The sequence below is a fragment of the Solanum pennellii genome, chromosome 2, assembly GCF_001406875.1.
Source record: "Solanum pennellii chromosome 2, SPENNV200".
NCBI lineage: Eukaryota > Viridiplantae > Streptophyta > Magnoliopsida > Solanales > Solanaceae > Solanum > Solanum pennellii.
This window is the reverse complement of record NC_028638.1, coordinates 22,091,958-22,164,046: the sequence shown is the minus strand read 5'-3', so window position 1 is coordinate 22,164,046 and position 72,089 is coordinate 22,091,958. Positions and strand designations below refer to the sequence as shown.

General features: G+C 36.6%; 3 protein-coding genes across 4 annotated transcripts; 2 read left to right on the top strand and 1 right to left on the bottom strand.

The window, feature by feature from the left end:
* The first annotated feature begins 10,395 nt into the window (after window positions 1-10,395).
* LOC114075976 lies at window positions 10,396-11,615 on the top strand. Its single transcript, XM_027914152.1, has 2 exons — window positions 10,396-10,856; window positions 11,609-11,615. Exons 1-2 carry the CDS (start codon window positions 10,396-10,398, stop codon window positions 11,613-11,615), a joined length of 468 nt encoding a protein of 155 aa, XP_027769953.1.
* Window positions 11,616-26,195: 14,580 nt separating this feature from the next.
* On the bottom strand, window positions 26,196-66,543 carry LOC107011183 (nardilysin-like). 2 transcript variants are annotated; one of them, XM_015210573.2, is made up of 19 exons: window positions 66,135-66,543; window positions 65,966-66,041; window positions 57,124-57,170; window positions 56,842-56,954; window positions 56,193-56,266; window positions 56,013-56,108; window positions 55,793-55,912; window positions 55,228-55,461; window positions 54,454-54,602; window positions 50,351-50,507; window positions 49,504-49,656; window positions 42,439-42,815; window positions 42,107-42,256; window positions 41,097-41,279; window positions 38,636-38,839; window positions 38,191-38,297; window positions 37,545-37,698; window positions 28,075-28,196; window positions 26,196-26,673 (listed from the first exon to the last, which is right to left on the bottom strand). In XM_015210573.2, the coding sequence occupies exons 1-19, from the start codon at window positions 66,420-66,422 to the stop codon at window positions 26,430-26,432; spliced, it is 3,048 nt and encodes a 1,015-aa protein (XP_015066059.1). In that variant the 5' UTR covers window positions 66,423-66,543; the 3' UTR covers window positions 26,196-26,429. The 2 variants fall into 2 exon arrangements, with proteins under 2 accessions (XP_015066059.1, XP_027770077.1); XM_027914276.1 differs by lacking the exons at window positions 56,842-56,954; window positions 57,124-57,170; window positions 65,966-66,041; window positions 66,135-66,543 and adding an exon at window positions 56,581-56,599.
* On the top strand, window positions 31,912-33,721 carry LOC114076038. Its single transcript, XM_027914277.1, has 2 exons — window positions 31,912-33,420; window positions 33,503-33,721. Exon 1 carries the CDS (start codon window positions 32,395-32,397, stop codon window positions 33,082-33,084), a length of 690 nt encoding a protein of 229 aa, XP_027770078.1. The 5' UTR covers window positions 31,912-32,394; the 3' UTR covers window positions 33,085-33,420; window positions 33,503-33,721.
* Window positions 66,544-72,089: the final 5,546 nt, after the last annotated feature.

Here is a 72,089-nt window from a genome sequence, read left to right as displayed (position 1 = left end):
CAGCAATCTTAGATCCAGTGTAAATGGGATTATTCATCCTCGTGAAGTCCCTTAACCAGCTAGCCATGGTGCTGGCAGGTGTGTTCTCCCTGGGAACACCTTGTTGCTCTGCCTTTGTTTCTCATCGTATTCATCTTTCTGAATCTCAAGAGTTGATGTTAGATACGCTCTTAACACCAAGAAAAAGACATTAGCGAAGGCATAATAAAATCAGAAGAAGGGAAATTTTCCAGGGCATCATGCAGTCTCTAATCCAGGATAGTGGTGCACTTCACTACCATGACTTAGAAACTACTCAATGTGGTTGATGTGAACTTATTATTCTCGGAAATTAACCTAGAGATCTGATACCAACTTTTTCATGACCGGAGTTTAGACCCCAGACGATATTGGCGTCGTTGACCTCTCAGAGGTCCCAAACAAGCCTACATACGTCATTCTTACTTATATATATTTATTTTAGCGGAAAATTTGAAACTTTTTGTTTCCTAACATGCTTACTAAACATTCTATTACATGTATAATTGTTCACCATCAACCATCTAACATTAAGATCATCAAATGAAAGAAATAGTTCGTAGCTGCATTAAATGTGTACTTGCCAAGACGGCACCAATACAAAGTCTGAAATGAAATGGGAAATGAAACACTAGTGGGACATGCTCCACTAGCTAAATCCTACATCTAATCTAGATAATAAAAGTAGACAGCCTCGAAATCATGAGGGCCTACCATTTCCGGATGAAAGCTCCACGTCCGGATAGTGGCAACGTCGTACTGTAAGATCTAACGTCCACCTGTGCCTACACCTAAAAGAAGATATTTGTATGGAATTAGTACACACTTGTACTAAGTATGGGTATATTCAAGCACACACTAGGGACATGCATGAGAAATAATAGCTCTTTCCTAACAACATGATTTATGGAAAGTCAAGTCAGTGGACTTGCAAAATTTGGATATGGAAAGTCAATGAACCTGCCAAATTTGGATTTGGAAATTCATGCCATGAGTGTAACATGCATCATCAAACTTATCATTTTGCAAACAACACATAACATATTTCACATATCATATCACGTAGTTCATACAATTCTTTTATATGTCATGAGACCTTGGGATCATGGACTTGACGTTAGGACTTCCCAAAATGAGGGCTCAACATATGGGACCTCAACTAGGGATCCGTTTTTAGCAACACAGAGTCTGCTTCATTCATTCATACGTACTCTATTTCATTTCATTCATGGGCCTGTATAAACACCAGTTATACCTAGGATGTAGTTTAAGACTTTCATCAGGTTCGTTGTGCAATGACAAAGAATGACCTAATGTCATTACTTGAATCTAACTCACCTCTTTATTATCCTATCTAACACCTTTGGTATCATTCGTTTCATTATGTGCATCATTTGAGGCGGGCCTCATTCATTCATTGGGAACTTTAAATTTAACCGACATAGATCATGTGAGCATCATGAAATCAAGTGTCATGAAACCCCACACCGAAAAGAGGTGGAATCACCAGCCAAAGTGACCCAAAACATGCTAGCGTACATGGGAATTGAACCCCGCCAGATCCCTATATTGGCATTATAGGTTCAAAGACTAGGAGATATAAGGAGATCCATACCCGGCATGCCGGACAATCTCATTTCATGAGAGTTACGTGAACCTCCGCCCTTCCTAAATGCAGGCATCACCGCTTATAGCTAGTCTATCAGTGCTTAGTATAAAGTTCCATTTCATTCAACTCATACGTCATGGAAGTTGGCTTCTAGTATGAGGACATTATATCTCAATAGATGATTTCTCATCTCATCATTAGTATTAAGTGTGTTAATCTCAATACTTTCATTAGAGTGTTCATAGAGACTAGTCATAACCTTACACTCTCATAGGTGAGTACGTTTTGGTAACATTTACTTAGGCTCATTTGAGATTGCTCTCATCTTTTACATTAGCCTCATATCATGTTGTCACCACATTCATCAACATTAGCACATTTAATCTTCATAATTACTCACCCCTTTTTACGTGAATGTTCATTTCATCATATGCCAATGCACTTGGCCATTTATGTGTTTTACACTCTTACTTAACCCTTCTAGCATTTCATCATTTCATTACATAATAATCATTTCATCGTATGCCAATGCACTTGGCACTTTAGTGTGTTTTACACTCATACTTAACCCTATTAGGGTTACATCATTTCATTACATACATCTTAGGTCAACTTATTTTTTAAAGTATGCTAGACTTATGGGTCTATACATACAAGTCATCAGGCTTCCTTTATAGTTCGTTTAAGTGAATCATATATTCCTAATATTATGTATTACAAGACTTATGCATCTTTTATGTATTCCAAGATCTCGATTTCGATCTAAGTGGGCAGCATTATTCTTGAAGATTTAACTCACGTATGACTTATGCATCTAAACAGAATTTGGGCAAGGGAACCCAGTTTGCAAATCTCTTGAACCACAGTTACATTTTTTTATTCCTTTTGGTTTGATCCATATGGCTTGGGGACCTAAGTTCGAGCCCCAATGCCTTCATCTTATTTTTCCCTTAATTTCTCTCTTCCTTTTATTCTTAATAGAACTAAGGGGATGTGGGATCGAACCCCCACAACCTCATTTACTTTTTATTTTCATTGGCTTTGAATTTCTCTCCTTTGGCCGAGGGGTTGTGGGTTCGAACCCCCACAACCCCTCTTTAATTTTTTTTAATTTTTTCTCCTTAAATCTTCCTAGGAGGTCGTAGGTTCGATTCCCACATCTCACATCTCTTTTCTTTCATTTCCTTTGACTCTCCTTCACTGCCTACAGGTCGTGGATTTGATTCCCATGCCTCACATTTCTTTTCTTTCATTTTCTTTCCTCCTTCACTGCCTATAGGTCATGGGTTCGATTCCCACGCCTCACATTTTATTTTTTTTCTTTTACTCTTCCTTAAATCTGATTGATAGGTGGTGGGTTCGAATCCCACTCCTCTCATTTCTTTTTTTTTCTTTTAAGTTATATTTTCGAGTCAATACCATTGTTTGAATCCCCTTCACCACATTTATTTTTACTTGTTTACTTTCATGGTTTTTAACATGGTGAGGTCACGGGTTCAATCCTCCATGAACTCACTTGTTTTAATTCATTTTTTTCAACATTTTGAACCCTCTTTGCTGACCGAAATTCATCACTAGAAGCTGGAAATTTTTCTTTTAGTTTTTCAGCATCCTTTCATCAAGTTACACCTTAGTTCTTAGGGGAATTTCGTAGTGCATTTAGAACGTTTTAGGTGCATTTTCATGGATTTGTTTAGCCAAGAGATTATACCTCAAATCATCCACATTTCACCTCATATGAACATCGCATTCACATCAACATGTGTACATGAAATATAAAGAACTATCATGCCATTTCAAGTCCTAAACCATGAACAACAGCCACGGCAACACACACATACACACGTAGTTACATTTTTGGAAACATCAACATAGGTCACATAATTCCAAACATACATATAAACACATAATCATCACGAAAAAATGTTTCATCCCTAGTTTTCTACCAGCAAACATAACCAACCTATGATTCAATGGGAGCTAGTGACGGGGACATGCAATGGGGAACAATCCTAGTTTTTGAAATGAACATTCTGAACCTTAAAGGGTCTCTTGGGAAAAGGACCAAGAGAGAAGAGAACCCATAGGTATGATCTCCTAGAGAAAGAAAATCAACAAATCCTACTGACTTTGTTGTATATTTGAAAGATTCTGACATTGGAGTTGAAGATGATCCTGAGTCTTTTTGACAAGCCATGAATTCTAAAGAGTCTGAATTGTGGTACAATGCCATGAAGGAAGAGATGAATTCTATGAAAACTAACGAGGTCTGGGATCTTGTCGATTTGCCTAGTGGTGTTGAAACCCATTGGATGTAAATGGATTTTCAATACTAGAAAGGACACATTAGGCAACATAAAAAGATATAAAGCAAGACTCGTTGCTAAAGGATTCACTCAAAAGGAAGGAATTGATTACACAGAGATATTTTCTCCTGTGTCTAAAAAGGATTCCTTGCGCATAATATTGGCATTAGTAGCACACTTTCACTAAGAATTGCAACAGATGAATGTGAAAACCGCATTTCTCAATGGTGATCTAGAGGAAGAGGTTTATATGAAACAACCTGAAAGATTCTCCTCTAGTAATGGTGAGCACTTGGTATGCAGTTAAATAAATCCACATATGGACTAATACAAGCTTCCCGTCAATGGTATTTGAAATTTCATAATGTTATCTCTTTATTCGACTTTGTTGAGAACATTATGGATCAATGTATATACCATAAGATTAGTGGGAGTAAAATATTTTTCTTAGTTCTATATGTGGATGATATCTTACTTGCATCCAGTGATAAGGGAATGATACATTAGGTGAAACAATTTCTCTCTAAAAGTTTTGATATGAAAGACATGGGTGATGCATGTTATGTTATTGGTATTAAGATCATCGATATAGACATCAAGGTACCTTAGGTTTATCTCAAGAATCCTATATCAATAAAATTTTAGAGAGGTTCTGAGTGAAAGATTGTTCACCAAGTGAAGCTCCTATCGTGAAGGGTAACAAGTTCAACTTGAATCAGTGCACGAAGAACGATATAGAGAGGGAACGAATTCAGGACATTCCTTACGCTTCTGTTGTCGGAAGCTTGATGTATGCTCAGGTTTGTACAAGACCTGACATATCATTTGTTGTTGGAATGTTCGGAAGATATCAGAGTAATCCAGGTCTTAACCACTGGAGAGCTATAAAGAAAGTCTTAAGATAACTTCAAGGAAAAAAAGACTACATGCTTATGTACAAACGATGAAATGACTTGGAAGTCATTGGCTACTCTGATTCATACTTTGCTGGCTGTGTTGATTCACGGAAATCAACTTCAGGATACATATTTATGTTAGCCGCTGGAGCTATATGTTGGAGAAGTTTCAAACAGACTCTAGTTACTACTTCCACTATGGAGGCCGAGTTTATTTCTTGTTTTGAGGCTACCTCACATGGAGTATGGTTAAAGAGTTCTATTTCTGAACTTAGAATTGTCGACTCAATATCTATGCCATTAAAGTTATATTATGACAATTCAGTTGCTATCTTTATGGCTAAGAATAATAAAACTGGTAGTCGAAGCAAGCATATCGACATCAAATATCTAGCCATAAGAGAACGTGTCAAAGATAAGAAACTGGTCATTGAACACGTTAGAACTGAAGTAATGTTAGCTGATCCTTTAACTAAAGGCATGCCTCCACAAAAATTTAAGGATCATGTAGTCACAATGGGACTTAGTGCCACTATGTCAAATTTCGTTGTAACAATGAGTGTTTACGAAACTCTATTTTATATGATATTTCTCTTTAACTGTGTGCACATTCATTTTTATTTTCAGAAATGTCACTAAAGTATGGACCTTGAATAAATATTATTCATTTAATTATATGGGTTAAAGTTTAGAGATATAGTGCATTGTGATACATGGAAGATACTACTCACTGCAAGAGAAACTATCGCCATGATTCGTGTATTATATTTCATTAATGGGATTAGAATATACGGACCAAGTGGTAGAATGTTAGCATTTTTGTTAATGCTGATATGGTCAATATTAGATGGGTCCACTATCCCACTACATGGACTCGTTATCCCACTAATGGGAAGGTAGTTAACTACCCATTATCCTACTAATGGGAAGGTTGTTAACTATCCATTATCCCATTAATGGGAAATTGGTTAATTACCCATTATCCCACTAATGCGATAATGGTTAACTACACATCATCCCACTACGTGAATCAACTATCCTAATACTCTAATGGTTGGTAACTTTCCATAACCTCTAAAGCGTTCTTGATGGAAGCTGTAACAACCCTAAAAAATGGATATGCGAAGTAATGCTTCATGTGTCTAGAATTCCAATGATTAGACCAGTACACGGATTGATGCGCATAGAACTAGACCTACGAACCCTTGCGAAAGCCAAGCCAACTAACTTGGGGAGTTAGTTGAGCTAGGAAAGGTTGGGTCAAGCCATGTAGGGCTCCCGAATATAAAGATTTACCCTGATGAGTCTTTACCAAACTTAAAAAGGGAAAATCTTAAGTTTAGAGGGTCTAGGGGTAAAATGGTCTTTTTCCAAGATAAGGGTAGTGTCTTAATTATCCTAAATATGTAATTAATTATTTAACTAATAAGGTGGAGGGTCTTTTTGGGGAGAGAGGGCTGAAAATTGGCCTTTGAGTGAAGTCTTGTTCCACCCAGGTTCGAATCTAGGTGGAAGCAATGATTTAAATTGGTTTAATTAAATTGGTAAATTAATTTAATTTTAATATTTATTAGCTGTTTAAGAAAAACGAAAAATCAGATTTTTTTAAGGTTTGAAAGAGTCCGTGTTTGACTAAGTCTTTACCTAAGCCTAAACAACCTTTCACGTTTAACTCTCTCTCTTTCTCTCTCTCTCTCACGTCAAAATCTCTTTCTTATAACGTTCTCTCTGCAGAAATACAAGAACTGACCAGCAACTAAAAGTTCTTCACACTTGAAGAACTTACAAGAAAATATAAGAAAAACAAGATAATCAAAACCGTTAAGCAAAAGAGAGGATTATTCCATCGATTTGGTGTTGAAAAAGGAAAAAGGGAGGATTATTCCGTCGATGGAAAAAGGAAGGATTATTCCGTCGATTTGGTGTTGGATTTGAGGCGATTTGGACGTGATTTTTGGAGAAGGTTTTGGGCAGCAAGTCAAGGTTTGAACTGCATAAAAGGTATAGGTTTCGTTACTCTTGGTCCCTTTCCCAAGAGACCCTTAAGATTCAGTCAATTCTAATCCGAAAACTAGGATTGTTTCCCCGTTGCATGTCCCTGTCACTAGCTCCCATTGATTAATAGGTTGGGTATGTTTGCTGGAATATATTATGCGTGTAATGTGTTTTTCTGATGAATATGTTCATGAATGTGTGTTTGGAATTGTACGAATGATAACCTATGTTTCCCAAAAATATGTATTTATGTGTGTGCAATGTGTAGCCGTGACTTTGAACACAGATTGAAGCATGAAAATGACTTGTTTTTATGGTTGTATTACACGTGCACAAACTTGTTTAAATCGTGATGTTCATAAGTTATGTAAAAATGCTGATTTGAGTGCAAACTCTTTATCGAATGTGATCTTGAAAATGTACCTAAAGAACTCACTAAAAACTACTCCAAACGTATACACATTTAACGTGAAAGAGGTGAGAAAATAGGCTGCAAAAACATGATCGAAATTTCCAGCTTTGTGTTAGCTTAGTTTCGGCCAAAACAAGGATAACAACATGAGATTTTAAATGAATGAAAAATAGGTGAGGTCACTAGGGATTGAACCCGAGACCTCACACGTGAAAAGCTCCAAAAATGAAAATAAAGAAATGGGGTTATGGGGGGATCAAACCTGGGTACCCTTGACTGAAAAGTTGGTGAATTTTGCTAAGGCTTATTATAATTAATTAAAATTTAAAAATGAGTGAGGCACACGGGATTCAAACCCGAGTGCCCTTGGCCGATTTTCCCTAAGTTAAAAATAGAAATAAAAAAATGAGAGGATTGGGGTTCGAACCCACTACTTCTCAGTCAGATTTAAGGAAAAATTAAAATAAAATAAAATGTTGAGGTGTGTGAGAATCAAACCCATGACCTCTAGGCAGAATGAAGGGAATTTAAGGAGAAAAATTAAAGTGGGTTGTGGGGGTTTGAACCCACACCCTCTCGGCCAAGAAGGCGAGAAATTAAAGAAAAGAAAATAAAAGGAAATTAGGTTGTGGGGGTTCGATCTCACGTCCTCTCAGTTTTAATGAACGAAAAATTAAGAGAGAAATTAAGGAAAATAAAAATGAAGGTGTTAGGCTCGATCTTGGGTCCCCAAGACGTGTGGATCAAACCAAAATAAATGAAAATGTAAGTGTTGTTGAAGGGATTCGAAATCGGGTTCCCTTGCCCAAATTTCGTATTGATTCATAAGTCATACGTGAATAAATGTTCAAAAATAATGTTGCCTACATAGATCAAAAATGAGATCTTGGCATACTTACAAAATGCATAAGTCTTGTACCACATAATCTTAGGAAGATATAAATCACTTAAACGAACTATGAATGAATCCTCATGGCTTGTGTGTATAGACCCATAAGTCTAGCATACGTTTAAAAGTAAGTAAACCTAAGATGTATGTAACGAAATGACGAAACCCTAGAAGGGTTAAGTAAGAGTGTGAAACACACTAAATGGCCGAGTGCATTGGCATATGAAGAGATGAACATTCACGAAAAAGGGGTGAGTAATTATGAAGAGCAAATGATCTAAAGCTAATGAATGTGGTGACAACATCATAAGAGGCTAATGTGAAAGATGATAGGAATCTCAAATGAGACTAAGTAAATGTTACCAAAATGTACTCACCTATGAAAGTGTTAAGCTAACGAAGAGACCAGTTCCTATGAACACTCTAATAAAAGTATTGAGATTAATATACACTTAATACTAATGATGAGATGAGAAATCATCTATTGAGATATGATGTCCTCATACTAAAGCCATCTTCCATGATGTATGAGTTGAATGTAATGGAACTTTATACTGAGCACCAATAGACCAGCTATGAGCGGTGATGCCTTCTTTCGGGAAGGGCAGAGGTTCACATAACTCTCATGAGATGAGACTGTCCGGCATGCCGGGTATGGGTCTCCTTATATCTCCTATTCTCCGAACCTATACTGCCAATATAGGAATCTGGTGGGGTTCAATTCTCATGTACGCTAGCATGTTTTGGGTCACTTTGGCCGGTGATTCCACCTCTTTTCGGTGTGGCAGTTCAACTCCCATGTACGCTAGTATGCTCACATGATCTATGTTGGTTAAAGTTAAAGTTCCCAATGAATGAATGAGGCCAGTCTCAACTGATATACATAATAAAATGAATGATACCAAAGGTGTTAGGACAGGATAATCAAGAGGTGATCTAGACTTAAGTGATGACACTAGGTCATTCTTGATCATTGCACAGCGAACCCGATGAAAGTCTTAAACTACATCCTAGCTATAGCTGGTGTTTACACTAGCTTATGAATTTATAAATTGAAGTACGTATGAATGAATGAAGCAGACTCTGTGTTTGCTAAAGAATGCTCCCTAGCTGAGGTCCTTTATGTTGAGCCCTCATTTTGGGAAATCTTAATGTCAAGTCCATGATTCCAAGTTCTCATGGCATATGAACAAATGATATGAAAGATGTTATGTGCTATATGAAAAATCATATGTGTTATATGTAAGATGTTATTGTTGTGCTCAATATGATACGTATGATGATGCATGTTACTCTCATGGAATGACTTTCCTAATCCAAATTTGGTAGGTCCACTAACCTTCCTAATCCAAATTTGGCAAGTCTACTGACTTGACTTTCCATAAATTATGTTGTTAGGAAAGAGCTATTCTTACTCATGCATGTCCTTGGTGTGTGCTTGCATATACCCATACTTAGTACAAGTGTGTACTAATCCCATACAATATCTTCTTTTAGGTGCAGGAACAGGTGGACGTTAGAGCTTACGGTACGACGTTGCAGCTATCCAAATGTGGAGCTTACATCCGAACTTGGTAGGCCCTCATGATTTCAAGGATGTCTACCGTTATTATCTAGCTTAGATGTAGGCTTTAGCTAGTGGAGCATGTTCCACTAGTGTTTCATTTCAGACTTTGTATTGGTGCCACTTTGACAAGAATACGTTTAATGCAATTATGAACTGCTTCTTTCATTTGATTATTTCTATATTAGGCATGAAATAAGAAAACAAAAATTTCAAATTTTCCGCTAAAATTAACCTAGATGAAGTAAGTATGACGTATGTAGGCTCGTTTGCGACCTCTGACAGGTAAACGACGCCGGTCTTGTCAGGGGTCTAGATTCCGATCGTGGCAAAGTTGGTATCAGAGCTTTAGGTTAAGTTCCGAAAATAATAAGTTCACATCAACCACGTTGAGTAGTTTTTAAGTCATGGTAGTGATGTGCACCACTATCCTGAATTAGACAATGCATGATGCGTAGGAAAATTCCCTTCATGTGATCTCATCATGCCTTTTCCTAATGTATGATTTCTTGATGTTATAAGTGTGTCTAACATCAATCCTTGTTGTTTTCAGAGAATGAATACTAGGAGAACCATTGGTCAGAGGAGAGAAGGAGCAGCTGCTGGGGACAATCAGGTTCCACCCCAGGCTCCAGTTGAAGGAGTGGCTATGCCGGTTAACCCTGTTGGGTTGACTGATGCGGAGGTGTGGGAATATCTGGCCCAAATGGCACATGCAATCACTATGCAGGCCCAGGACATGACTAACCAATTCAACCGGCAGAATGTTCAAAGGGAGAACCCACCGGTTCGTAGCATGGCTAACATGCTGCAAGACCTCACGAGGATGAATCCTCCTATTTTCACATGGTCCAAGACTTCAGAGGATACCCAGGAGTTCATGGATGAGGTACACAAGATTTTGGTGGCCATGGGGGCCACAGATACTGAGAAGGCTGAGCTAGCTTCTTATCAGTTCAAGGATGTTACACAGAGTTTGTGCAAGATGTGGCAGGATAGTCGAGCTTTGGGCGGAGTTCCGGTCACTTGGAAGCTTTTTAAGAAAGCATTCCTGGAGAGATTCTTTCCCAGGGAGATGACGGACGCCAGGGTTGAGGAGTTCAGCAACCTTAAACAGGTATCTATGACAGTCAGGGAGTATTCCCTCAAGTTCATTAAACTGTCCAGGTATGCTACTTCCCTTGTATCTATCAGCAGGGATGAGATGAGCAGGTTCCTCACAGGAACCACCGGAGATCTAGAGGAGGAGTGTCGATCTGCAATGCTCCACTATAACATGGACCTCTCCAGGTTGATGGTGCATGTCCAGCAGGTAGAGGACAGCTGGAAGAAGAGGGGCGTCCGTGATGCTAGGAGGCCTAAGCCTCATGATCAGGCAAGTCCTAGCAATGGTGGCAACAGGAACAACTTTGGCGTCCGTGAGCATCCCATACTTAAAAAGGGGCTACAGAGTTCAGGGGACTCTAACTTTCAGAGGAGTACAACACCTAGAGGAGGCAGACCCGAGTCTAAGAAGGGCAATGGAGGTGAGATGCAGCATCCCAGAAAGGACTGTGCTAAGTGTGGTCGTGCTCACAGTGGAGAGTGCAGACAGGGCACTAATGTTTGCTTTGGTTGCGGTAAGAGCGGGCACATAGTTAAGGACTGCCCATAGAAAAGAGGTCAGGTAGGAGGTAATGCTCAGCCTAGGCCTAATCCACAGGATGCAGCAGCAGCCGAGCCTCCTGAGAGGAACAGGTTATATGCCCTTAAGGGAAGGGAGGAGAAGGAGAAGTCCGCCGATGTGGTCACAGGTATGCTGCAAGTATTCTCAACTTCTGTTTATGCTTTACTTGATTTAAGGTCTACGCTTTCCTTTGTAACTCCTTTGCTTTCTCTCACTTTTGAGATATTACCTGAACTTCTGCATGTTTCTATAGTGGTTAGTACACCATTAGGAGAAAATGTAAGAACTGATAGAGTATCTAATGATTTCCCAATAGTTGTAAGTGGTAAGACTATCCGTGAAGACTTGGTTGAGTTACCAATGCATGATTTTGATGTTATTCTTGGCATGGACTGGCTTCGTAGTTGTTATGCTTGTATGGATTGTCGTAGTAGGGTTGTGAGATTTCATTTCCCTAATGAAGAAGAGCTAGTCTGGGAGGGGTACAACTCGAGTCATCCTAATCCCTTGATTTCGAACCTTAAGGCCAATAAAATGATGTCCAAGGGGTTATTGTGTCATCTTGTGAGTGTTAATGATTTAGATCATGACATTCCTTCCATAGACTCAGTGCCTGTAGTGAATGAGTTCCAAGATGTATTTCGTGATGATTTGCCTGGAGTTCCTCCCCCTCGATGGATTGACTTTGGTATCGACTTAGAACCCAATATTAAACCAATTTCAATTCCTCCCTACAGAATGGCTCCAGCTAAACTCAAAGAGTTGAAGCTGCAGTTAAAAGATCTCACTGATAAGGGTTTCATTCAGCCGAGCGTATCCCCTTGGGGCGCTCCAGTGTTGTTTGTGAAAAAAAAATATGGAACCCTTAGAATGTGTATCAATTATTGACGGCTCAACAAAGTCACTATCAAGAATAAGTATCCACTTCCCAGAATAGATGACTTGTTTGACCAACTCCAAGGTTCTAGTTTCTTCTCGAAGATTGATCTTCGTTCAGGGTACCATCAGCTCAGTTAGGGATGGAGATATCCCAAAGACAGACTTTCGTACCCGTTATGGTCATTATGAGTTCCTAATTATGTCATTTGGTCTCACAAATGCACCTACTGCATTTATGGATCTCATGAACAGGGTCTTCCGTGAATACCTTGACTCCTTTGTCATAGTATTCATTGATGACATTCTGATCTACTCTATGACCAAGGAAGAGAATGAACAGCATTTGAGACTAACCTTACAGGTACTTAGAAAACATCACCTGTATGCCAAATTCAACAAGTGCGAATTCTGGCTTAGATCACTAACCTTCCTGGGTCATGTTGTGTCCGACAAAGGTGTGGAGGTAGATCCCAGGAAGACAGAGGCTATTAAGAACTAGCCAAAACCTCTTCGTCCCACAGATATTCGTATCTTCTATGGATTGGCTGGTTATTATCGCAGGTTCGTGGAGTGTTTTTCTTCCATTGTTGCCTCAATGATAGCTTTGACTAAGAAGAAGACCAAGTTTGAATGGACGGAGACTTGTGAGAAGAGTTTCCAGGAACTCAAGGACAGACTCACTTCAGCCCTGGTGCTTACTTTGCCTAAGTGTGGTGAGAATTACACTATTTATTGTGATGCATCTAGGGTTGGTTTGGGTTGTGTTCTTATGCAGGGTAGTAAGGTAATAGCTTATGCGTCCAGACAGGTCAAGGTTCATGAGAAGAATTATCCTACTCATGACCTGGAGTTGGCAGTTGTGGTGTTTGCACTGAAATTGTGGAGGCACTACTTGTATGGAGTGCATGTGGATGTGTTCATAGACCATAAAAGTCTCCAGTACGTGTTCACACAGAGGAAGTTGAACCTACGTCAGCGGAGGTGGTTGGAGCTGCTGAAGGATTATGACATGAATGTCCACTACCATCCAAGTAAGGCTAATGTTGTAGCTAATGCTTTGAGTAGGATGAGCATGGGCAGTACAACCCACGTTGAGGATCAGAAGAAGGAGTTGGTGAAAGATATGGCCAGACTGGTTGTTCGGTTAGTTGACTCTACTAGTCGGGGTGTTTCAGTTCATCCTAGTTCTGAATCATCCTTAGTAATTGAAGTTAAGGAGGGTCAGCATCTTGATCTTGTATTAATGGAGCTGAAGGACTCAGTGTTGGTTAAGATGAATGAGTCTTTTGCTTTGGGAGATGACGGCATACTTCGGTATCAGGACAGGCTGTGTGTACCAGATGTGGATGATTCGCGGACCAGAATCATTGCAGAGGCCCATGGTTCCAGATATTCCATACATCCAGGTTCCACCAATATGTATCATGATATTAAGCAAATCTATTAGTGGGATGGCATGAAGAAGGACATTGAAGAATATGTGGCCAAGTGTCCTAATTGTCAACAGGTTAAGGAAGAACATCTTAAGCCTGGCGGTCTTACTCAGATTATGGAGGTTCCGACTTGGAAATGGGAGGCCATTAATATGGACTTTGTGGTTGGTATTTTGAAGACTAGGAGACAGCATGACTCCATATGGGTCATTGTGGACAGGATAACTAAGTCTGCCCACTTTATCCCTGTGAAGTCTACTTACAGAGCCGAGGATTGTGCGATACTTTACATTTATGAGATTATGAGATGGAATGGGATTCCTTTGTCTATCATTTCTGATAGAGGAACTCAATTCACTTCACATTTCAAGAGATCCTTCCAAAATAGCTTAGGCACACAGGTGAAGCTTAGTACTGCCTTTCATCATCAGACTGATGGGCAGGTAGAGCGCACCATTCAGACATTGGAGGATATGTAGAGGGTGTGTATGATGGACTCCAGGGGTAGGTGGGACGACCATCTGCCTTTGATAGAGTTCTCGTATAATAATAGCTATCACTCCAGCATTGGGATGGAACCGTTTGAGGTGTTGTATGGTAGAAGGTGTAGGTCTCCAGTTGCATGGTTCGAGGTTGGAGAGTCATCCATTTTGGGTCCAGAGATCAATCATGAGGCCTTAGAGAAGGTTAGAGTGATTAGGGACAGGTTGGCCATTGCCTACAATTGGTAGAAATTTTATGCAGACAACAGAAAACGGCCCTTAGAGTTTGATGTTGGTGGCCAGGTCTATTTGAAGATATCACCTATGAATGGGGTGATGAGGTTTGGCAGGAAAGGGAAGTTGAGTCCGAGGTATGTTGGGCCATATGAGATCCTACAGCGTGTGGGTGAGGTGGCCTATGAATTGGCTTTGCCTGCGAAGCTAGCTTCTGTTCATCCAGTCTTTCATGTCTCTATGTTAAAGAAGTGCCTAGGTTATCCAGCATCGATTCTAACTGTTGAAGGTTTGGTAGTCGAGGAAGACTTGTCCTATGAGGAAGTACCTGTTGAGATTTTAGACAGACAGATCAAGCGGCTAAGGAACAAAAAGGTTGCCACAGTAAAGGTATTGTGGAGGAATAATCTTGTTGAGGGTGCTACGTGGGAGGTCGAGGCCGATATGAGATCCCTCTACCCTCATCTTTTCATCCCTTGAGGTTAGACTTCCTACTCTTAAGTCTAAGTTTACTTATTTCTCTATTCTTTGTTGCTATTGCTTGATTGTGTATAGTAAATATGTTATGATCTGACTCGCATTACGCTAGATAGTTAGTAGTGTCATTCGGGGACAAATGTTCCTAAGGTTGAATAATGTAACAACCCTAAAAAAATGGATACGCAAAGTAATGCTTAATGTGTCTAGAATGCCTATGATTAGACCAGGTTCACACGGATTGATGCGCGTAGAACCAGACCTCTGAACCCTTACGACAGCAATCCAACAAACTTGGGGAGTTAGTTGAGCTAGGAAAGTTTAGGTCCAGCCATGTAGGGATCCCGAATATGAAGATTTACCCGGATGAGTCTTTACCGGACTTAAAAAGGGGAAATCTTAAGTTTAGAGGGTCTAGGGGTAAAATGGTCTTTTTCCAGGCTAAGGGTAGTATTGTAATTACCCAAAATATGTAATTAATTATTTAATTAATAAGGTGGAGGGGATTTTTGGGGAGAGAGGGCCAAAAATTGGCCTTTGAGTGAAGTCTTGCTCCACCCAGGTTCGAACCTAGGTGGAAGCAATGATTTAAGTTGGTTTAATTAAATTGGTAAATTAATTTAATTAACTAATATTTATTAGCTGATTTATGAAAAAGGAAAAATCAGATTTTTTTAAGGTTTGAAAGAGTCCTAGTTTGACTAAGTCTTTACCTAAGCCTAAACAACCTTTCACGTTTAACTCTCTCTCTCTCTCTCTCACACGTCAAAATCTCATTATTTTCACGTTCTCTCTGCCAAAATACAAGAACTGACCAGAAACTAAAAGTTCTTCACACTTCAAGAACTTACACGAAAATATAAGAAAAACAAGATAATCAAAAACGTTAAGCAAAAGAGAGGATTATTCCATCGATTTGGTGTTGAAGTTGAGGGGATTTGGACGTGATTATTGGAGAAGGTTTTGGGCAGCAAGTCAAGGTTCGAACTACACAAAAGGTATGGGTTTTCTTACTCTTGGTCCCTTTTCCAAGAGACCCTTAAGATTCAGTCAATTCTAATCCGAAAACTAGGATTGTTTCCCCATTGCATGTACCTGTCACTAACTCCCATTGATTCGTAGGTTGGGTATGTTTGCTGGTAGATATTAGGCATGTAATGTGTTTTCGTGATGAATATATTCATGAATATGTGTCTGGAATCGTACGAATGATAACATATGTTTTCCAAAAATATGTGTTTATGTGTGTGCAATGTGTAGCCGTGACTTTGAACACGGATTGAAGCATAAAGATGACTTGTTTTATGGTTGTATTTCACGTGCACAAACTTTTTTAAATCGTGATGTTCATAAGTGATGTGAAAATGCACATTTGAGTGCAAACTCTTTATCGAATGTGATCTTGAAAATGCACCTGAAGAACTCATTAAAAACTATTCGAAACGTATACACATTTAACGTGAAAGAGGTGAGAAAATAGGCTGCAAAAATGTGATCAAAATTTCCAGCATTGTGTTAGCTTAGTTTCGGCAAAAACAAGGATATAAACATGAGATTTTAAATGAATGAAAAATAGGTGAGGTCACTAGGGATTGAACCCGAGACCTCACACGTGAAAAGCTCCAAAAATGAAAATAAAGAAATGGGTTAAGGGGGGATCGAACCTGGGTAGCCTTGCTGAAAAGTTGGTGAATTTCGCTAAGGCTTATTATAATTAATTGAAATTAAAAAATGAGTGAGGCACACGGGATTCTAACCCGAGTGCCCTTGGCCGATTTTCCCTATGTTGAAAACAGAAATAAAGAAATGAGAGGAGTGGAGTTCGAACCCACTACCTCTCAGTCAGATTTAAGGAAAAGTTAAAATAAAAATAAAAGGTTGAGGCGTGTGAGAATCGAACCCACGACCTCCAGGCAGAATGAAGGGAATTTAAGGAGAAAAATTAAAGTGGGGTTTTGGGGGTTCGAAACCACACCCTCTCGGCCAAGAAGGAGAGAAATTAAAGAAAAGAAAAGAAAAGGAAATGAGGTTGTGGGGGTTCGATCGCACATCCTCTCAGTTCCAATGAACGAAAAATGAAGAGAGAAATTAAGGAAATATAAAAATGAAGGTGTTAGGGCTTGATCTTGGGTCCCCAAGTCGTGTGGATCAAACCAAAAAAAATTAAAATATAAGTGTTGTTCAAGGGATTCGAAATCGGGTTCCCTTGCCCAAATTCCGTATTGATGCATAAGTCATACGTGAATAAATGTTCAAAAATAATGTTGCCTACATAGATCAAAAACGAGATCTTGGCATACTTTCAAGATGCATAAGTCTTGTACCACATAATCTTAGGAAGATATGAATCACTTAAACGAACTATGAATGAAGCCTCATGGATTGTGTGTATAGAGCCATAAGTCTAGCATACGTTTAAAAGTAAGTGAACCTAAGATGTATGTAACGAAATGACGAAACCATAAAAGGGTTAAGTAAGAGTGTGAAATACACTTAATGGCCGAGTGCATTGGCATATGATGAGATGAACATTCACGAAAAAGGGGTGAGTAATTATGAAGAGCAAATATACTAAAGTTAATGAATGTGGTGAAAACATGATAAGAGGCTAATGTGAAAGATAAGAGCAATCTCAAATGAGCCTAAATAAATGTTACCAAAACGTACTCACCTATGAGAGTATAAAGCTAATGAAGAGACCAGTCTCTATGAGCACTCTAATGAAAGTATTGAGATTAATATACACTTAATACTAATGATGATATGAGAAATCATTTATTAAGTTATGATGTCCTCATACTAGAAGCCAGCTTCTATGACGTATGAGTTGAATGTAATGGAACTTTATACTGAGCACCAATAGACTAGATATGAGCGGTGATGCCTTCTTTTGGGAAGGGCAGAGGTTCACGTAACTCTCATGAGATGAGACTGTCTGGCATGCCGGGTATGGGTCTCCTTATATCTCCTAGTCTTCAAACATATACTTCCAATATAGGGATCTGGCAGGGTTCAATCCCATGTGCGCTAGCATGTTTTGGGTCACTTTGGCCGGTGATTCCACCTCTTTTCAGTGTGGGGAGACACTGGGTTTCATGATTCTCACATGATCTTTGTCGGTTAAAGTTAAAGTCCCAATGAATGAATCAGGCCAGCCTCAACTGATATACATAATGAAATGAATGATACCAAAGGTGTTACAATATGATAATCAAGAGGTGAGCTAGACTTAAGTAATGACACTAGGTCATTCTTGATCATTGCACAGCGAACCCGATGAAAGTCTTAAACTACATCCTAGGTATAGCTGGTGTTTACACTAGCTTATGAATGTATGAAGTGAAGTACGTATGAATGAATGAACCAGACTCTGTGTTTGCTAAAGAAGGCTCCCTAGATGAGGTCCCATATGTTGAGCCCTCATTTTGGGAATGATTTAATGTCAAGTCCATGATTCCAAGGTCTCATGGTATATGATCAAATAATATGAAAGATGTTATGTGCTATATGCAATATGATATGTGCTATGTGTAAGATGTTATGGGTTGTGTGCAATATGATTCGTATGATGATGCATGTTACTCTCATGGCATGACTTTCCTAATCCAAATTTGGTAGGTACACTAACCTTCCTAATCCAAATTTGGCAAGTCTACTGATTTGACTTTCCATAAATCATGTTGTTAGGATAGAGCTATTCTTACTCATTCATGTCCTTGGTGTGTGATTGCATATACCCGTACTTAGTGCAAGTGTGTACTAATCACATAAAATATCTACTTTTAGGTGCAGGCACAGGTGGACGTTAGAGCTTACGGTACAACGTTGCAGCTATCCGAATGTGGAGCCTACCTCATGCTTTCGAGTATGTCTAGCGTTATTATCTAGCTTAGATGTAGGCTTTAGCTAGTAGACCATTTTCTACTAGTGTTTCATTTCCCATTTCATTTCAGACTTTGTATTGGTGCTGCTTTGACAAGAATACGTTTAATGCAATTATTAACTACTTCTTTCATTTGATTATCTCTATATTAGATGGTTGATTTTTGAACGACTATGATGTAAGTATAATATGTTTCGCATGAAATAAGAAAATAAAAGGTTTAAATTTTTCGCTAAAATTAACCTAGATTAAGTAAGTATGGTGTATGTAGGCTTGTCTGCGCCCTCTAAGAGGTAAATGATGCTGGTCTCGTCTGGGGTCTAGATTCAGGTCGTGACAGAAGTACGGTTATAAATATGCCATTTGGTTCAAAGGTCCCTAAGCACATTACTTCTAAAAATTCCAGACCATCTAAGATTGAGGTTTTGAGTGCTTAGAAGATCTTTGAAGAAAAGAAGAATTGTAGATTCCGACTATATCGCTAACAATGGCTGAAGGTATGTCGATCACTCTATATTTCCGCTACTTCATTGCTCTGCCATATCTTACAAAAATATGAAGCATAAGTTTTTTTTAGAAAAAATGATTTTTTAAGGGCAACTTTCAGATATAGCAAACAAAAAAATCATATTTGTATGTTATATCAAAGTTTGCATAATTGCGCTCCATAGCAAACATAAAACTGTATAATTCGCTATACATATACAATTGTATAATTCGCTGGCCAAAATTGTATAATTCGCTGGCCTAAATTGTATAATTCGCTGGTCTATTTCGCTGCAATTGTATAATTCACTATCCTATTTCACTACGATTGTATAATGCACAATTGTATAATTTGCTGCCTATTTTGCTGCAATATTTTTATAAAATTTGCTTTTCATACAGTTGAATCGAATTAAAATGTATGTATATTGCATAATTATAAGTGTATAGCAAGAAGATATATGTTTTTCTTCGCTTTATACAAAAACAGAAACACAATATATACACTTCTGTTGTATAAAGCTAGAGAAAATTGTATTTCACTGCAATTGTATAATTCGCAATTGTATAATTTGTTGGCCTTTTTCTCTGCAATATTTGAAGTAAAATGTTTGTAAATTGTATAATTAAGAATATAACACGAAGATATATACTTTTGCATGTGTATATACAATTTTCTCTCGCTTTATTCAAAACAGAAACAGAATTATACACTTCTGTGTATAAAGCAAGAGAGGCGAGCGAGAATGGAGAGTGGCGAGCGAGATTTTTGGGAGAGAGACGCTGGCAAATTTTAGCTAAAGTTTGCTATGGAGCACAATTAAATCAAATCCTAGCTATTCCATTTATTTTAGTTTATTAGTTTGTTATTATATACAATTTTCCCTTTTTTAATATAATTTATATTATTTATTTGGGAAGAGATTAAATTTGAACCAATCACATTAAGAAATATAATAAAAAAATATTTAATAATTTTACTTTGAGGGAGCTAATAAAATGACAAATATGAGTTAAAGAAATCACATCGAGGGTATTTTTTAGACGAAAGGTGGATGTTATGGGTATTTTAGGGCTGATAGGTGGATAGAGGATAATTTTTTACCAATTCAAATACTTGAGGGGCATTTTAGACCCTTCTTCATAAAAAAATTAACAAACTTTATAGTCTTCATCTCAACATGTGATATGTTAATTAAGCTGCAACAAAAACAAACAAACGTGGAAATTCAAGTTAATTAATAACTTGAACCTATCAATAGTAAAATCATATATAGATAATGTCTCTTCATATTAATTACATTTATTACAATTATAAAGTAAATTTCCAACAAAAATACTTCGTTAGCCATTTATTTTATAAACACCAACATTTTTGTTTTATTATTGAGTGCGGGTAATAAGAGAAGTTTAAATAATCGAAGTATTGTTCTACAAAAAGCCTCGAACTGTAAATTTTCATATCTCATAGAGTAATTGTTTAATAAGAATACATATTCATGGGTGCCAATTTAATTTGAGGGAATTAGCCAATTCATGAAAAAGGAGATGATCACATATTGAAACGGTAGAAAATTGAAGCACTATAAAGACCGAAACCACGTTTACCATCAAAACATTAGCAAAATTAATAAGCAATATCCCATTGAGTAACTTTTGCTATTTGAACTCACTCAACGTCAATAAATCACATGAAATTTTAATAAAATTCAAGAAGAAGAAGAAGAGTAGAAGATTAAAAAAATTGTTGCTGAAAAATGAGAGGAAGTCCCTCTACTTATAGTCAACAAAGGGTAGTATGAACAAGTGTTTTTTTTTTGTCTTATCTGAGATTCTTGATCTTGACCTTTCAGAGAAGTCACAACTTATTAAAAAAGTCACAACTCTTTGAAAAAAGTCATAACTTATTAGAAAAGTCAGAGCTCATCAAAAAAGGCATAACCTAAGTTAGGGATATTATAATAATTTAACATTCAAGTTAGGAGTTCATGCGTTTAAGATGATATAGATATAGATATAGATTACGATATGATGATGTTGATGACGCAGGAACTCCAACAATAACTAAGCATGAATTATAGATAAGGGAGGAGAAGGTATATTTAATATGTGTAAATAAGTAATATTAGTATTGATTTATTTTTTAATTTCACATCACACAACTTTAAAATGAGAAAAAAGTAAAAAAAAAAAAAGGTAGGAAAAAAGATAAATTTAATTGGAGGTCATACAGAGGTGTTACATCACATTATTCATATCTTGATTTATATTATAAATAACAAAATTTAGGTATTTTTGAATACTAATTTTCTGACATGTGCATTACACGTGATTACTAATTTTAAAAATATATGCCATAGTAAATAGTATTTGTTTGTTTAAGCGACGATTTGAATAATAAGCTTAGCAAAAACTAATATTGCAGATTCTTTTGTGAATGTTCAAAGTGGATCATCATATATATCTCTTATTTACGCAAATCTATGAAGATGGTCAAGGAAAAATTTTATTAGTTAAATGCAATTATGTATATATTTATTTCAATGTGATGAGATTCAATCATGTAATTAATCACATCTCACTAATATTACCTTATATACAATATATTTTTTGTATATTTCTTATCATCTAACCAGATGTGCTTTGCATATGTATTATACGTTAAATTGTTTAGATGTCATATGAACATGTGCAGAGAATAACTACATTTTAATATTCACATATTTTCACATTTTTCTTTAGTTTTTTTTTTTACAAAATAAAAAGGAACTCAGAATATTTTAAAATAATATATTTTCAAGTTAAGATAGTTAACTTGATAATACATTTGTGACATATATAATATTTTAATTTAAATACAAATACCTATCAAATATAATTATATATTTGCATTAATGGAAATATTTATATCACAAAATTAGTTTTTAAATAAATAATAAGAATATTAGACTAATACAAACTTCAGTTGGTGTTATCACAAGTCATATGAACTTTTCTTCGTCTAAAATATTGAAATATTAAGAAATAGTGAATAAGTAAAATAAAAGGGCAATATTTAGATAGTAATAACTATTTTGAAGCAATCTTCCTGGGAGTCTAAATCATATAAGTAATATTGATAAATAAAGACATTCTTTTGTCTTGAGAATCAAAAACAAATCATGACAATTCTCTAAATTTTGGAAAAAGATATTCAGAAACATATCTACATCAAAAGAGAAATTGTTAACAAAAACAAATAAATTTGGACTACATCATGTTAACTTCATACGTTGAAACATTACATACTAATGTGTATATATATTATGCAAAAAAGTAATTATTCTATCATCAAAATTATAGTATTTTTCTCAAGTACTCAAGGTTATGAAATATACCCTCTTAGGATAGAACGACTTACCTTATCATAATAGTGGTACCTCATATTCCGCAAAACTTCGAACTCACTCAAAGACAATAAATTACACAAAAAATAAAAATAGAAGAAGAAGAGAAGAAGAAGAAGAAGAAGAAGAAGAAGAAGAAGAGGAAGAGGAAGAGGAAGAGGAAGAGGAAGAGGAAGAAGAAGAAGAAGATATTATGGTTGAAAAATTAGAGGAAGTCACTCTATTTATAGTCAACAAATGGTAGTATGAACAAATATTTTTGTGTCTGAAAAATCATGACCTTTCCAAGAAGTCTTAACACATTGGAAAAGTCACAACTCTTTGAAAAAGTCACTACTCTTTGAAAAAGTCACAACTCATCGAAAAATCACAACCTTTTGAAAAAAAACCACAATAAGAAAAGTCATAACCTAAGTTAGGCATATTATAATAATTTAACATTCAAGTTAGGAGTTCATGTTTTTAAGGTAACTAGTTTCACGGCACGTGCGTTGCACGTGTGTATCATATCATATTGTATACGATGTTGTAAAATAGAAGTAATATTACTAAATTAGATATTTTTAGTAAATAATTATAATTGAGAATATCGGACAAGTGCGTTTGAATGACTAATATAGATTTCATAAAATTAATTGTTTTTTTTTAGATAAAAATAACTAGATATCATTGAAACATTTCAAAAATTTTAATATGGTGGAAAGTGATACTTCTTAAGTAGTATCGTTCTTTGCTTTAGTCAATTTGGTAAACAAACTTATCCAACAAAACAATAAAATAATATCAAGATAAAAACATGGTCAACAATAACGTTTCCTCTTGAGGTTATGACTGTAAATAATGGACACCATTTAAGTACAATTATTCTCTTAGATATTAATACTGGAATTTCAGTATATGCGTGACACTAAGAACGATTGTTATAAAAAAAGTTAATATTTTATCTTTAAACATGATATATCTTTTACAAAATATTATTTATTCAATTAATATTTCATTAAGTAAGGCTATGATCAGGAGTGCACCTACCTTGCCCAAAGGGGTGTCAAACGACACCCCCTTCGCCGGAAAATTACATTGTAGGTAGAAGTCAAATTTTAGTTTCATAAATATAAATACAAGTATTGACACATCTTGATACAAGTAAAAGGTCTAGTCTAGTGGTTAAGGGGTTGCAAAAACTCCTAAAGGTTTGTGTGTTCAATCCCCACTAAGGCTCATATTTAGTTACTTTTTTTTTTCTTCCTTTAACCATTGACACCACTATGAAAATCATGTGTCCTCCACTAGCTATGCTATAGATGTAATTTTATAAAAAACAAAAGAGGTGTACTTATATAGTGAATATCAATAATTTATAAGTACAATGTTATAGAGAAAAATATATTACGTCAATAATTAGTTTTAAAGAAAATTTTCGTTTATTTTGCCACATACATATAATATAGATGTTGTCTTATGAGAATAAATAGTATCTTATAGATGTTCTATCATGATATAAAACATTAGACTTTTTCAATAAAAAGTCAAAAGATGAAAAAAGCTAAAGTATTATTTATAGAATCTTTAATTTGATTTAAGATAATTTTTATGCTCAATCACTATTTTCTTATCATTTGTATATAGCTAATAAAGAGTATCTTATGACCTAACATTTTCTTAGATCGAAATGAACAAAAAATAACAGAAAGTTCATACTTAAAAAAAATCCATACTCAACATAAATATTAAAAAGTAAAAATATGTGGATCAATTCATAGCCAATGAAGAAGGAAGGCGAAAATATATGTTCATGATATATCAACCCTAGTGTTTCATTTGATTGAAATTTTTGCCACCAACACTTTACTTTCTCTGTTCATTTTCTTACATATCTATAAAAATAATTATTATCATGGTTATATTATCATATTATAAGTAAATTAAAAGTGAAAATCTATTTTTGAAATAGTAGACTTGAACATCAAAACTACCAATTCAATTGACTACGTTGATGCTCGATGTTTTAGCATGTTAAAAAAAATAGGATATGAAAGTACAAAGAAGAAATAACTCCAATGATGTGCTTTTGTTGTATTTGTGTGTTGTTATTATTATTATTATTTTCTCTCCAGCATCTTTATTTATTTATTTTATTAGAAAAAATAATCAACAAATGAGTGTATTTAAATTTTCTCGCAAATGAAAACACAAAAGAAATTATTCAAGAAACTAAATAAGAAAATCAAATGAAAATTCCTGCGCATTATATATATATAAATTTATGTGTGAAGCAAAGTTCACAGATAATTGCATATTTCTATGTTCTCTTCTTTTCTTCTTTAATAGAGAGTTAACACCTAAATTTCATTGCTAAGAACTTCGGCACAACATATCAATGGATTGGGGATGAATCATTTATGAAAATTTTAAATGATCTGAGATTGTCTCAAAAAAAGAGACCCCCAAGAATTTATAAGGAGTGAATGATTGTGATTTATGACCGCAGAAACATGAAGGTTGAAATTATTGTGATTATTCATAGAAAATTTATCTGTTTTTAATGAATAAAACATGTAGGTCAATTAAAGAGTATTATGTTCTAAAATGATATAAAAAATATTGATGTATGTAGGTGATGAAATCGTCAGAGGAAAATATGAGTGTGAATTGATGAATGATTTGCGAAAATTTGTTCACCAACTCTTTCTTATGTGGTACCTCAAATTTCGTTGGGTTTAGAACTTAATCAACTATTGCAAATAACAGGTGAGATTTTTAATAAGAACAGTATAAAACCAAAAAATTGTAGTTTAAAAGTGAGAAGAAACCCCTCTATTTATAGCTAACACAGAGTAGTATGAGTATGTTCTGACTGTGCCTTATTGGAGAAGTCACAACTCTTCAAAAAAGTCTCTGCTTATCGAAAAACACATAACTCTTTGAAAAAGTCACAACTCATCGGATAAGGCACAAACCTTTGGTATGGTCACAATCATTTGAAAAATCACAATCCTTTGAAAAAGTCACAACTCATTAGAAATGTCACAACCCATAAAAAAAGTCACAACTTAACGCAAAAGTCACAATCCCTTTATATGAAAAGGTATGAACTTTTAACATAGCATAATTAAATAAATTGAATATTTTTAATTGAAGGTATTATAGTAATTCTACATTCATTTTTGGGAGTTCATGCTTTTAAGATAGTATAGATAGATAGATATAGATATAGGTTGATTTCAATTAGTGCTTCAGTTGTTTACGTTTAGAAGCATAACTTTTTTTCCTCTCTACAAGTTTATACAATAGTAGGGGGCAAATATTCAACGCACGCGTCAAAAATTAGTGTCTGTATGTATGTACGTGTTTGGGGGTTGACATGTGTGGCCTTGCTCCCATGATTATGATTCATTTCTAAAATACTCATTTATCTGTGACCATCACCATTCACAAGACCCAAATTGCTTTTCCAAAGCTTAATTAAAATCAGTTTTAAAATGAATAGTTGAACAGTGGAAAAGCAGGGTTGCTAGGATATACTGATTGTTTGAGTTTGCATCAACACATGGAAAGTCTGCATAGTAACAAGGGCTAAAAATGTGTTGAAAAGGTTGCAAGCATTAATCCATTGTCCAATTATCATCTAAACAGTTTACTAATATAACATAAGGAGTTGGGAGCAATGTCCACACTGACATATCCGCTCATCTTCACTACAAAAAATCCCAACAAACAAGGCTTATTATATACGTTACAAGATGCAATTATTTATCGCAAGCTTTGAGTCAATGAAGGCCCCAGGCAACACTAATAATACAGGATTTTATAGTCCTCAACATAGACTTGGATAAAACTTGGCTGACTTCTTGAAGGAAATTACATCTTTGATGACTTGAGCGGAGGCTATAGGTGAATCAGCATCTTTCCAGTCAGTGTTGCAACCCCATACCCGAACACAGAGTCTCCGACACTTGGGAGATGGTTGTCTTAAATAGGTGTGGTACCACTCAATTAAATCACCTTTCTGGATGCTCCGCAGCACCTCTGCTTCTTTCTCAGACATGTCAAACATGTACCTGAAAATCAGTACATTTGACAACAATGGTTCAGTTTCTAGAAAGTCTTAACTTCCATCACCTGAAATGTTTAAGCCCGGGAAAAATGAAAAGTTTCTGGATTGGACACCACAAAATAGAAGCAGAAGCACTTACAACTGAACTAGTGTGACCATACTGTTAAAATTCAAAACCTTTCTGGAAATTTAATATTTTAAGCAATGAATAAATATACAAAACATGTACATCGCTAATTCCTTCCCAAGCCAGTTTGTTGTGACGACATTATTATGGCATTCAACATATACTGCCAGCAAATCAATCCCGCATCGACAGCGATTCAGATCATCTCCATAAACCTGCATGCTCTAATTAATTTTTGACCGACTAATCAGCACAAGCCAACAGATCCCCAAATAAAGCACCTCCGAATACCCTCTACTTATACGTTTTATTATAACCCAAAAATTGAAACCAGAAAATCCAGACAACATACCCAAGTGAATTGATCAAATCTAGTGTTTACCCAAGACCAAGATTCTATTTTCTATTTATATATGATGGTGCTTGAGCCAACTTTCCGAACCTCAACTAATTGATAGGGAAACCTACTATATTACACATACTGATTACTGAGTGTCATAGCTAGGAATCTAAACTACCTCCAGATTGTTATTCCTCAATCACTCAGTCATCTCCTCGAAGGCACATCCACACCAAAATTGAGTTGGATTAACATGGGCACGGCAGGAGATTTCATGAAATAAGTCATCACATGTATCCATCCTGGTGGCATTTCAGCTTGCGTCAAGTTCCAAATTTTTGCTCCACCCAGAAGCATGTCTGGTAACTCGTGACCCTTCCATACCATCACCATCAATTGAAAAGTTCCTTTGTCACCACATGAGCTGACAGGTCACAATTTGGCAAAGTACAGTTACCTTTTTGATATCCTACTATATTACTCCCTTCGTCCCATTTTATGTGGCACACTTACATTTTTAGTCTGTCCCGAAAAGAATAATACCTCTATGTATCTAGAAAATGAGTTATCATTAAACTTCCCATTCTACCCCAATCTACCCCCTTAATGAGATGATTTATGGACACAAATATCTAAAATATCTATGAATTGTTTTAGACCACAAGTTTCAAAGTCTGTCTATCATTCTAAAACACCATTCTCAATCAAACACCGTCAATAAAATGGGATGAAGTAATTAGCAGGCAAGCTCATGAAGTAACAAGGCTATGTGGAGACTTGAAAAGCTTTTACATGTTCACACTAAGTACAATAATCAAAATACAATTTAATCGGTGAAACTATATACTGCAAATAATGAATAATCACATTTCTAAACTCTATAGGTAATATCTTAGATATCCAGCATTATGCATGGTGGCATACTATAGACCAAATACCTTTTATCAGTGATCTGACCCCAAAAGCGATTAGTTTCATATGCAAGCGATGGATCTTTCTCCAAAAGTTTAGCTATCAACCCACTTCTGTAGCTCTCAAAAGATTTGTCATCAAGGCCGTCCTGTTAATTGAAAAAATGTTTAAATTAATGTGTCTGAAACTAAATATCACAAATTGCAGCCGATAAAAAATGTTACTACTTCTTTTTTTTTGAAACTAGTAGTGTTGTATTCCTCAGCATAAAGGTATGTTGGAGACCTCCAAAATAGTAGTAACAAGCTAAAACAAGAGACTAAATTACAGTAGTCCTAAAAGATCTAATAATTGTTTAGCATTTTCTATACAATGTTCTTTACACCAAAAGTAGAAAACCGCAATGCAGCTTCCTTTATTCTTCTGAATGTTGTTGAATCCAAATTCAAAGCTGCTTCCATTCCTCTACCTCCGGATAGTCCACCAGATACAGTGTGGGATTATTCTCCACCACTTCTTAGTGTTCCAGCAACTTAACAAGTCTGTTGTGAGTTCTAGCATTGACCACTTTGTCTCTGTTAAACTGAGGAACCTAGTCCAAAGTTGAGATATGACTTTACAATGGAGAAACATATAATTATTTCTCTCTAGCCTCACTGCATAACATGCATCTGGACACAATTGGCAATCCCTTTTCTGCAGAATCTCACAAGTGAGGCGAGCTTCCCTGGTTACTAACCAAGCAAAGCACATAATTTTAGTAGGAGCCATACTTTTTCATACATGCTTTCAAGTAGAGCCGTCAAAATGGGCTTGACCCGCGAGGCCGGCCCAACCCAACCGTTGAATTAAGTGGGTTGGGCCTAATTTCTTTTGGCTCATTTAAGAACGAGGCTTTTTAGCCTAGCATCACTTGGTCTGCTAGACTCGTAGGCCCAACCATCTAGCGTCAGAGGCCAGCCCATGGGCTAATTATGTTAATAACATAAAAAATCAAGTCTTTTAAACGAACTTGTTTTTTGTGGGAGGAATGGTTGAATGATCAACATTTTTCCGCTAAATCTTACTTTGACTATTATGTACTTTGGTAAGCATTCACCGAAGTGTGAGATTCATAAATGTATTTCTGTTAGTATTCGCTTAAGTGTGTGATTCATAATTGAAAATTTGTATATATTGATGTCTTGTTCATAGACGTTAATATTCAATTCTCTTATATACTCCTTCTAAGAGAGTAATATTGTTCAGTTTTTGGATGAAGGGTCAACCCGTCCAAACCAGCAATCGCTTAGGGCTGGGTAGAGCCGCTATTTCATTGGCCCTTTAACTAAAATGGCCAGCCTGCCCCAACCCATTTAACTCTCTAGCCAGTTAGGATTGGGTTGGGTTAGGCCAGCGCATTTTGACAGCTCTACTTCCAAGGACCTATTTTATTCTCAAACATCCAGGATACCCCTTTCGTATAAATTCTACCTACAGAGAACTTGCCATCCTTATCATGTTTCCATCTATAAGTGTCATCCTCTCAGTGGTGACTATGAAACCATCAATCATCGGCAATAGCTCCACACGCCTGCCTACTTCCCATACATTAAGATGCCTCCCGAAGAACTTCCATTTCTAAGGGGACCAACTATCAGCCACAATAACCTTAAGGTTAGTGCATATATTTTGCCAGATCAGGGAAAACTTGCATTAGAACTTCTTGTCCAATCCATAAGTCCTTCCAAAATATAGTTTGTTACCAGCACCCACCTCATAACATGAATTTTTACTAGTTTAGGCCAAAGATTCCTTGTAGATCTCCATACCGATTGGTGGTTGATACTGCATTGGTACACCATTGCTCTATCTGGACATACTTGTTCAAGATTACCTCTTTCCATAGAGCATGTTCATTTCTATTAAATCTCCATAACCATTTTATGAGCAAGAAATCATTGCATCATCAAATTCATGAATTCTAAGCCATCACTCCTTGAATAATTGTGCAATCTTTAAGTGATACCCCTTTTCCCTCCTTGTTCCCAAACCAAAGAAAATGCCTTCTTAATCGGTCCAACTTCTTGACCACGCTTACAGGAATGGAGAACAGAGACGTCACATATGTGGATAACGAGTCCAGAACTGCATTTATCAAACTGAGCCTACCTTGAAGAGACAGGTATTGTGTCTTCCAGGTTGCCAACTTCTTTTCCGTCTTTTCCAAAATTCTATCCAGATAATCAAATCTGTGTTTGTTGCCTAATGGCATGCCCAGATAGACTGTTGGTAATTTTTTTACCTTACCAGCTGGTTCCTCCATCTACACTACTTTTTTAATAGGAAAGACATTACTTTTTCTTCTGTTAACGCTTAAACCAAAAATAGCTTCAAAAACAATAGTATCATCCTGATATATCAAATTTGTTCAGCAATAGCTTCAATAAGTATCACAATATCATCTGCATACAACAAATGACATACTTCTGTATGACTATATCTACTCATGTTTTGCTGCTAACCTTCAATCCCTTAATCCACCTGTTACTAATAGCAGTACTCATTATATTGTTGAAACCCTCCATGGCAATGATGAATAGGAAAGGAGAAAGAGGGTGACCTTGTCTAAGACCCCTCTCTGAATGAAAACCCCCCGCAAGTTCTCCATTTGCAAGTATGGAGAACCTAACAGTTTTAATACAAATCAATCCATTTCAACCACCTTTCACCGAATCCTATCTGTCTGAGAATGTTCACAAAGTCCAGTTCACATGATCATAAGCCTTCTCTATATCTAGCTAGTACATAATGCATGGCACCTCCCCTCTTAATCTAGTATCCACACATTCATTGGCTATAAGAGCAGCATCCATAATCTGCCTTCCATGAATAAAGGTCATTTGAATAGTGTCATCAATTTATGTACTACCCTTTCCAACCTTTCTATCAGCACCATGGTAATGATTTTATAGATCCCACTAATGAAATTAATAGGTCTATAATCCCTTAATGCGGCAACTCCGATTTTCTTGAGAATGAGAGCCACCTAAGTCGCATTGAAACTTCTTTCAAAGATTGGTGAGAATGAAAATGTTGCAAAGTTTTCATGATGTCTTCCTTCAAGACCTCTAACAAAAGACTACTAGAAACATATAAGGTATCCATCTGGGCCAGGTGCCTTGTCACTTGTACAAAGCTTGATACCTTTAAGAACTTCCTCTTCTTCAAATTGCCTTTGCAACCATTCTTGTTCCACATTTGTAATTCCTGGAGACTCGTCGAGGTTAAAGTCATGTCTACAATTTTTAGACTCCTTGTATAGGTTTAGATAGAAGTTATGAATGTTTTCTTTTATAGCTGTAGGGTCAGTAATTGCTTTACCTTCCACATTTACAGACTCAATAGCATTGAACCTCTTGTGTGTTGTAGTAATCCTGTGGAAGTATTTAGTGTTCTTATCTCAACTTTTAACCATTGAACTCTGGACCTTTGCTCCAAGCTATCTCCTCATTTCTAGCCACCTCCTCAAGTTCCATAGATAATTGGACTTTTTGGATCAATTCGTCCTCAATGAGAAGCCTCTGATCTTGAGTGGTCTCTAACATTGAGATTTCATTCAAGATTTCCTCCTTTTTCCTCCAACTGCCATTATTTTCCTTGTTCACTCCTTCAACAAGGTGGTTGTTCCAGTGTTACAAAAGGCGAGCGCCTCCTCGCCTTTGGCGAGAGGCGATGCCTCCTCGCCATTCTCCACTGCGGCGAGGCGAGATCGAAATGGCAATGTGTGGCGACGTAAGGCGACATAATGGCGACAGAAAAGGCGCCGCCTTTTTAATTAAAAAATATTTGACTTGACAATATTAGTCAAAATTAGGGTTTTTTTTGTACTTCTGAAATTGTTGCTTTCTCCATCGCGATTGACCTCTTCTCCCTCGATTGACCTCTTCTCGGCTTCTCCATCGCGACTCTCTTCTCCCTCGCTGTCTTCTCCCTCGCGACAGACTCTCCAGTTCTCCCTCGCTCTCTTCTCAGTCGCGAGACTCGCGACAGACTTCTCCAGTTCTACCTCGCGATACTGTTCTCCAGTTCTCTCTCGCGACTTTCTTCTCAGTTCTTCCCTCGCGACTCTCTGCTGCTGCGGCCTGCGAGGTATATCGTTTTTCTTTGTTCTTCAATTTTTTTCTGTTCTTCTTCTTCAATTTTTTTTTCAGTTCTGTTTTTCTCGTGTAAGCAGTGCTTACTGCTTTGTGTGATTATTTTTAAAAAAAATTATAGGCAGACAATTAAAAAAAAAAAATCTTTCCGTTTTCCTAATTATTTATTCCAATATTCCTAAACAGTGAATTAATTGAATTCAATAACCAATGGCGGATGCTAGCAAAAAGAGAGACATTGGATGGAATTATGGCACTCAAGGAGCGACAAAAGATTCGATTAATTGTAACTTTTGTGGGAGTTCTTTTGATGGTGGAATAAATCGACACAAACAACATTTAGTGGGTGGTTTCAAGAATGTTAAACAATGTGCCGCTTGTCCGTTGGAGATTAGAGAAGAAGTAAGGGCTTATATGCAAAACAAAATCGCTAATAATCCCAAATTTCAAGTGAGGCAGCCGGAAGAATATATTGATGTTGATGATCTTGATGAAATGGATGATTATGCGGAAATGATGCCTCCCTCCAAAACTCAAAAGATATCTTCAAGTGGAGGTTCATCCACCGCACGGAGTGTGACGAAAGGACCTTTGAACCTCTATTTTTCACAGAAATCAACACAAAAAGGAGGCTTTGAAAAAGGAGGAGGAATTGATGAAACAAAGAAAATTCTAAGAGAGCGTGTTGTAAGTGCTTTTGCAATTTGGATGTATGATGCTGGGCTACCTTTTAATTGCGTCAATCACAAATCATTCGATAAATTTATTGAGGCGGTTAGACAACATGGCCCCGGAATGAAGCCTCCTACATTCCATGAAGTTAGAGACACTCACCTTAAAAAAGAGGTGGATAAAGTAGAAAAAATTGTTGATGAGCATAAAGTGCAATGGACAAGTTAGGATGTTCCATTATGATGGACAAATGGACGGCACGAAATATCAAAATGATCATCAATATTTTGGTGAATTCTCCAATCGGTAGTGTATGTCTTGGTTCTGTTGATGCTAGCAATGAATCTACCGATTCCACCAAAATGTACAAGTTATTTGAAAGCACTATCGAAAGAATTGGACCGGAAAATGTTGTACAAATTGTCACTGATAATGCTAGTGAGAATGTCAAAGCGGGAAGTATGATGATGGGTGCATACCCACACATTTATTGGACTCCATGTGCCGCTCATTGCATCAACTTGATATTTGGTGACATATTCAAGGTTAAGCCATATGCTTCCGGTAATCAACCTATCCTTTAACTTTCTTTATAGTCAATAATTCATTAGCTACTAATTAATATAATTTAATCTTTCCGTAACAGTTTTTAAGAAGGCCATCATAATCCATTCTTACATTAGTCAAAGGCCATTGTTGTTAAACTTGATGAGAAAATTCACCAAAGAAAGAAATTTGGTGAAACCGGCCAAGACAAGATTTGCAACGGCATTCTTAACTTTGAGAGCTATGTACATGCAAAGAAAAAACTTGAGAACTTTAGTCCTCTCAACCGAATGGAATTCATGTAAATTTGGAATGATGTTGTTCGGGCACTTACAGTTTGTGGCCCTTTGACAAAAGTGCTTCATTTGGTGGATGGGGAGAAAAAACCACCAATGGGTTATATTTATGAAGCAATGGATCGAGCCAAAGAAGCTATTGCACATGGTTTTCGTGGAGTTAAGAAGCAATATGAGAAAGTGTATGAAATTATTGATGCAAGGTGGTCAGAACAACTCCATCGGCCTTTGCATGTTGCAAGCCATGTTTTGAACCCAGGATTATATTATAAAGCTCAAGAAGAGGGAACTTTAGCAAAGACTCTGTGGACCGAGTATATTGCATGCGTTGAGAAGTTGGTCCATGATACAAAAATACAAGATGCACTAGTCGCTGAGCTTCCTAAGTACAAAATGGCGGATGGACTATTTGGTTGTGGTCCGGCTAAAAGAGCTAGAGACACAAGGTCACCGGGTAAGTGGGTTGATTTAGATCTTACTTAAATTATTTGACTTATTTATAGTCACTAACCTTTAAATTTATTTTATTATAGTTGAATGGTGGTCACTATTTTGTAGTGAAACACCAAACTTGCAAAAGTTTGCCATGAAAGTATTAAGCCTAACTTGTAGCTCATCCGGATGTGAGCGAAATTGGAGTGTGTTTGAACACGCAAGTAAAAATTTATATCCTATTTTTCATATTATATTATTATCAATATCAACTAGTTAATATCAATAACTTATGCACAGATTCATTCCAAAAAGAAGAATAGGCTTACACTATCGCGTCTCAATGGTCTAGTGTAAATTAAGTACAATAGAACATTGAAACGTCGTTATGATGCTCGTGATCTTATTGATTCAATTCGCTTGGATAACATAGATGATTCAAATGAATGGTTAGTTGGATGCCCCGAAGATCANTCGCTGAGCTTCCTAAGTACAAAATGGCGGATGGACTATTTGGTTGTGGTCCGGCTAAAAGAGCTAGAGACACAAGGTCACCGGGTAAGTGGGTTGATTTAGATCTTACTTAAATTATTTGACTTATTTATAGTCACTAACCTTTAAATTTATTTTATTATAGTTGAATGGTGGTCACTATTTTGTAGTGAAACACCAAACTTGCAAAAGTTTGCCATGAAAGTATTAAGCCTAACTTGTAGCTCATCCGGATGTGAGCGAAATTGGAGTGTGTTTGAACACGCAAGTAAAAATTTATATCCTATTTTTCATATTATATTATTATCAATATCAACTAGTTAATATCAATAACTTATGCACAGATTCATTCCAAAAAGAAGAATAGGCTTACACTATCGCGTCTCAATGGTCTAGTGTAAATTAAGTACAATAGAACATTGAAACGTCGTTATGATGCTCGTGATCTTATTGATTCAATTCGCTTGGATAACATAGATGATTCAAATGAATGGTTAGTTGGATGCCCCGAAGATCAAGATGATGAACTAGATATGAGGATGATGATCTTACTTGGGGTAGTGTTGCTACGGCAATTGGAGCGGATGAGAGTATCTATCATCTCAGGGGACTTTCTTCAAGATCAAGAGCACTTGACAAGGGCAAAGGAGTAGAAAGTACATCTACAAGTTCATCTTCAAGTAGGACTCGGACACTAATTGATGAAGAATACGAGGAGGAAGAAGATGAAGAGCAATATAATGTAGAGGATTTTGATCTTCAAGAGTTGGATAATTTTGAAGAAGAATAGACTTTTAAAGTTTTAGTTTATTGTATTTTGAATTGTTTGGTCTTTAAAGTTTTAGAAATTTTAGTATCTACTATTGGTTTTTGAATTGAATATTTGCTAATGTGTTATTGCTATTAAGATTTTGGATAAAATATGCAATTAAATATTGTTAATTTTTTGTATTAATTGGCGCCTTGATTCAAAAAGGCAAGCGCCTCGCCACTCGCCTTGCCGCGTGGCGAGGCAGGCCCTTGTCTCCTTTTGTCGCCTCTCGCCGTCCACAACACTGGGTTGTTCACATGGCCTCTTCTACAATACCACTAAAGGGAGAAAGAGCTTCAAGGGATAGTCCTTGCCCAGTTTTACATTAATGAAAATCGGGTTCCACATAACGCTTTTGATAAGTCTTAAAAGACTGAGTCCTTTAAGGCTGAAGACCCGACAGATTTAATGAGATATTTGGCCAAGCAGAAATAAAGATATGACCCAAAGGCTCCTTCGAATTAAATGAGCTATCAAAAGGGTCCCACTAGTCACATCAATCCTAATCTCCTTTTCTCTCTCCCCTTCTATAAAGCTAATACCTGACATAATATCCCTTTCACACCCTTGGGTGATCATATGAATATTCGCTTTCTCCTTCATGGGTTGTGGCAGACTGCCAAACCTCCCACACTCTTCCCTAGAGATATCCCTGACATCTCGATTATTGCGCTCGTCCACCCCACTCCTTATGTACTGCACTGGTGATTCACACCAAACTGGTAGCAAGAAGGTATAATCTACATCGACTGTGAAAAGGATCTGCTCTCTGGGTCCTTTAACTAGAATTCGTGTCCATCTAAGATGATTTTGAGTTCAGTTTCCTCCTTGTTTTCGATCCAACCACCGCATTTTTCCCCAATCTCCTTCATCACTTTTTCCGACCATAAGAGAAATGAAGCCCTAAAAGCATAATCCAAAACCAGTTGAAAGTTTTGTGATCTTGATAAGCATCCGACTTTAGAAACCACCATTCTAACAAAGCCGCCTTCTTCCTTGTCTTCTCCAATCCCCCAACAGGATATGCTCAACAACTTTTCTGGATTAAAATTCGAACGAGATTGGACTCCATTCATCTCATAGACCTGGAGATTTTGAGCCCCTTTCCACATCTGTTGAGGCTATTTTCTCATGCCATTCCGAGTGGGTATCTCATTGCACTCAGCAAAGCATCCGACCGGGCATCTGTTGAGAAGATCATTCCCCTCTATTTTAGAGGCTGCTTTCAGGGTCACTTGCTCCACGTCTATTTTAGACTCTCTCTAAGTACATTTACTTTTTATGCAAGGCTTCTTTGAAGCTCCCCTCTCCCTTAATGTACAAAGATGAAGCATTTCTAGTAGTATTTATTGCACCTTGTACTCCTGTATGATGAAATTTTCACTCCAACCTTTATGAAATTTGTTTTCTGGCATGATGATGACTGCTCTTGTTTGGCCATTAACCGTAATAACCAAAATGAATCTGCCATATTTGTTGAACTTTAAAGAGCAGTAAATGTTGGAAGAAATATCTCTACCCCTCCAAGATTTAATGGTTCTCCCCTTTATGGCAGTAGCTTCTTTCAGTCTTCTGCATGATTAAAAAAGAGCTACTTTGCTCAACATCATCCTCCTCATATAGCTTTCCGTACTTTCCACCCAGTCATACCGAGCAAGACTTGGACTCAGTTAGATCATAGGACTTACCGCCAAACCTGAAATAGATTCAATTTTCCACCAACCAAAAAAAGCTAAAAATAAAAAAAGTAAAGAGGAGCTAAGGGACCTTTAGTGTTGTACATAGGGAATAGTGCCTGGTATAACTCCCTTGTGAACAGTTTTTCTTACTTCTCGGTTATTGCAGTTCTTTTTGCTTTAATTTAATTATTGATTCTTCAATGTTAAGTGGTGTAGGGTCTCATCCCAGCACTCAACCATTCGCACAAACTAAATTTTCAAATATAGAAATTGGGGACAAACACCGACTAATGAATAGCATGAACCATATGAAAAGTCTTTGGGCGATATATATAAAATTATATCTTACCTAAGCAGAACAAGAAGCAGGTAGTTAAACAATGCATTAGAGCAACTCATGAACCACTTAACAAAACAAAAATGCATGCTTACCAGCAACTCTTCCACACCATTTATGAAGTTATCAATCCTCCCTTGTAAGTAGACAGGATCATAGTCAGATGACTGAACACGGAAACAGAACCCCGTTATGCGATATGTTACACGTGCACTGCAGTCAACAACATAACCAAGCTGCTCCTTTGTCCTATTTCAGAGAAGAAAAGGTAAGACTAAATAAAGTAACAGTAATCCTTACGGTAATCACAAGTGTTAACATCTTACAAGATGTTTGCTGCTTCATATATAACCAGAATGAAAGCACACAGTTCTCATAAGAAAACTTATAAGTATGTCACTCAGAGTGTATAAGAGGTAATGAAACATGTTAAGCATATCAAGAAAAGGACCCATTGAGAAACATCAGAGACGCATGAAAGAAGAACACTTGACCGGAGCAGCACTAGGTGAGTCAGGATTAAAAGAAACTAAAAGAAAATTACATGCAAGCCTGGACACCAATATAACAGCCACATAAAGTATGTCAGATTCACAGAATACGAGTCATAACACCTGTCACAACAAAGTTGTATTTATTCACTCTCTATTAAGCATAGCTTGGAGCTTGATACATCAGCAGCCAGAGTACTTATTGAAGCCTCAAAGGTGGGTCATATAAGAGTGCACAGTCTCGTTATACCTTAGCTGATTAAAAAGTGGCTCCTCCACAAGTTCATCAAAGAGATCTATTACTGCTTTCAATTTTATCAATGCAGTGCCTTCTTCAGGTTCAATCTGAAAATAAAGCTGCAGACAAAGAAAACAGATTAGTCACATGAATCACTGGATTTCAGGAAGAACTGAACAAACTGAAAAGAAGATGTACAATGGATCTTAGGCCTAACTCAACCTCAAAAGTTAGCTCATGAAGGGAGGATTGCTCAAGGCTGTATAAAGGGACGATGTAGGACTTACAATATGTGGACATATATATATATAGGAAACAGCCTATCTACCTTCGTCCTTTATAAGGTAGGGGTGAAGTCCTTTATCAAATAGGTAGGGTAAAGTTGTGTACACACCACCCTCCCAAACCCCACTTGTAGGATTTCACTAGGTATGTATAAAGAATCATTTTTAATTACCTCAACCACAGAGTTTGTTTCCAGTTTATTTTTTACTCTGACATCTCTGACTAGATCAGCGGCGGTTGGAAGACACATGACATACTCTTTATGCCTCATCTCAAATGGTAGCGCTTGCACAGAGAAATTACTTCTAAATATTTTTGATATGTTGAGTGCTTCTTCCTCCAGCAAATTTCCATGGCAAAGTCCCTCGATATACAGCTGCAACAATAAAGAGGTTAGTGACAAATGATTGCCTCGATACGGTATATTAATGAAATTCATCACAAGGCACAAAGATGACTGATAATGTGAAGTGCAACCCGTGTAAAACACCCCACCAGCATAAACAAGTCAATAAATAGTCGGACAAAAAAGTGGCTGATAATTTATTGCAAGACTCAAATTAGGTACTCAAAAGACGTCATGTACATTTGTTGGACACTTCTTTTCATTTCATTGAAGCATACAGCTACTGTAGTTAACAAACCCCAGCTTCAGCATAGGGGCCCTCTTTAATCTACCATTCTGCTAGTGATTATTATGTTTCTCATAAACTCTATTACCCTCTCATCTTCATAGCTGAAAGAACTCAAAAGGCCAAGGGTGCTGATCTCCTAGGACCTAAATCCATTCCCAGCTTGTGGATCTTCCGGTTTCCAAATATGCTTCTCGTAAATGAGATTATACAGGAATACACATTGAATGCTGAGATTGCACATTGAATTTCTGGTAGTAGATCCATAATCAAAAAAAGTGTTTGTGATTGTTCCAGAAGAAATGAAAAGCCACCTACATCCTCTGTATTACAGCGGCTACTTCCATAGAGTTAGCATCGATAACCTAGAACTATGTAACCAGTATAGTTTCCTTTCCAAAAGGACTTCTCATCAAACAAGAGCTACACAAGTAGCAAGAACACAATATGAAAAAATCATAGAGTCAATTCACTAGAGGCATGGTAAAAACCCTCAAAACTATGCATCAAGGTCATTGGCTAAACTCTATCAGTTTTTAATAGGATATAGCGAAAAATAGTACCTTCACTAATATATTTTGGCAAGTAACCCGGAGTATCATTTCAAGGCAACATGTAGCCAAAAAGATAAACATGATACCAAAAGTTTAATCATGTTTTTTGCTTACTATAGGAACATACAGTTTCAAGAAAAAAAAATCTTCCCCTTCAACTTTTGTACATATATAAAACCACTCAATTGTTGTGTGAGAAATATTAGAGAAGAATATTATTAAATAGTGAATCTACATTATTACATTGAGATAGACACTACATTAGACTCCTTTTCTAACTAGAATACTGCACTACAATCCTAAGTAGGATTATATATACTATTCTTGTTCCTACTCCTATTCTAAAACACTCTCTCTCAAGCTAGAGTATACATGTTATGTACCGAAGCTTGTTACAGATGTGATTAATATGAGGACCACTGAGGGACTTGATGAAGATATGGTATGGACTGCTTCCCAGACCTCAGTTGTAAGGGAAGAAACTGAAAAATTTCCAGAAATTGGTAAAAATATATGGGTCGACTCGAAATTAAGAGATGAGTAGATGTTGAACAAGAAAGCCACTGAAAAGCTATTCGGTACAAGTTCATGAGTCGGCGCGTGTGAGGTCGATTCTCAGTGGCACCGGTTGTGGTTTGATCACAGCGAGGCACTGTACCTCTTGGTAGTGTTGATTTTCTCACAACACTGACAAAAAGTGAAACTACATAAGTCACATCTGAGGAGTCACCGGAAAGACACGAAGCTGCGCAAATCAAATCTTCTTTTTTTTTTTTGACATAAACTACACAAATCAGATCTGAGAAGTCATCGGGAAGATTTCGGTGCAACACAACTCAGATATGAGAAAGTAGTCCAAAAAGATGCAAGGAGCTACACAAATCAGATATGGGAAAGAAGTCACCGAAAAGAAGCACGATGTTACGAAAAATCGGATATGAGAAAGTAGTCACCGAAGAGATTCACAGTGCAACACAAAATCAAATCTAAAACACCACAGAAAGAAGCACAGTGACCACTTTCTTTGTCCCAGATGCTTTTCTCAAATCAGTCCTTAGCATCATTATTTTTCATGTAACCGTTCGCCGGCTGCAGTTTTTCTTTAATTATTTTTCTACCAAGGTCGTAGAGGCTCTAATACCATGAGAGAAATATTGGAAGAATATTATTGACTTGAATATCTACATTATTACATTAAGATAGACACCACACTATACTCCTTTTCAAACTAGGAAACCACATTACATTTTTTTTCCAAGTAGGATTCTATATACTTTTCTTGTTACTACTCCTACTCTAACAGTTGCTATATAAACAACCATTAACCAATACCATCATCATTCAGAAAAAAAAGGCTCTTAAAAATGTCGAGACCTTCAAAGATAGCTGTCAATAAGCTGATGATAATTGACAATCGCCTAAAGATTAATAACTTTAACTGGCACACCTGGGAAAGAAGCTCTGGAATGAAGAAGTTCAGATCAGAGAGAGTCAAGTCATTTAACAAGAACAACTTCTCTTCCACGTCCCAGAAGCTCTGACACAAGACTTGCAGTCGCAGGTATGATGAATGATTCAAGGGCTTCATGTTGGTGTTCTTCAAAGTTCTTACCATATCTTCCTTGATAACCTGTCAAACATCACTTCTTATTTCAAGAAATAAAGTACCAAAATCTCATTTATACCAAAGAACTATGGCACACATAGAAGGTTCCAAAATGGTCAAGTATGTAACACGTTCAGCTTTTGCTAAAGATGTTAAACAGTTACTAATCATGCAAATGAGCCAACAAGTTCTTCAGCAACAAATAGTGGTTATAAACATTCCAATTCAACATGCACGCAATAGTAGTTATAAACACACATGCCCATTTACAAGCACCTTCACTAGCTAATTATCAACAGAAGTACACATAACTTGGGCCTCAACAGAACTCAAGTTCATACATGATACATTCACAAAGAGGAGACGGTGAATGAGCATGTCAAAAATCAAAGAGTAGGTGATCATCAAAGAACTATCTTTCAGTCCTCAAGCATAAACTAATAAAAGAACGGTGATGAACTTCTTACATTTTCTTCCTTCAACTCTAACAAAAAAAAATGCATCATTTTATTTTGTTTCTGATAGGAAAACAGGGAGTCAAAAATTTCAGAAGTCAGAAGGGAATGTTGAGAGTAATCCTTTTCCACTCCCCTATTCATCCCCTCCTTGATATTAAAATAAAGCAGCAGCAAAGAAATTATGAAAAACATAAGATTCAAACAACGCTCTATTTGGCCCGAGGGTCTTTCGGAAGCAGTCTTTCTATCTTCCCAAGGAAGGGGCCAGACCTGCATCCACTAGTGGGGATTACACTGGGTATGGTGTTTTTGTTGTATAAGATTCAAACAAGATAACAAGCAATATCTAGGAGAACATATCAAGGAAAGCAAATTAAAGCAATTCGCATATACCATGAAGCGATCATCCCTTGGCGAAAATGATTTTGTCACTACCAAAACCTTTGACAAAAGGACCGGAAGCTTATCATTGAAACCATAGACCTTAAGTTCCAACTTGTCACCATATAGAGAAACAGAGGTTTCCAATTTAGCCACACTAGCCTGCATCAGATGCAACATTAACAGTCAAATACCACAAAATGAAACGTTAAAAGTTCAAGAACTAAAAAGACCATTAGTAAAAGAACTTGGACTGAATTGCAGCTGCTCTTGATAGTTCTCAGGTAAATGAGTTGTTTAACAGCTGTTCATCTTTGTAGAAGCCAATAAATCAAGTAAATAACCTGATATATAATCTCATTCAGCTCATCTTTTAGAAGGTGAATAAATAATTCAGTCAGCAAAGCGTTCTTCAAATTACTGTATCCCCCTTTTAGTGTAATACGGAAATATGTATTGGCACGAGGAAGCTTAAACGTGTTATCCAGCTTGTACCAGATCTTTATCAGCGGTTCGTCAAGTATGCATCTTGGTCTTGCATTTTCCCAGTCACACTTGGCTTTACCAGCACGTATTGAAAAATCAGATGGAACAAACTCATTCTTTGCAGGAAGATGTAAGCAGGCATTAATTTCTGTAGGGTCCTTCCATAACTCAAATAGAGAAGATGGAATATCTTTTTCCACATATTCTGATCCAAACCATGGTTCCCTTTGAACATCTGAAAGAAAATGGACATAAAGAAAAACAACAAAAAGGAAAACACGGGTAAAAAAGATAAGATATAGATTACTCTGTAAAAAAGGGGGAAGGGAGGGGTAAGGAAATGAAAAAGGGGGAATGTTATGAATATAAAGCTAAGTCCCAGAAACAAAAGACTTGCTAGCCGAGCTTCCCCTGGAGATGTGCTCATTTGACAAAAGTAAATAAGTCTAACACATGCCTCAGCAGTACAGAATAGATATATATCATCAAATCCAGAACTCAAACAACATGTACCTTCACCAAATATCACAGCATTGCAAGAAGTGAAGTTTTACTAGCAAACTTTAACTGAAAACAACAGGAGAGCAGGGAAGTGGATCCAACTTGGTGCATCTTTTATTACAAATTATATAACTAAAACCTCATATCTAAAAGGCAGTCTAATGATCATTTTTCATGGAGAACTTATTTGGAAACATTGTGCAACTCTGAGGGTTTAAATTTTTATATGGACGTTGTGTATGGGATAATTTGACTTGGCATAATCTTTACTTTTCTTTTTTGCAACTGGTAATGTTAATTTGACTTGGTATAATCAACAACTTGGAGGATTCAGATTAGCAAATTGATACTTACCTATCAAAATTATTATTGTAAGAAAGAGGAAGATCAGCTAATCGTTTTATTGTTAATCAGTTAATCATCTTTTAGAGGCTAATTACATCGATACCCCTTAAACTTGCCACTATTTTTATCAGTAAATTTGACACCATTTCTTTTTAGGTAAACTTGACACCATTTTTTATTTAGACATCTTGTCTTAGGGTTCAACCTGTTGAACTCTAAAACTTGGAAGATATGTGTCTACTGAACCCTCCACTAAAAACCAATAGAACAAATTGTGTGAAATGTATACAGAATGAGGTGGAAACGAATCAAAATAAGACACGTAGCTTTAAGACAAATAATCAAAACACCCCACCACCAACCCCACAAACGTCTTCTCAGAAAACGAGACCCTCGTCTCTTTCCTCCTCTCTTCTGCTCTTTGTCATCATTCTCAAACAAATTCATCCATCCGTTCAGTTCATTTCTTTTTAATTATGTTCCTTTTTTTCTGGTACTTTGCACCCCAAAAATCAGAGAAACACCCATTAAACTTCACTCACCTATCTTTTTCATGGAAATTGAAGAGAATAGGAAGTGGTGAACTCAAAAAGACCTACAGATGGCCTATAAAATTCCCAAGGATTGATACAGTTGAGGAACGAAGCAAAGGATGAAGCTTAAGCCATTTTGGATTTTGACATAATCAGTTGCAAAGGAAGATATGATTGGTGTTAGAAAATAAAATTTCACTTCTTTATGAAGGGAATTTTATAGATGGCATCAAGAAGATGCAAAAAGTACAAAAGATTACATAATAAAGAGCTATGAACAAATAAGGCCTAAGCAAGAGCTCACGAGCTGAGAAAGTCCAAAAAGTCGATATGACAATCTTCAGGAGCTGAATTATGCCAACTTAACTATAAGATGCTCTGGCTTTAACAATGCACGGGAGGATGGTATCCCATCAAAGCATCTAGGGTTCCTTTCTGTCCAATCACACCGAAAAATGCAAGCTGGAATCATCTGCCAAAATTTTTTTTGATGGACTTATCAACTTTCCACAGAGACCAGCATTCATATGCTTCTTTGATGCTTTGTGGCATAACCCAGTTGACGCCAAAAATAGCAAGTAACATGACATCTGAAACAACTGAGCAATGGAGCAATAGATGTCTATTAGTTTCTTACAGCCATAGGCACATGAAGCATATGTTGACTCTCTTAATGTGTCATTCATCAAGATAATCCAAAGTTAGACCATGTAAGCTGGAGGCTATCCAGCTGAAGCATAGCGGTGAGCTTAGTCTTCCAAATATTTCCATGGAAGACAAATAGAATTTTTGGAGTTGGCACCAACATAAAAACCATTAAACCATTGAAATTGCTTGGCTTTGTCTAACATCTTGCTGAGGCCCGCCATAGTCAAAGGAGAAAGGTCACCCTGCCTTAATCCCTTTTATGGAGAAAAGAATTCCATTTGCCCCCTATTAAGAAGTACTGAGCATTTGACAGTGATAATACAAAACTTGATCCAGCTTAACCACCTAAATAAAAGCCATTTTCTTGACAGCAAGCAAGGCCAATTGACCTGATTGAATATTTTCTCCACATCCAGTCTGCATATAACACCGGGATCTCCACTCTTTAGTTGGCAGACTGGAATTTCATTTACACTGAAGCATCAACAATGTGCGGCCTTTGATGAAGGCATTTTGGTGCCCTGAAATCAGATTTTCCAACCACCCTTTTGAGCCTGCAAGTAGTTTAGCAACTATCTTGTATATGCTACCAATCAAACTAAACGGCATGTAATTTGAGTTCAATGGCACCATTCCTTTAAGGGATAAGAGCAATTAAAGAGGCGTTGGAGGACAACACCATGTGACGATTTGAATGAAAAAATTCAGCACATCTATCAAATCATTTTTAATGATCAACCATGCCTTTTGGAAGAAGGCAGTGTATATAAGATCATAGCTTGTGATCATAGCCAAGCAATTGACAGAAAGGCTCAAGACAGTAGTGCAAAAACTGGTGGGCTCAAATCAAATAGCCTTCATCAAAGGCAGGCTAATCAGAAATGCTGCTCTTATCACAAACGAGTGTCTGGACTCTATAATGAAGGAGGAGAATGCTGGAATCCTATGCAAGTCAAACAAAGAAAAAGTCTTTGATCATGTGTAATGGGGTTTTCTTCTGAATTTGCTGAAGAGGATGAATTATGACTCTGAATGGGTGAATTGGATCAAATTTTGCATCAGTACTGTCAAGTTCCCACTTCCCAGTCTTGATCAGTGGATCTTCTGAGGGCATCTATCCAAAAGAGGATTGAGGCAAGGAACCCTCTCTCTCCTTTCCTCTTCCAACTCATGGAGGGTTTGGTAACATGTTGATTACAGCTCAGAAAAATAGTTGGCTCTGAGGATTCAAAGTCAACAACAGGCAAGATGACTGTACAAAAATTACACATTTGTTATATGCAGATCACGCAATTATCCTATGTGATGCAGAGGTTCACAGAGGTGGACCAAATGAAGACATTGAGAATCATTCTGACAATTCTTTAAGGGGTTTAGGATTGCATGTTACCGGGAGGAAGAGTTCAATGTATCAACAGCTTCAGAAATGTGTGGATATATTAGGAGGAAAAGTGGGATCCTTGCCTGCAGTTTACCTCGGCATGGCCGAAAGTGCGAACAGCAGATCCATGGACATTTGGAAGGGGGTCCTAGAGAAAAGTGAGAAAAAAACTTACCATATGAAGAGCAAATACCTTTCTTCAGCGGAAGGTTAATTCTCATAATCTGTGTCTCGGATGCTTTACCTACCTACATGATGTCTCTTTTCCCAGTACCTCCTCCCGTTGAAAAGAGAATAGATGCCTTTAATGATCATTTTTTGTGGTTTGGAAACAAAGACAAACGAGGTTCCTATCTTGTCAAATGGAAAACTGATGCACAGCAAACATCAAGGGGGGGTTGGTATAAATAACCCGAGGAAACAGAATTAAAGTCTGCTCATGAAGTGGCTATGGAAACACTCTAATGAACACTAGAACTGTGGAAAAGGGTGATAAAAGAGAAATATGGAGAAGAAAATGCTTGGAAGACCAAAACAGTTAACACTGTGTATGGGTATAGCAGCTTGAGGGGGCCACTTCATGTCCAGTTGTCTTCCCAAAAAGAGATTTTGTGCCCATTCCCAACTATGAGATCAACAGATCCTTAGTTTCAGAAGACTTCTAAATGATTTGGGAGATCAACAGATTCACTGCATTCTACAACACTCTTAATCTTTTGAATGGAGTTTCACAAGAGAAAGACAAAATACGGTGGCTGGCCTGGGACACAATTCAAGATTTTTTATGGTCAACATAGCATATCATATGAGTAAACCATAACAACCACCTTAATGTACACTGTACAGTGCCCTTTGAAGTACATATGGAAGGCAAAAATACCGTACAAATGCAGTTTTCGTTTGGCTGGTTGTAAGAGGACTTGTTTGACACAAGACAGATTACAAAGAAGGGAAATACACCTTTGCCCTATCTGCCACATATGTGGGAAAATGCAGAAACAATCCGTCACTGTTTTTGCACTCTAGGGTGACTACTCATCTTGGGACATATTTCTATTAATGATTGGTTCAAGTTGGACAATGTCAATGAACACATTAGATATGCTATCTAGTTGGAGCAGCAGAGGAGGCACAAAAGCACAAAAAATTAGATGGAGTATGATCCCAAGATGCATATGGTGGACTATCTAGAAGGAAAGGGATTCAAGATGTTTTGAAGTCAAAAGCAGCCCAATCCAGAAAATAAAGCTTAATTGAATTCTACGTTTGCATTTTTCGTGAACAGGAGTACATATATGACACTGAGACTCAATTACAGCTTTTAGAGTCTCTATAGCTATAGTATAACTTCTGTAGATTATATTTTGCTTTCTTCATTGTAACTATGGACTTCACGGGCTCTTTAGATTTGAATACAAATCTGTTACCACCTCAAGAAGGTCTTGGATATGATAAGTGGCAGGAATGGGTCGTTAAAGAGCCCAATAGCCTTCCAATAGGTTTCTCGTTGCTTCCTTTTAATAAATCCCTTCTTATTTGCCCTGTTCCTTGGGTCTCCCGAGTAAAAAGTAAGCACTGAGACCTGGCCCCTTTTTTTAGGGCTCTACTTGATATCGTTGGCCTGTAAGATAGTACTGGTATTAGAAATTGAGCAGCCACGTGCCCACCCACGTGCTTGCTACAAAGTGGTATTGGTGCAGCTGTTTATTGGCTCGAGGAAGCAAAGCCGTCAGATCCCGAGTTTTCTTCAAGCACCTGAGAAAAGGAAAGATCAAAATATCATGACTCGAGTTCCCCTTTAGGAAATCCATACAAAGAGGAATACTGGTGAATCTCTTTAGACAAATTATGGCCCAGATATCAAGCGACTTTTGTTCCTGAGGAGGATACTGAAGGCCTTGATCCATTAGTGTTCCTGGTCATGTTTGAGCCCGACACCAGAGACCACCACACGGTCATTCCAAAACCAGTCGCCGTACCTAACTCACGCTACCTCCTGCCTCGAGGGAAAATTCAAAAAAGAATAAGTTGTGATTCAGAACTGCAACTTTGAGATCTGCCGTTACATTTCACCTTTAAGAACCACTTCTAGATGGCATCATGATTGGGACTTTGGTCGAAGGTGTTACTGAAACGACCCCCACAAGGCATATTGAAAGACAGCGGGTGATTTCACATTTAGCTGCATACCTGGAATCAACTTTGTATGGCAGATGCTCAATATCCTGCTCACCTCATGCTGGCCAACAACAATATAACCAGTGTAATCCCACAAGGGGGCCTATGGAGGGTAGGATGTACGCGGACCTTATCCCTACCTTCATGCTGTCCGTTGGAGAATTTTTGCAGCTTCTACATATGATTTTTGCCTGTGTATCCCAAGTCGAAACCATTCCCCAGAAAACATTTGATTATGTATTGAATGCCATCCAATCCCTTGTTCTAATCATTCTCCAGAATAATAAGGGCATTTTTCCCATCCCCTAGACAAGCTTCAATTCTTAAAAAATTTTCCATGAACGTTGTAGTTCTAGAACACATTATGTATATGCTTGAATCTCCCCCCTCTCCCCAGTGAAGCCTGCAGCATTCCATCACAGACCCAAAACAGATTTTCCCCAACAATCTTGATTTTACTGGTGAATGTTCTACCTCGCTCTGTGAAGGTTAACCCTTTGCGCAATCCTCACTGGTCTAATATTTCAAAGAATTTCTCACCTAAAATGAAGAATATTTGAATAGCCATATTTAAGAAACTGGAACTAGTAGTCGAAAAGGTCATTTTCAGGAAAAAGAAAAGACCAAAGAACCGTCTCTCTCAGTTTGCTATGATATTGGACTGTTCCATCATGCTAATTTCTTAATACTACTTTATTATCTTATTACTCCTGAAACACCGAGCAATTTAATAATTTCATTAACACAGTTGTAGTGTAGTTAAGCAAGGAGGTGGAGAAGGAGTTCATTCTTGGAGAAGGGTAAAAGAAGGAAACTAGCGATGGGCGAAGTTTATATACAAGAGATCAGATTAATTAGCAAATTCTTGTTCTTTCTGAGAAACTATAATAATAAGTTGTAAATTGTGAATGGATTAGATACAATTCTGGGTTATTTTAGCTGATGAAAGAAGAGAGAAGAAAACAGAGGAAGGCTACTCTTCCGTAAGAGAGGAAAAAAGTTCATTTTAGTAACTAACTATAGCGCCTAATTTCAACAGTGAAACACAAAACCTGCCATGTCAGCACTTAAGCTTCAATAGTGACAAGTTGAAGTGTTCAATAGGTCACTGTTTGGTGTCAAGTTTCAGGGGTCATCGATGTATTTGGCTCTTTATAATGTTCCGCCAACTTTTTACGGCATAGAACCTACATTGTAAACCTAGAAGTAGAACTTAGCAGATAGTCTGATTTGCCTGACTAGGGCCAAACTGAATAAAGATAGAGCAGCTTCATTTACCAGACACATATGTTACTGTAAACTTGAAATGTTGAGACAAATGAGGTTGTGAATGTTACCATCAGACTTCTGAAAAGACTTCGATACAACGTCAACTCTCATGTTCTCAGGCCTGAAGAAATCCAAAACATACTTTATGAACTCCGCATCCCAAACATCATATGCGTAGTCCCCATAAATAACATGCTCGGGAGGATAAACAAGTAAACCCTCTGCAGCAAAGAAACTATATTAGTAGATACAAGAAATATGATTAGAAATACAAGACTTCCTTGGTTACACATCACACCCATTATTGTAAAAGAAAAGGATGAAAGGGATTCTGAACCACATTCTTCATACAAATATAAAAAGCTTGTTGCACACCACCAACTACTCGCACCACGACCCCCGTACAGCATGAGCATGCATACAATAATTGTATGCCTCTTTTGGTCAAGGTAAAATTTCACAAGAAAGGGCTAATTCTAGTTTTAATGTCTCTCAATTCTGGACCCTATGGGCTATGTGTGTTTTTTTTATTTTTATTTTTTTTGGGGGGGGTTGAAATTTTGAGATGAAGAGGCTTCTCCTTGTCATAAATGATGTATTCAAAGGCTTCAAGTTTTCAACTACTAGATCTTGCTTAAACGGTTGCTCCAGACTTCCAAACTGCTCAATTTTTGTTCTAAAATTTTTCAAAAACTAAGATATTCTAGGCAACATTTCTTTTGTGCTATTCAATGGATCCTTTGCCTTGGTTAGAACACTAAATGGGGGTGCCTGATTACATATTGTGAAAACAATAATTTGTTCAAAGAAAGGAATAGTTTCAGCAACTTGCAAAAGGTTAGATCAACCGACTGTCTATCTCAATGTTGTTGTAAGCAGAAAGAGATCAGAAATACACAAGGAAAGATAGATAACCAGCAAGTTCTGCAGCATAATCATCTTGAGGTTGCTCCTCCGCATATCTAAAATCTACATTTGCAATATCTTGGAGTTCCTTGAAAATCCACTCTTGAGGAGAATTTTGATGCAGGAGCTTGAGGTATTGATAGACAAAGCCAATGATCTCAAATATCTATAAAAATAAACAATTACATATTAAAGCCACCAATCAAGTCAAGTATAGATGATTATGTACTCCTAAAGGTATGGCTGTCGTACTGATATTAGTGAAGACAATCAGAAAGCTACAGTTGCAGGCATATTAAAAGCATGAGTTTAATTCCCATTTAAGCCACACAAAGATTTATATCTTATCGGTACCGGTGAGAGTCTACTTCATAATATTAAGTGGGTTCAATTCTCACTGTCCTCTTGTATAGCACCCAAAGTGGCTTCTATCAACCCCATCGGGTGCCTTTCTCTATCCTCTTATGTAATCAAAAAATTAATCACTATATTGAGCGTGAATGTTTTTGATCAAGGTAACAATCTATATGAGAGTGAATCAGTGTTGTGGAAGGCCCTCGCCTTGCGACTTTAGCGAGAGGCGAGGGGAAGCCTTCACAAATATTACTAGCTAGGCGAAGTCTTCACGCGTATTACTGGCGAGGCGTAGAGATCTCGCAAAGGCAAGAAATAGCAAGTGGTGATGCGGCGAGGCGCTGCCGTTTTTTTAAAAAAAAGTACACATGATTCAAAAATTTAAAAAGCAATATTAGGGTTTAGTGCTCAAAGCCACAAACCACGACTCTCTTCTCCAAAGTTCAGACTTTAGCAACGCAACTTCTCTTCAGGCTTCAGGTACGTCTTCTCTCTTCTTCTTCCTCCTCTGCTTCTCCCGTCTTCTTCTCTTCTTCTTTCCGGCTCTTAACCAGTATGATGTAGGTCACAGCTTCTCAATAGTCACTCCTTTGTTTTCTATATTCTGTTTTGTATTTTCTGCAATCTGCCTATTTTAAATTTGAAAATAAAACTTCTCCTATTTTTGTTTCTACCCAATTCAATTTTCTTTTATAACTAATTAATATAGTAATTGCTTGTCCATAAACAACAATTTCAAAGGCGTCAGATGGTAGCAGACAGAAAGACCATGGATGGATTTATTGTATGCAAATTGCAAGGCCCACAAAAGATTCAGTTACATGTAAGTTTTGTGAACATACTTCCAATTGTGGTATTACTCAGCACAAGCGACAATTGATGGGTGGAAATAAAAATGTGAAACAGTGTCCAAGTTGTCCGACGGAAGTTAGGGAAGAAATAAGGGTATATGTTAAAAATAATGTCACTAGTAATCCGTAAAATCAGATGAGTAATTAACTTGTGGTTAATGTTATTGATGATGATGATGATGCATATGATGAAGTGATGACTCCCTCAAAAACTCAAAAGATGTCTTCTAATGGAAGTGGATCCTCCATAGAAGGGACCATGACGGAAGGTCCTCTTAATGTTAATTTTTCACAGAAAATCACAACAAAGGGAAGACTTAAAAATGATCAGGATTTGATGAAACCAAGAAGATTCTAAAGCAGTGTGTGGTAAGTGTTTTTGCATTATGGATGTCGATGTGAACTCCCTTTCAAATTTTTAATTACAAAGCATTTGATAAATTCATTGAGGTTGTAGGACCGCATGGCCCAGGAATGAAGCCTCCTGCTTTTCATGAAGTTTTAGAGTTACTCACTTAAACAAGAGGTGAAAAAAGTGGGCAACATTGTTGTGGAGAATAAAGTGCAGTGGAGAAAATTTGGATGTTCAATGGCCAGCACCAATTGGTAAAATGATACATCAATATTTTGGTGAATTCTCCAATAAGTAGTGTGTTTCTTGGTTTTGTAGATGCTAGCAACGAATCTACCAATTCTACAAAATGTACAGCTTGTTCAAGAAAACAATTGAGAGAACCGAATCGGAAAAATATCGTACAAGTTGTCATTAATAAAGATAGTGAGAATGTTAAGGCAGATGATTGGTGTGTACCCACACATTTCTTGGACTGCATGCGCTGCCCATTGCACCAATTTGATGTTTGGTGACATATTCAAGATTAACCCATATGATTCAAGTAATATGACTCATATCCTTTAACTTTCTTTATAGTTTCGTACTCCTTCCTTTTCAAAAAGAATGACCCTGTTTCCTTTTTAGTCTATTTCAAAAAGAATGACCCCTTTCCTTTTTTGTTAACACTTTAACTTCAACTTTCCACGTGGCATGTTTAAAACCACAAGATTAAAGAGCATTTTGGTACATTTGACATAACTTTAATTTAGAACCACAAGATTAAAAATTCTTCTTTCTTTTCTTAAACTCCGTTTCAAGTCAAACTAGGTCATTCTTTTTTAGACGACGGGAGTAATACTTATTAGCTACTAATTACTATAATATTTACTTTAACAGTTATTAAGAAGGTCATCAAGATCCATTCTTACATTAGTCAAAGGTTGTTTTTCTTGAACTTTGAAGAGGAAATTAGCAAATGATAGAAATTTGGTAAAACCGGAAAACACAATATTTGCAATGGTCTTCTTAACTTTGCTAGTTATGTACATACAAAAGAAAAAACTTGAGAACTCTGGTCCTCTTAACCAAATGGACTTCAAGGAAATTTTGGGGGAAGGTGTCAATCTCTTATTTTTGCACACTCATATTTCACTGTCACATATCTTTCTGGCTAAGAAATGGAAATTCTTTCTCTGATCACATGATTTGGAATGATGTTGTCCGGGCACTTAAAGTTGGCGGTCCTTTGATGGAAATGCTTTGTTTGGTGGATGGAAAAAACACACACCAGTGGGCTATATTAATGAAGCAATGGATAGAGTCAAGGAAACTATTGAACAGGCTTTTAGTGGAGTTCAGAGGCAATATGAGAAACTGTAGACTGATGCAAGGTGGACTGGCTAACTCCACCAGCATTTGCATGCAGCCATATTTTGAACCCGGGGCTGTTTTATACTACTCAAGAAAATGACACTTTAGATTCAGAAGAGTGGATGGATTATAATAGATATGTTGAGAAGATGGTCTCTAGTATAACAACACAAGATATAGTCGTTGAGCTTTCTAAGTACAAAAATACAGATGGGAAGTTGATAGCACCATCAAAAGAATCTGGAAGATGATACCTGCAGCCATTTTTGGAGTATCTGGAACGAAAGGAATAGAAGATTCTCTGATGGAATATCAACTACCTACCAATCTTTAAAAGCTAACTGTCTCGTGTTATTGTATAGTTGGGTTTATTTATCCCCTCTGGATTGCCCTGATTCATTTCTGAACCATGTCCGCTCCCTGATTCTCAATTAACAATGTAAAGGAGAGCTGACCTTTTGCTACTAAGTTTTTGCAACTTCTATGCATCTACTTGATACTGCAATAGAACTAATTACTTCATCAAAAAAAAATACAAATAGGATGTTTGGTTGTGGTAAGGCGCTTAGAGCCAAAGGCACGAGGTCACGGAGTAAGTGAGTTGGTTTAGTTCTTTATAGCTCTTTACTGAAGTTTTTTGACTTATTTCTACTTATCAACCTTTAAATTCATATTTTTTTGGTTGAATGGTGGTCGCTATTTGGTAGTCAAACTACAACCTTACAAAAGAACTTCTAGCAGAGAACTTAAATCATCAATTATTGGATTGCTACAAGTCTCAATGGGACAACATGGTTAATGAGAATTTAAAATTTATATGACTGACCACAACTAGCTTGTGATCGAGGACACAGTTGTTGATCAAAAAGCTATAATTTCCCTCTTGTGGCAGCTCCAGGTCAGAAGTCCCATCTTAATGATTTATATTTATATGCATACCTACATGTTCCTATTCTACAACAGCATGCTAGGAAGGATCTAATGTTCATATAAACCACAGATACTTCTCCTGGCTATCAGTTAACATTCATGCATTAAAAAGTTGTGTAAGAATGTTATGTACTTTCACAAGCATCAATAATTATGAAGTGTAAGAATGTTATGTACTTCATCCAAAAAAACATCAAGGATTATGAGAAGTACGTAAAATGACTCCATTATGAAGGATTGACCAGAAAAATAAGAGAAGCAAAGTAAACAACCTTTTCCAAGCCAAAATCTGTCAGATGTATTGACATGCCAAATATGTACGCGAATGAGGAGCGATGCATTCCTTCATCACCAACACCAGCGGATATTGATGTTACCCAGCCTCTAGCCTTTAGGAAGAAAAGCAAGGACCCTTTTCCTTCTGAAACATTTTAATTTTCCAATGCTCAGATCTCAATACCACTTCCGTTAAGTAGAAGCACACTTGTACAAACACGGAATTTAAATTTCCAGCGACAAATCATCACAACTGAATATTTGCCAGAGAATCTAAGTGTGATAATGATAAAGTAGAAATTTCTTAGAGACTGTCATCAATTAAGGCCATGGCACAAAACAGCTCAAATAATGAATATGACATATAAACAAATCAAACATAAATTAGAGGGTTAGAGATACCAAAACAGTATCTTCCGAGTCTAAATCAGGTTAAGCAGCATTAGATTTATATGATAGTGTTCTCTTAGCCCCGGATGATGTCTTATTAATGTATAATTACCAAAATATGATGCTGATTGACTGCACTCAAACACATGACAGTCTGTCTAACCAACTGCAAGGAAACGGTAACAGAAATTGCAGCCTGAAATAATAAAATAAAGGGAAGCAGAAGCAAGCCAATAGGCAACTACAGTGCATACAAGGTGCATTTGCAATATATCTTTGATTTGAATCCAAAAGAACTACTGATGACACCTCCGTTATATTGTAACATATGTTGACATGAAACCAACTGTAAGACTAACAACACCTCTGATACACCTTACCATGTCCCAATAGATGAGCCAAGTAATCTTCAGCTTTCTTCACGTACCCTTTGCGAAGAGAAGGCAGCGTCCATGATAAATCAAGGATATGAACATCTTTAACTGCATTTAACCAATAAAGTTTGCCAACCTTCCAAATGGGAAGCTCACTTCCTCCATCTGGATTTACCAATGGGCCTTTCTTGACATCGCTAAATAATTCAAGAACCCAACTTTCAAGGATATCTACGGACTCTGCAGTTATTAAAAATTATAAAATTAGCACAGAACACTTTGCAATGAAAACTTATGTTGCTACGTCAATAACTATCTGAGGGCCCAACCTAAAGTAAATATCATGAATAATATTACCAGAGAAAACTTCAAATATAATCAAAGATCATTTTGAGTGGAGATCATCCACATCAATGTGGCAAGTATGTCTATTGAGACCAGTTTCCACAGAAATTAATACACTTCCTCAAATCGTCATCTACCAATAAAAACCTCCTTGAAATGGATTTAGGCTAAATTAGAACTTCTAAACATTATTTATTGAAATTTCTGAATCGCAAAAAAAAGTTACCTCCCCCTATAACAGCCAGTTTCATGGACCCACCACGATAATTGTCATGGTATAGTCTAAGAATTTGTTCTCGCAAATTAACTCCTTTCTGCACCGCATCAGCAAGGCTTTTCTTATTCCCTTCACAGAATCACGAGAAATAAAAGGAGAGTTCATAGATTAAAATACTACATCCAAAGGAAAAGACAAAACAGAGATGGCTTTGATGTCGTAAACTTGCCCCAAAAGAACCGGTTAAAGGGATGGCCAGGATTAGATGTATGGCACTGTAGTTGTTGTAGGCGGCAGGAATCATTTTGTAAGACCTGATTAAATTCTGTAACAGAAGTGTCAAATAACAGCATTTAAATTCGTAAGACACTTGGGTTAGTGAGATCAAGAAACCTATAGGAATGCATACCCGAGTCCACAGCTAGTACCTCCCGCTCCATGGCTTCAGCTTTAACCAAAGGTGAAACAAAAAACTGAGAAAACCTGAAAAGGAGACATAACAACGTAACCACCTTTTAAGAATAAAATTGTTGAGGGTTTTTTTTTTTGGTGTGTGTGTTGGGGGGGGGGGGGTGTAAGCACCATAGTAAATTGAAGTTGTAGAGAAGGCCAATTAATGTACTCCCTCCCTCCATAGAAAAAATTTAAGTTTGAACATAATAACATATTTGGACACCTCTAAGAAACAAAAGATTCTATAGAGTTAAGTAGAGTAATATGAAGGAATACTCTAATATCATTAAGGATCTTAAACTTTGATCATGAAAAGTTCAGCAAGACCAAGCAGTCAACATTACCCAGGATCATCTCACATGTCAGACCACTTCCCTATATCTCTGAAATGTGGAGACAATTTCCACTATGTGAGGACTGAATAACACCTATTTTTTATTTAATAGGACAGAAAAATTAGTATTAACTTCAAATTATCATCAATAAAGTTGTAAATACATTAAGAAACAAAAAAAGAAGCTGCAAACAAGACCAGTTTCATCACATAGCTTACATAATTACCTGATGTTTATGAACTCAGAAACACAATAAAACATGTGTTTTACCTTCTCAGGGCTTCCTTAAGGCAATCCCTCTTAACTTCAAAATGGTAGCAAGTGTGTTCAGCTTCTGTGTATGCATTTGAACACCCTCCATGCCTGGACAAGTAATTATCATACTAGCAAAGAAAAGAGTCAAACTGAGATCCACATTCTTCCTTTTTTTTTTGAAACAGATAACTTAAAAAAACAAAATTTTGTGCAGATGATAATTTTTTCAGTGAGGTTGAGAAATAATCAGAGAAGGATACCACAAGTATATCCAGAAGCAAGCAAAGAACGACGCACCTCATTTTCATCAGGAAAATCAGTGCTTCCCATGAATAGCATGTGTTCTGAATCCATAACAAATAACATGGATTACTTGAGTGTCAAGACAAATGATATCAAAATGCACATTACCAAAGTCCATTATGTGACATGATCGCATTGATGACACGGGTGAATGAGAAAGTCGAATTTTAGTTTTCATTTTTTTTTTGGTGGGAGGAAAAGAAGATAAAAGGAAATTGCAGACTGTAATAAGAAATTTTCATACTAACGTAGTTTAACAGAGAAGAAAAGGAAGGGAAAAAAGTAGGGAAGAAAAAAGAACTAGTATCTCCTCCTCAATTCCACAAGTATTTGCCCAGAAGAAAGGTAGAGGGGCCAGACCCACTATCCAGTATCCACTGAACGGGCTTGTCAGGGATTTTCAGTTATCAAAAAAGGAAGATGGTTATTTCCCCTTCTATTTGTTCCCCTTTTGTTGAATGAAGCACCTGAGAAGAAAACCTTTTGATGCTCCATCCTTTCCCTTCTCCCCAAACAATGTGCAAAATGCTACTTTAATTCTCGTCAACAGATTCATATTTTGCTCTAGTGTCTCATGAGCTCAATCACTAAGATAACAAATCAAACTTCCATTCAAAGCTTAAACAATATGATAAGGGACAATGCATGAATTGGACATCTTGCAATCATTTTACTTGGCAATTGAAAGATTGGTATCCTTTGATAGAGAAGCCAAGAACTAAAACTCAAGACCACAATGGTTTTTCTTCTTTTTTTTTTTTTGATAAAGGTAACATTTGCACATCAATCATCAGCTCAAAACTGGTATCCAAAAATTTACATTATATCCTCCCTCCACACTTGTTCGTCTGGCATAAACAAAAGATAAAGAAAAGAAAAAAAGAAACTACTCCTAGATCCTCCTTCATCCATATAAGGACACCCTAGAATGTCTACAACAGCCACAGGGTCATCCATATACTCTGAACTACACCAATAACAAAAAGTGATAATGCAGTTCATTTTAATCTGAGGGCTGCTCTTGTTATCAAAACTCCTGGAATACCATTCTTTCCATATGGTCCACCAAATAATTGTTGGGACAATTTTACATCTACTCTTGCATGTGCTACCACTGCCCTCCATATTCCAGCTTTCTATAGCATGTCATGTTCTCTCGGGAACAGTCCAACTTATACCTCTGAAGTTAGTAAACAAATTCCACAGCAAGTCAACCACTTTACAGTGTAAGAACAGATGGTTAATTGTATCTGCAACCTGATCACAAAAACAACATTATGGGCACATATGTGTTCCCCTCTTTATAAGAATCTCTTGTCTAAATACAGCATCTTTCAACACCAACCAAGTAAAAACTACCACTTCATATGGTATTTTAACCTTTGATATAAGCTTCCGAGGCAGAAATTTAACTTTGGATCCCATCTTATTCATATTTCTATATGCAGAACTAACAGTGAATAATCCTTTGTTATGAGATTTCCATTTAAGAGTGTCTTCCCATTCCTTGAATCCTAAGAACTGATCAAGTGTAACATAAAATTATGGTGCCCAAGTACTTTATCATATTAGCTATTGAAAACTACCTAATTGATAAGATTATATAATATCATTCAAGACACACGATTCTGCTAAAAGGAAAAAAAAGACATAAATTTGCCCAAATGAGGAGAGGAAACTGTCTGAGACTTGGTACAAAGCACTTCAACCAAGAGAAGAACAAAGAAAGGGCGATCAATTGTTTGAATTGTCAATGATTTATTAAATGGACAAATTTATTGAACCATCATAAACATAAACCTATTGTAGGTCCTAATCAATGGCATGTGATGTATACTTCTAAAGAAGTAGCTTCAATATGATTATGCATGAAACCATGGAGGATGTCCAATATTAGGGAGATACAAGTGTAAAAGTCTAGCCAAAAATGAGCAATTCAAGCATTGATTTCCAAACAAGGTTCAATAGTTTCCAAGCTAATTCTACAATTTCATAAAGCAGCAACAAAGGAGCATCGGTCGAGTTTGATAGTTGTGAGGAGACTATGCAAAATGTTTGGGAGTCTTTCAATAAATCTCTGTAGACCTACGTTGTGTTGTTCATAGTCGTATGAGATCTGGACCTTGTTCCAAGGGGTGGGCATGGTACCGTATGGTATTGAAAGCTTTGATTCAGTATTTTCTGTTTTAAAAATATCATATCATTACCATACAAAATTAATTTGGTATGGTTCGTTATTTTTAAGTTCGGTTTTAGTATTTTGCGTATGATAAATTGGTAACATAGCTTATTCGACTTCGACTAACATATACTCGTATAATAGAGAATTATGAAGTTGAACACTTAAAAAACAACTCAATTATATCAGACTACCACCTTGCACATGTAGAAATATTCAAAAGAAAGTGTACAAGCAATTCCCATCATTTTAAATCAATTACACAGAAAGGGCATATCAATCAAGATACAGTAATCAAAGTTTCAAAATCTAAACAGCATTAGCCAAATTAAGCACGATCCAAATGGACAATCTTACACCAAAAATGGTGTGATATGAAGACTGCTTGAATGACAATCCTCTGTTAGATATAAAATGGCATTAAATGAGACGTGATATGTACTTCAGTACTTCTACTATTTTATATATCTGTTATATTGATATAACAAAAATGGATTATATATGTTACTAAATACTTCAGTACGGTATTTGGCAATTTCAATATTTTTTTATAAATACTGAATATCGTTTCGAATATCAAATATTTTTTAATGGATACAAAATATCGTATTACCGAAACTGTGGTATCAAAAAATCGTTTTTAGTGTCCTCCCAAAGTATGTAAACTCCTACTTGTTCGTAAAATATTTGGGGTGTAATGTACAGAAGATAGGGTGTCGTACATAAATAATCACATCTTTTTCAGATTTTCTACTTTTTTGTACATGGATGGTTTTTTTATTCTTCATCAATTAAAGTTATTTACATTATCAGCAAAAAAAATTGGGTGCAATGGGTGATTCCAGCATTACCGTAAGTAGCAGTACGAAGATGGCAGTAGGAAAACACAAGGAAACAACTTAAATGCATATGGAACATAGTACCGTTAAGCATCATTGCTTTTGGTGATTACAGGAGAAAGGAAATAGTGGTTTTAAAATCAAGCATACAATTATACATGTATGAATTGCTATATTCCTGGTGTAATATGCAGGTACCAAGATGTATAGTTATATCCCAATAAAGGGTACAAAAGAACTTTGTACTGTTGTCGCCTTGCTTAATCAATGACATCTCGACTTTTGCTGCAAAGATGTCTCTTCAGCTTTCTTCAACTCCTTAATATGGTTACACTTCATTAAATCTAAATCAATTATAGTTTCAATTGAAGATTTGACTGGTCGAACCAAGTAAGACTCTCTAGTCATGCCAACGACTTCCTTGATCTATTTTTTGATGTCTTGATTCAATAGCTTTAGTTTTACTAAGCTAGGAGAGCATCTTGTCTCCGTTGTACCTCGTATCAACAAACTCCTCATGCTCCAACCACATCTTTTAAATTTAAAAATTAGTTTCCCATTCTACCAATTCCCACACTCAGAATAGAACAATAAGACAATGGTTAGAACAAGATCTTACAGAATCCTTTATTTTTAAACTTAAAGAAGTCATTTCAATCAGTGTTATCAAAAGTAAAACAAGGGCAAAAAGATCTAAGGTCATTTGGAGCTTTAAGCACAAATAAAGTGTGGACTAATAATATAACAATCATGTAGCAAGAGAGCTAACATTTTCTAAAAAAATGCTCCCATGCACTTTTTTCGAGACTTCCATCTAAAAGATCCCTTTAGGGTCTCTGATCCCTTTTCCGGTGGTCCTCAACCACCGGAATCTTTCCCAATCCTTCTTTTCTTTGGAAGCCTTTTTTTCATCATGGAAAATTGTATTTACTTTAGAGTAGGTGGGAAATCTTTTGACATTACAGAGACAATAATGTATTCTGATACTTGGTTTGAATGGGTGGAAAACACTAGGTACTACACCAGGAGGATGACTTTGAGCAAAGGGGCTCTGGGTTGGCTATGCAGAAGGTTGCGAGAAGCATCAGAAGTCAGGAGTAAAATGTTCAAGACATGGAGAGGCAGATATGTTTCAACTAATATCTTTTGCTCCTTGAAGTTCAATAAGTTTGGTCGTTTTTTGTTGATCATCACAGTCAATGGCCAAAAGAGGCAAGTTATTATTATTCCAGAAAACAAGGACAACGAGGGGTGGTTAGGACTTCCTTTTTCCTTCGAAGCTAGTATTTTATGCAGTTGCAAAATGATGCGATATCAGTAGCGAAAAAGAAACCATAAATCTAGGAACAACAATAAAATATAGAAAATATAGATTGATTTGATACAAGAATGGAAATAATTGACAACACTATTTGATGGACAAAACCCTTATTTACCCTAATCTCCTAGATATACCCTCAAGCGGAAGAATTCCTCAAGCAAGTAATTCCTCTCGATAACCCTCAATAGGAATGATCCCTCTAGCAAGCAATCTCAACAACATTATTTAGCAACAAAAGTCTTACTCGTACTCTCTCAAAAGTTCCAGTCATCAAAGTCATATCATATCAAAATTAGCTACGTCTAGATGGATTATTCTCACCTATGTATAGTGTATGCTAGCTAGGGGTGTCAAATGGGCGGGTTGAGTTGAAATTTGGGATATTAAAATGGGTTGAGATAGAAATCGGGTTGGGTCTTAACCCACCTAAGTTTACTTTGGGCTCAAATGGGTTAGGTTCAAATGGGCTAAAAACGGATTGGATCTTGACCCACCCAATTTGACCCGATTAATCTCAATAATTTTAATATAGTGATATTTAACTTTTATAATCACAATTCAAATTTCCGCTCAAGATTTTTCTTAAAAAAAGTAACAAATGGATAGACAAGCCCTAAAAATGTCAAATAGATAATGATGCATACCTTTAATATAGGAACATATCTTAGTAAAGAATTTTAAAACGGGCTGAAATTGGAGATTGAATTGGGCTCAATTGAGGATTCTCTTAAATTGGATTATGCTTGAATGAGTTGAGATTGAACCCAATTCAAATTATCATGAGCTCAACCCTTAAAATTTTGGGCGGTTTGGGCAGGTTACCTATGTATGGTTCATTTTAACACCCCTAATGCGAGCTATTACATACTTGCACAAAAGTGGCATTCTAGAAATAGCAAAAGTAGCCCAAGATTGTACTATTAAAATTGACATAGTATGGGCTCAAAATAGTCTTACGAACCGTATGAGCCATTCATGGTCTGTAGGTGGCTCTATAGCATCAAGACACAAGTTGGCAATGTCCATCCTCGACATATGATTCAAAACACAGGCTACAGATCGTACGTTATGCTCCAGCCACTATGTTGCGCCGACTCTTCATTTTTGCAGCCGACCCTGTCTCGACGCGACTCTAGTGTGGGTGCGGGTGCGGGTGCGGGTGTGGGGTGCGTGTTGAATTCAGTCAATTTTATCTGGATACTTAAACCAGAGCCAATGAAAAAATGAGGAAGAAGAGATCAATTTCATGGCCACACTTTTTCTCCGACGAAGTTGTCACATGGACTGGTTGCTCCATGGAAAAAAATAGCAAGAACAGAGAGAGAGTGAGAGCAGGCAAACCTTTTTTCTTGTACAAGAGGAGGCGGAAGCTTCATGGGAAAGAAGAAAGAATTCTAAGTCTTTTTTCTTGACAAAGAAGCGAGAAACTTTCTTTCTTAAAAAGGAACAAAGCATGCTAAGAGTTTCTTGGAAGGAAACACGTCTTTCTTGGGGGAAAAAAGGACAACACAACACTTCAATGAATTAGTATATCTAAGTTAAGTTTGTCTATATATATATATATATATATATATATATATATATAATAAATAAAAGGAATTACGCTTTTAAATGGGCCATGTAGGAGAGTGCATTATTTGGAACAAGACGAAAAATCAAATCAGATTGAACCAAATTCTAATTTGATTTAGTTTATATTTTANATTATTATTGTTATTGTTATTGTTATTATTATTATTATTATTATTATTATTATTATTATTATTATTATTATTATTATTATTATTAATATTATTATTATTATTATTATTAAGTTGCTCGGACTCGGGTGCGAGTATCCGAGACGGATGCGAATCAGAGAGTCGGATTCGACAAAATTTAAATTTTAAGATTCGATGGTGCGAATCCGAGTATGGATACGGGTGTGGGGATTCGGCTAAATTTTTTCAATATTATAAAATATAGTTATAATAATAATAATAATAATAATAAATATCTTGTAAAAAATATACTTAAAAGCATAACAATTATAGATATACAAATTTAAAAACATAAATTAATTATAACTTGTTATTAATTAATTTTAATTATATATATATATATATATCCTAACTTTAATTGGATACTACAATTCATTAAGATACTGTATGTTGTCCTTTCTTCTCCCAAAAATCCTTTTCTTCTCCCAATAAATCTTTAGCATGGTATGTTCCTTTTCAAGAAAAAAAGTTCTCTTATTTTTCATGAAAAAGACTTTAAAATTCTCTGTTTTGTCCATGGAGCTTCGCCTCCTCTCTGTTCAGGTACAAAACAAGTTGTCTGCTCTCTTTCTCTATTTGTAAGCTTTGCCTCTTCACTATTCTTTTCCATACAAATTCATCGGAGAAAAGTCATCAACTTTCACCGACATGAAATCGATGACTTCTTCTCCATTTTTTCTCTCGGCTCGGTCAAAGTTTCCAGACCAGATTGACCGAATCCGACACGCACCCCGCACCAGAGTCGCGTCGAGAAGGGTTCGGCTGGAAAAATGAAGAGTCTGCGCAACATAGATTGAATATTTTTAGCCGAATCCCCGCACCCGTATCTGTGCTCGGATTCGCACCCCGAATCTTAAAATGTAAATTTTGTCGAATCCAACTCTCGAATTTGCATCCGTCTCGGATACCCGCACTCGAGTCCGAGCAACTTAGTCCAGTCATTTGTGATTTACAACCAACCTATCTTTCATAAGTTGCATTTGTGAACCGTATGTGGAAGTTGCGCTATATTCTTCTTCCTGGTACAAGTATTCTTCTAAGCCTTGCACTGTTATTTTAGCATGTTCTTGGACTTCAAACCTTCATTCCAAGCTCCTTTCAAGCCTCCGAAATAGCAACTTGATGAAAGTCCTTGAAATCCTATCCCCGAAAATGAATGGCGGACAATCAAAAATCTAGTGGATCATAAGCTCACTCTTCTAACACACTAGATATTATAACTTATCAAATGCTATTAATTATGTTAAAAAATTTCATCCTTTCAAAAATCTAAAACCAATTTTCTACAGTTCTGTGGCTTAGAAGTATTTACAGAAACATAGATGGGGACTTAGAAGGGCTTCTCCCAAAAACAAAGAAGGTACTTCTTCCCATTATATCTAAAATAATTCCACAACAAGTACCTTTCTATTCATTGTAGAACTAGGCTTAAGTTATACCATCCTTTACTCTTCCTATAGTCTCATCCCCCTACTATTCTCACTGCATAATAGTTAGGGATGTTTAAAACAAAAACAAAACCAATAACCCAAATCCAAAAAATGTTATTGGTCTATCGGTAATGGCTTATTGGTTTAACGGTTTTGATTCTTTTATTATCAGCTTATCAGTTCATAACTATTTGAGGGTTTTTTTATGGGTTAACTGATAACTCGATAGTAAATAAATTATATTTATATCATTCAGTATATAAAGACTTTGACTTAGGATTTAGGGCCTATTGGGATGAGCTTAGATAAACTAAACTTACAAGTCAAAAGTTAAAAGTCATAAGTAGATGTAGATGGTAGCCTACTTTTAACTTTTGACTTATTTTTAAACATTTTTGGTCTAAAAGTGGGTGCTTAAAGTACTTTATAACATTTCCAAAGACCACCTAAATATAAGTTTATCCAAACAGGTGCTTAGTTTCATATTTTATATCTGACAATCTCACACTTTCAGCTATTCTACAATGTGTTAGTATTGCTTTTGAGCAAAACGCAACCTATCCATTAATGTGCATGATTTATTTGGTTTGTTATCCTATTTCTAAGTGATTTACAATCATTTATTTTTGGTGTCAAATCTTCACGGTCAGACTACAATCGATAACGATCAATAACCAATAAACCGATAATCGATAAGTCAATATCTCAATGCGTTTAGCATGTCTACAAACCGATAACCAATAAGTCAAATCAATAAACTTCAAAATTGAACCGAACCGACCAATACACAACCCTAATAATAGCTGGCAAGAGAACTCTTGATTCTTCATTTATAAGGTAAATAATCCGGCAGCTCTAGGTTCATTATTTTGTTTGGTAAAATTTGTCCATAAAATTAGATAGTCTCGACCTTTTGAATCTTCAATTTCCCAATAAAGTCTACTTAACCCTTTCACTTACCGATACAAGGAGGTCTCCACGTGTTTTAGCCAACAAAGAACCAGGCATGTCATTTTCCACTATTCCGCAAGTCAAAACAACACAGAAATAAACTAATGCGACAAAAATTATATAGTTACCTACTCCATTGTCTATTTCATATTTACTCATGGGACCATGATAGTAAGTAGCATCCAGTTTTCCGCTAATCCATTTAAACCCCTACTCCTCTCCCATTAATGGTTAGAGAAAGAGTACACCTTAATCTATGAAGCAACTAAGTAGATGTCCAAGCAAGATTCAACAACTTGTACTCTGGATGAAGAATCAGAAAGTATTTTAATAATAACAATATATACAAAACTAACCAAGAAAATGTGCAAGACCCTGAGCATCATAAGGATCAGAGAAACTGCCGGTCGTTACACACATTGCAGCGGCTGCCTGCAAAATGGCAACAAATAAACTAAGGATGGAAAAAATAACCTAAAAACATTTGTTTGATTTTTATAATAATAATGATTGAATTAAAATGACCTTTTTCTGTGAAGCACATTTACTCCCTTTGTCTCTAACTTCAGTTTCTTCTTCATCATCAGTTTCATCACTTTCTTCTTCTCCTTCTTCGCTATCTTCTGCTTCTTCATCTTCTTCGTCTTCAGAGTTTCCGGAATGTTCTGGAAGTCCATCGGGGTAGATATCAGGATCGTGAACCAGAAGAGCACAGAGGCCATTCGGGAGTTGAATGTATCTGTACAAACGCTTATCGTTCGGCGACTTTTCTACTATGTCATCTGCAGTAAAGGTACGGCCGCCGACTGCCATTGTTTCCAAGTGTAGAGAAAGATTATTAGTACGTTGTACTCTCTCTTCACAGATTACTCTGTTCGAGTTATTCTCTAGGTTCGCTGTTTAACCAATCGTTTCGGCTCCTACTTTCTCATATGCCAATACCTAAACCTTCAAAATATATATAATTATTTTAATAATATAATTTAAATAAAAATTAATTACAAGAGCCATGTATGTTATTGTGAAAAGATAAAAAGGTCTCATATAACCTTTAATTTTGTTATATAGAACTGATATATCTCGTTACGAAAGTGATATAATATATACCATAATTTTATATGTCATAATGAGAGGCATATTAACTCCACATTACAAAGTTAAGTGGTTCATGTATATAACTATTGTTCTACTACTTTTTCATTTGCAAATACCTAAACCGTCAAAACATATATAAGTATTTTAATAATATAATTTAAATAAAAATTAATTACAAGAGGCATGTATGTTATTGTGAAAAGAGAAAAAGGTCTCATATACCCTTTAGTTTTGTTATATAGAACTGATATATGTCGTTATGAAAGTGCTTTCATATATACCATAATTTTATGTCATAACGAGAGGCACATTAACTCCACATTTCAAAGTTAAGTGGTTCATGTATATAACCTTGTTGTTTTATGTCATAACGAGGCATATTAGCTTCACATGGCAAAGTTGAGAGATATATTAGGCTCTTTTCCCTTTTGATAATGAGAATCAATTAATTCTTTATATGGTTTCTTAGGTATTTAAAATTGTTAAGTTCGCCTAGAGAATACATTTAAAGACCTCGCTTTATCACTTTCACGGAAATGTATTACACCTGAGTGGTAAATCCTACCACAGAATATTATTATGATTTATAGTTTATTTTTTATTAAATTTGTCAATAATATATTTGGCACTACTAGAATTTTTTATAGTAAAAACTACACAAATTGAACCTCTTAGTGAAAGTATTTATCTAAATTGGACTCTACTCGATATATTGATCCTTGTTGGACTCATTACCCAAACTATTTAGGCGCATACCCCTTGGACCCATTAAAAGACATTTACCCTTATTCAATTTCTCTTTTACGGTATTTTGAACTCCAAAATAAACCACAAAATCGCTACAACTTTCCCTCTAAATTAATTAAACGCCATTAGTGGATATGTATGTACTCATCTTTTCTTACTTAGCTTGTTTTTAAGTTTTACCATATAGACATTGTTAATATAAATCGAAACTTATCTGAATTGTATGCACCAATAATCTATGTATTTGTTGATTTTGTTTTATGGATCATAAGCAGCGTGCAGCGAATCGCTTATGGGGTCATGCGCTCCTATCACTAATTTTTTCTTGGATGATGATGGAGGTGAAGAAGAGTTTATTGGTTCAAGTATCTAGATATGTCACCAATTATGGTGCAAGGGCGCATTTCGTAATTTATTAATGAGGCTAGTGCATTTTGAAAAGGAGGGTGTTATGCATTTTTCGATAAATGGTACACATTTTCATTTTGGGTTAGGTAAGTTTGCCTTGTTATGGTTAAAATGCAAGGGCACGACGACTATCAAGTTGTTAACAGCGGCAATCGATTATTGAAGACGTATTTTAAAAGTTCTACTAGTGTTAAATGGGCTGAAATAGAAAACTATTTTAAAATAAAACATTCAAGAAGGGCACTGATGTTGGGAAGATGGCAGTGCTTTATTTTGTATATATATATATATCCGTGTTTTGTTCGGTGAAGAGTAATGCTTTGTTTTGTATATATATTCGTGTTTTGTTTGGTGAAGAGTAAAGTGCTTGATTGCCCGATGCTTACGTCTAAAGGAAGAGAGGGTAGGAAAGCTCCTCCTAGTGGTTCAGGTTCCAATAATCCCAAGCAAAACTGATTATATGCACTTCAAACTCGTGGTGAACAAAGAGTTCTTTCGATGTGGTTACCGGTATGTTGAAAGCCTTCCAACTTGATGTTTATGTTTTACTTGATCCTGGTGCTACCTTGTCTTTTTTGACGCCATATGTGGCTATAAAGTTTGATTTCATTCGGATGTGTTGTAAGATCCATATTATGTCTCTACTCATGTTGGTGATAATGTTTATACTTGTCCTATAGAGTCACTCATGTTGACCTCGTAGAGCTTGATATGGTTGATTTGATGTTATCTTGGTATGGATTGGTTATATGCAAATTTGTTACACCTCAAGAAGGTCTTGGATATGATAAGTGGCAGTATTGGATCGTTAAAGAGCCCAATAGCCTTCCAATAGGTTTCCCGTTGCTTCCTTCTAATAAATCCCTTCTTATTTGCCCTGTTGCTTGGGTATCCCGAGTAAAAAGTAAGCACTGAGACCTGGCCCCTTTTTTTAGGGCTCTACTTGATATCGTTGGCCTGTAAGATAGTATTGGTATTAGAAATTGAGCTGCCATGTGCCCACCCACGTGCTTGCTACAAAGTGGTATTGGTGTAGCTGTTTGTTGGCTTGAGGAAGCAAAGCCGTCATATCCCGAGTTTTCTTCAAGCATCTGAGCAAAAGGAAAGATCAAAATATCATGACTCGAGTTCCCCTTTAGGAAATCCATACAAAGAGGAATTTTTATGCTTTGCATCTTTATCTATGGCTGTGAAACAACTGCAAAGATTCCCAATCGTACGAAAGGTATTAATGGACCATACGCGAGAAGGATACTAAAGGTTTTGATCCATTAGTGTTCCTGGTCATGTTTGAGCCCAACACCAGAAGACCACCACTCAAGAGAGAGATGATGGTCATTCCAAAACCAGTTGTCGTCCTTAACTCAAGCTACCTCCTCCCTCGAGGGAAAATTCAAAAAAGAATAAGTTGTGATTCAGAACTGTAACTTTGAGATCTGCCATTACATTTCACCTTTAAGAACCTTTTCTAGATGGCATCGCGATTGGGGCTTTAGTCCAAGGTGTTATTAAAACGACCGCCACAAGGCATATTGAAAGACAGCGGGTGATTTCACATTTAGCTGCATACCTGGAATCAACTTTGTACGACAGATGCTCAATATTCTGCTCACCTCATGCTGGCCAACAACAATATAACCAGTGTAACCCCACAAGGGGGTCTATGTAGGAGAGGATGTACGCCGACCTTATACCTACCTTCATGCTGCCCATTGGAGAATTTTTGCAGCTTCTACATATGATTTTTTCCTGTGTATCCCAAGTCGAAACTGTTCCCCACAAAACATTTGATTATGTATTGAATGCCATCCAATCCCTTGTTCTAATCATTCTCCAGAATAATAAGGGCATTTTTCCTATCCCCAGACAAGCTTCAATTCTTAAAGAATTTGCCATGAACGTTGTAGTTCTAGAACACATTGTATGTATGTCCTTGAATCTTCCCCCTCTCCCCAGTGAAGCCTGCAGCATTCCATCACAGACCCAAAACAGATTTTCCCAAATAATCTTGATTTTACTGGTGAATGTTCTACCACACTCTATGAAGGTTAACCCTTTGTGCAAACCTCACTGATATCTAATTTTTCAAAGAATTTCTCACCTAAAATGAAGAATATTTGAATAGCCATATTTAAAAAAACTGGAACTAGGGTAGTCAAAAAGGTCATTTGCAGGAAAAAAAGGTCAAAGAACCAACGAAAAGGCCTTTTTAGAGAGAAGTCAGACTGTCTCTCTCAATTTGCTATGATATTGGACTGATCTTAATACCACTTTAGTATCTTATTACTCCTGAAACACCCAGCAATTTAATAGTTTCATTAGCACAGTTGTAGTGTAGTTAAGCAAGGAGGTGGGGAAGGAGTTCATTCTTGGAGAAGGATAAAAGAAGGAAACTAGCGATGGGCGAAGTTTATATACTAGTGATCAGATGAATTAGCAAATTCTTGTTCTTTCTGAGAAACTATAATAATAAGTTGTAAATTGTGAATGGATTGGATACAATTCTGGGTTATTTTAGCTGATGAAAGAAGAGAGAAGAAAACAGAAGAAGGCTACTCTTCCATAATAGAGGAAAAATGTTCATTTTAGTAACTAACTATAGCGCCTAATTTCAACAGTGAAACACAAAACCTGCCATGTCAGCACTTAAGCTTCAATAGTGACAAGTTGAAGTGTTCAATAGGTCACTGTTTGGTGTTTATTGCCTCCACTAGGATTTGAAAGAAATAACTGTTTATTGCCTCCACTAGGATTTGAATCTGAGACCCTCCTCGCACTTCATTGACCACTAGACCAGACCGTTGGGTGCAAAAGAGAATTTTTTATCATTTACTGTATAATATCTTAGATTATCCACTAAGGTTGAGAAGATGTCTAGTCAGAGCGGATGAACTTTTAGAAATTTATTTTTTCCTTTTTGTCCCCCCTCCCGGAATGTTGCATTTTTCATATCAATCCACACCACACTATCTGTATAAAACTTATATAAGCTAATGGAAATTACACAAAAGAACTCATATTCAAACAAATTCCAGGAAAATCCTTCTTCCATTCAATTGAATTGATATTCTAAGCCTTTAACCTCTAGAAAATATCATCAGACACCAATCTGAAACCTATTGCCTATTTTTTTTCTTTATCAACAGAATAGGTATTGATGTATCATGGTTTCACGGTACTTTTAATGATTTTTCCTGAAGTTTAGTGTGTGTCCAAAAGCCTTTTTGTATTGATTTTTATGTAAGTTTCTCCTTATTTGCNCGTAAACAAATGATTGCGAAAGCTAAAATATGGATACTGTTGTATAAAGATTTTGTAGTGAGTCATAGTGCGTCGCTTGAGGACAAACAACGAATTTAAGTTCAGGGTGTTGATGTACCGTGGTTTCACGGTACTTTAAATGTTTTTTCCTTAAGTTTAGTGTGTGTCCAAAAGCCTTTTTGTATTGATTTTTATGTAGGTTTCTCCTTATTTACATGAAATCTGTCCAAAGATGAATGCGGAAGTTTTTGAGCGAGAAATGCAGAAGAGACCACCTATGNATTTCTGTCCAAAGATGAATGCGGAAGTTTTTGAGCGAGAAATGCAGAAGAGACCACCTATGGAGCTTATGACGGTCTGCGAGTTTGTGACGGTCCGTAGGTGGCATCGTAGTGAGGAGAGAAGCTGCTGAAGGAAGATGGGGAAGTCTGACCTAGTAAGGGATTACGGAAGTCCATGACGGACCGTCATAGCCACGACGGTCCGTCCTGCTGGTTCGTCGTAATGATCAGAGAGTAGTCCCAGTACCCAAATTCCAAGAAGTTAAAGTATTATGGAACAGAGACCCTCGACGGACCGTCGTGCTTGGAACGGTCCGTCATACCTGTTCGTTGAGGGTAATGAAGAAAGCATCAGAAGATTTTGTGAAGTATGGGACGACGGATGCCATGACGGCCCGTCGTGACCACTATGGTCCGTCACGAGGTCTGTCGACTCAGACGCGTTTGGACAAATTTTCAGTAATTAGAATCCTTCTTTTATTTAGGTTTTTGTGTTTATTATAAATAGTTCGAAAAACCTCATTTTTGGGGGTTACACTGTTAGACTGTTAAACTTTTCGAGTTAGACTGTTCGAGTTAGACTTTTCGATAATTTTTAGTTCTCTTGTTCAAGTATTGAAGACTTAATTTCAGTGATTGATACACTTTTTTTGGAATTGATTGTTGGTGTTTTGTTGATTAATCAAGT

What these genes read in the sequence shown, in the direction of transcription:
- LOC107011183 (XM_015210573.2), bottom strand. Translation starts at nt 66,422, where the DNA reads ATGGCAGTCGGCGGCCGTACCTTTACTGCAGATGACATAGTAGAAAAG. An exon ending in GGTACTAGCTGTGGACTCGG is followed by an intron (nt 56,109 to 56,192) that starts GTATGCATTCCT and finishes CTTCTGTTACAG; the next exon opens with AATTTAATCAGGTCTTACAA. An exon ending in CCACTTTTTAATCAGCTAAG is followed by an intron (nt 37,699 to 38,190) that starts GTATAACGAGAC and finishes TCTCTGAAATAG; the next exon opens with GACAAAGGAGCAGCTTGGTT.
- LOC114076038 (XM_027914277.1), top strand. Translation starts at nt 32,395, where the DNA reads ATGGCGGATGCTAGCAAAAAGAGAGACATTGGATGGAATTATGGCACT.
- LOC114075976 (XM_027914152.1), top strand. Translation starts at nt 10,396, where the DNA reads ATGGCACATGCAATCACTATGCAGGCCCAGGACATGACTAACCAATTC.